The sequence below is a fragment of the Gopherus evgoodei genome, chromosome 8 (assembly GCF_007399415.2).
Source record: "Gopherus evgoodei ecotype Sinaloan lineage chromosome 8, rGopEvg1_v1.p, whole genome shotgun sequence".
NCBI lineage: Eukaryota > Metazoa > Chordata > Testudines > Testudinidae > Gopherus > Gopherus evgoodei.
In genome coordinates this window covers 84,072,011-84,144,099 of record NC_044329.1, presented here as the reverse complement: position 1 = coordinate 84,144,099, position 72,089 = coordinate 84,072,011, and the positions used below count along the sequence as shown (strand labels likewise).

The window sequence follows — 72,089 nt, the reverse complement described above, 5'->3', positions numbered from 1 at the left end:
ATGTCCAGCTTTTTTAAACAGTCCTTAACCTGTTCTTTCATCACTGAGGGCTGCTCACCCCCTCTCCATACTGTGTTGCCCAGTGACCTAGTCTGTGAAGATCGATGCAAAAAAAGCATTGAGTACTTCAGCTTTTTCCACATCATCTGTCACTATATTGCCTGCCCCATTCAGTAAGGTCTCACACTTTCCTGACCACCTTCTTGTTGCTAACATACCTGTATAAACCCTTCTTGTTACCCTTCACAACCCTTGCTAGCTGCAACTCCAATTGTGCCTTGGCCTTCTTGATTACATTCATGGATGCTCTAGCACTATTTTTATACTCCTCCTAGCCATCTGTCCAAGTTTCCACTTCTTGTAAGCTTCCTTTTTGAGTTTAAGATCACTGAAGATTTCACTGTTAAGCCAAGCTGGTCACCTGCTATATTTGCTATCCTTTCTGCATATTGGGATGGTTTGTTCCTGCACCCTCCATAAGGCTTATTTAAAATACAGCCAGCTCTCCTGGACTAGGTTTTATCTGATGCCCAAAAAAGCAATGTCTAGGACATGTTTAGGAAGAAGGGTAAATAGAAAAGAAGAGGTAGAGGGAAAGGGAAAGGCAGGGATGGGAGTAACCTTGATTCTGAATTCCCATTCAGTCGCCCCAACACAGATGTGTTGAAAGGAATGGACTCTTTTTCAGGGAAACTCTGGGATGATCTACTTGTTAGCATTTCTGGCATTTAGAGAGAACTCCACAGAAGAAGATGCAAAGGTTGTAAAGGATGCTTTCTGTATTTTTGAGACTTGTCAGGTATTGGATTTACTTCATTTGGTTCCTAGTGAGCTAGGGGCCACTCTTCATCCTCCATCACCTCATTGAACAACACTGGGAAGGCAACTTCAGATCAGTCATAATGACCAACAAAATAGATAATGGCATCAAAATCACTACAACAAGAATTGTGATGAATGGAGAAGAGAGAGTAGAAGCCATTATTGACCATTAAGATTCTCAGCAACAATTGGTAAGAAGCAGCTGTTATACTTGGATAACACGTGTTTACCAGAAATGTTAAGCTATGATGAGCTCCATTTGAGGGACTAACAGGAATATTGGGGCTGTGGGGGAGATTTCAATCAAAATCTGCTTTCGACTTACTGTGGCCTAATTGAAAGTATTTATAAATAAATAGTTCTTCCAAAGTCAATACATATGGGTGCCACTGACTTTTCGGTTAATTCTTGGACTATTATTAATGCTTATATTTTATCTTTAAAATTGTTGTGAATTCTTTGTGTACTTTGCATTTATTAAGATTAAGATCAGAGTTCAGGCTAATCAATACGTAAACTAGCATGAATCTTATGCTTTTCTTTATGTTTGAATTGTGAAATGGCTAATGTGCTGCGAAGTTAACATTCCCAGGACAATTTGTAAAGAAAAATGTAGCATTAGATGATGTAAATAAAAAACAAGAATGCATTTCTCGTGGGATGATTTTTTTGTTTCAAATAAATGCTGGCAGCTTAGTCCACTATAATCATGGACAAATAGCAATGAGTAAAGGCAATGGACTAAGTCTTAGTTTGCTAGCCAACTCTAAATCAGTAAATGCTGTTATTTTGTGGGAAAAGTACATAAAACTCCAAAATGGGAAGTGAAAATGTCCACAATGCAATCGCGTTGGTTTGCTCATAAATTGTTTTGCAGTAGCCCTTGCCATGTTTTCATGAGCAAATAAATCCCTGTCTTTGTACGGCCTTTATAATAAGGCATGTATACTTTCCAAAGGCCACTGGAAATGAATTGGATTCAGAAGAACCCAGCTTCATTTAATTTCTGTTTCTCTTTTGATCAGTACTGCTAACTAGCTCATACAAGCAGAAACATAACAGAAAGCACACTAGCAGCATGGAAGAAAATTCAGAGGGAGAATGTACAGTATAGAACCAAGTTTGCTACTGTCCATTATTTTTTTTGTGTATCTTTCTTCCTGTTTAGCAATAGTGTTTCTTGTGCAGTCACAGATTCTTCAATTTGTTAAACACTTGTTGGTGTCTTTGAAAAAATCTACTTAGCTACAGATTGGGAGTGTTTTGAAAGAGGAAGCCAAAGCCAGATGTTTTTCAGCTAACTGCCCCTCATAATCTCCTCATCAAAAATGTAATTGATGTAATGCTGAGGAAGATACTGTACAAATAAATTCTATGTATCTCTCTCTAGTTACAAACACGCATTCATACAGACTGGCATAGACCATTTAATCTTCTGTGCATGTGTGTGCTCTTGAACACCCTACATATTCTCTGTGTGTATATGTAGATAGATGCTGTGTAGTGTACTCACAAATATTGGCTAGAATTTAGGTTCACAGTAGAAAACTATTGCCCCATGATTTAAAAAGGCAACCAGCAGTAGGATATAATGTCAAAAGCTGCTGGCTATGGCCATAATTACTCACTGGGTGTCTCTCTATCAACCTACAGGACAAGGTGTTTTCTATATACACTACATTCCCCAGCCATATATTATATTATTCACTTTAAAAATGGTTCACTGCCCTAATTGATGCATTTCTCTCCTTTCACTCATAGAGTGCCATTCAGAGGTGATGTGGAAGGGAATGTAATTTATGTGTCATACAAGGATTACAAGGCTTAGATCAAAATATAAAACTGGGGCCTCACTGTGAATCATCACAATTTTAATTGAACAATTCCTCACATTCCACTGCATCTTTGACCATTTTCATTTCCCCATTCAGTCCCATCGCCCTCATCCCTCTCCTCTCTCTCTGAGGTATCAGCTTGTTTAACTTGGTCTTTTATTACTCTACTTTCACATTCCACCCCACCATCTTTTCACTCCCTTGACCTTGTCACTCTCAGGTGTTATTTAAAGTATCAGTTATTGTATTAGTTGAAAAACCACAATACAGACCAGTTTCTCATTTTTAGGGACATATAGAAAATAGCCCAAAATAATTGTTGACAAGTGCATATTAGTATCAATTTATTAGTATAGATTTATATATTAATATATATATTAGTATCTCAACCAGTGATAAATTAATGCACAGGTCTCTGGCCAATTTGGGGGACTCCAGAAAAAATCTCATGATGCTAGGGCAGGATGGTTTAGCTGCTGCACCCTCTGCTTTGCTGGCCGTGTTTGGGGCAAGGCTTCTTGTCTGAGCCAGGGGGGAGTCAGTTGGTGAGTGTGGCTGGAGGGAGCAGCAGCTGCCTCTTCCTCTCCTACTTGTTGTTTTCTTCACTACTGCCCATGGCTTCTTGCCGCCGCTGGTGACGGGCTCCCCCTGCATCCTCCCAAGCACGGGTAACTGGAGCTAAGTGGTGAAGGAAGATGACGAACACTGCCTGCTGTGTCTCCTCCAGCCCCAAGCTGTGCAAGAATGCCCACTGTCAGCTGGAGTCCTACCACCTTGATCCCGAGCTGAGCTGCAAAGGACACAGGCTACAACCAGGCGTGCCATGTGGGAGGGCAGGGGCGGCTTCTGTCCCCCTCTAAATTTCGTACAGGAGGTGCGCTCCCAGGTAGAGCTCTTGACTGCACAACAATAATGTGGAATGTGATTTCTGCAAAGGAGACCTGCTGCACCAGTTTGTGCCCCTGTGGCAGGGAGTCAGTATTTTGTTTACAAACAGGTGCAGGGTGATTAAGATAAGAAAGGGCTGGTAATTAAGTTAAGTTAAGGATCTGGAAGTCCTTAGATAAGCCTGTAAAACAGGAATCCCTCTGCAGGGATAGAAGTGTTGACTCGAAACTCCAAAGCGCTGCCGCGGGAGAGCTCCCACAGCAGCGCTTTGAAGTGCGAGTATGGTCTGAGGCGCCAGCGCTGGGAGAGAGCTTTCCCAGCGCTGCACATACTCCACCTCCCCAAGGGGATTAGTTTACAGCGCTGGGAGCCGCTGTCCCAGCGCTGGGGCACTGTTTACACTGGCGCTTTACAGCGTTGTAACTTGCTGCACTCAGGAAGGTGTTTTTTCACACCCCTGAGTGAGAAAGTTGCAGCGCTGTAAAGCGCCAGTGTACCCAAGGCGGAAGAAATACAGCCAAGCCCTATGAGCCAAGTTTATATTCTGAAAAGAGGGAGGGATGTTGTTTAAGTGAAAAGAAGGGGCCAAAACTCAGGGCTTGTCTACATCACAAAGTTGCAGCGCTGGTGAGGGGGTTACAGCGCTGCAACTTAGGAGGTGTACACATCTGCAGGGCATCACCAGCGCTGCAACTCCCTGTTTGCAGCGCTGGCCGTACTCCCGTTTTGTCTCGGGTGTAGAGGATCCAGCGCTGGTGATCCAGCACTGGTAATCAAGTGTAGACACTTACCAGCACTTTTCTTGACCTCCGTGGAATAAGCAGGTATCCCAGCATACCTGAGGAAGCCTCTGGTAATCAAGCTGGTCTCCTTCCCCGGTTTGCTCTCGCGTTCCCCGAACCCCGAGCAAGCAGGTCTCCTTCCCTGCGGTTTGCAGGGTGGTTCGGGGAACGCGAGAGCAAACCGCGGCAAAGCTGGTCTCCTTCCCCGGTTTGCTCTCGCGTTCCCCGAACCTCCGTGTAAGCAGGTCTCCTTCCCTGCGGTTTGCAGGGGGGTTTGGGGAATGCGAGAGCAAACCGCGGTGAAGCTGGTCTCCTTCCCCGGTTTGCTCTCGCGTTCCCCGAACCCCCCTTGAAGCCGCCCAACAGCGCTGCAGTATGGCCACATCTAACACCACTTGCAGCACTGGTTGCTGTAAGTGTGGCCACTCTGCAGCGCTGGCCCTATACAGCTGTACTAATTCAGCTGTAACAACCAGCGCTGCAAAATTTTAGATGTAGACATACCCTCAGGGAAGGGCTAGCACTGCTATAAAGAGGTTCCCACTCTACCTGTGGTACTTACGTGGCCCCATCACCACAGTGTCTGAGTGCCTCACAATGTCTTACCTATTTCTCCTCACAGCCCCTCTGTGAGGTAGAGCAGTGCTGGTATCTCCATTGTACAGATGGGGCACTGAGGCACACACAGAATATGGACCAGATTTCCAAAGGTATCTAGGCACCTAGATTTTCAGAAGTGCCTAGAAGGTTAGGTGCTTTGTAAACCCCACTAGATCCCTAGCTGCATCTCTGGATGTCTAAAAACCTCTGAAACTCTGTCCCTAAGGCACCGTCACTGGCCTGAGATCATACAGGAAGTCCATGGGGAAAGTAGAACCCAGGTTTCTCAGGGTTAGCTCCCTAGCCACTGGACCAACCTGCTGCAAAAAAAGAGAGAACACTGACAGATGGGAGCAAAACCAAGAAGGCCAGTTCTCTGAGACTCTAGCAATCTGTTCCAGGCGAGTAGGAAGGATGCCATGTTTGACAGCATGAAAAGCAGCACAGAGGTCAGGATGGATGAAGAAAGAGTGAATGAGAGTCAAATGAGAGGAGATCATTTAACTCACAAGGGGTTGCAGGTTCTGCCCCAGGCTGTGTTGTAGAGCAATGTCTGCTGTGCAGTTTTAGATTTTAACTGAAAACCATTTTGTTTTGTCATTTTTTGTTCCAAGTTTGAGAAAAGGAAGGAATGAGAAAGTGTCATATGAGTATCAGATGTGATTACACATCAAATTCTAAGGGTTTCAGCTGTATCCAGGCCAATTCCAGAGCAAAGAACAGAAATTTCATCCATAAAGTCAATGATTATTGTCATGAGTTGTATTATTCACTGGGCACCATCTGCATGCTCAGCACGGTTCAAAATGTGCCAGAAAATGTAGTTCCTGAGCCAAGGTGTATAAGATGTGTAGCCCTGGATAAGTTGGCTCAGATATTTAAGTATGAAGTGTATAGTTATTGAGCACATGTTATCACATGTTCACTGTGATGTTAATATGTTAATATCTATTAGTGGAGGTGTGAATGGCAACAGAAGTTTTACTTGATTAAGGACCAGAAGATTTGACTCTCCGCCTGTCTTTCAAGAGGAAGAGCTGCCCAGAGCTCCTGTGCCTGTTCATTTTCCTTTCCTGCCTGAAGTGGCCCTGATATATCTCACCGGCAGCAGTCTCAATTTTTTTCTCAACTATTGTTTTCATTAAAGCCCAGCTCCTGGAGTTAAGTGGGTATGTGATGATTTCAGCCTTCATTCTTAAAGGAAAATGAAATTTTGAGCCTTCATGCCTGGGGAGAAAGCTTCAAAATGTCACCCCAGTGCACCCTCAGGGCTCAAAAAGCAGAAGGCAAATAAAAAGAACACCAAATCTATTATTTTTACATAAACTCATGATTTCAAAATCCAATCACATGATTTTTGGTGAGTCTGATTCATGATTTTTGAACATTTGGGGTTGGCAATACTGTGACTTTAAACTGGAGTGAAACTGACACTTTGAAGTCAGTTTCTAGTCTATTATTTGCAGTGGGGTAACGCCACTAGACCCCAAGGAAGTGCAGTATTAAATGCATGGGGCCTTTCCATAGTAGATTCTTTCCAAAAGTTCAATGATCTATTCCAAGCTTGGTTAACTGCAAAAAAAGTGATAGAAAGTTCTTTAGATCTTTCTGCAGTTGTTTTAATTGTTGTATTCAAGAGTTAGTAAAAAAATAAGAATATATATTAAAATTTTAAATTTTAAACCTAACCAGTGTCCTTTAAGTAACTTGACACAAGATGTCAGAACATGTTAGTACTAGAGTTGAGTGGGTTTAATATTATTTAATTTTCTTTCTTTTTATAGGAATTAGATACAGTGCTCCTGTCAGCAAATGCAACTCCCATAAGGGCACAGAATGTCATGGGTGGGGGGAACTCTGTGCTGTCTGCTGTCCTGCTCAAGAGGAGAAACATGGAAACCCCCAATGCCCCCACCCTGACACACATACCATCAGAGCCCCCTTCGCCTCTTCCTTGCCTCTCTATGTTCAATCATTTATCTCTCCCTGGCATGAGCTATTCTCACTTCTCCATCTCCACCATGGAGAGGAAAGGGAGCCAGTGAGGGAGACCAGTATTTTTCCTGTGGAGAAGAAGAGATGGATAGGGAACCTGGCTGGGTCACCTTTCATCAGCCACTACTGCTCCATCTACTGGCAGAACGGTTGGGAGCACCACAAAATCCAGAGCAGGCACCCTCACTTTCTGGTGCTTCTGCTTTAAATCTCCCTGCCCAGTGAGGCCTCATTTCATCAGCTCCCCCTCTGCTGCTAGCAGACAAAGGGGATGCCTGCTTTCATACTCACCCTTATAGTTTAATCCCTAGCTCTACGTCTTCATCAGGTCTGAGTTGGCTGATGCAGTGGAATTATTGTGCCAGTGCCTGGATGAGGTTGGAGATTGGATGAAGCCTACCTGGCTGCAACTCAATTCAGACAAGACAGAGATGTTAGTGAACTGGGGGAACTAACCAGAAGAGTTGGCTGAACTTGTATCAGTGCCCGTATTGGAGGGTGTGGAACTGCCAGATGTGACAAAGGTGCTTGCTGCTAAGGTGTTTTATTAGCTCTGGAGCTGGGTATCCAAGTAGAAGAGGAAGCCAAGAGCACTTTTTTCCATTTGTGCTTGGTGGGGCAAACATGAACTTCTCTCACTGACCTTGCCATCGTTTCCCATGTTTTTCTCACGTGATTATGTTGCTGCAGTGCACGCTACAAGGGGCTGCATGGTGAGTGACTCGGAAACAGAAGCAAGAGCAGCTGAATGCTTATTGTGCTGCCAGCTTTCATGATTTTTCACCTGAGACATGATTTTGGCTGAGGCTGGAGCCAGTCCGGTGACGACAGATGCTCCAGCCCTCTTGTAAATTTGAGCCCTCTGATTGCCTGCCTGCCCACTTGCTGCCTCCTGGTGCTGAGAAACCAAACAGAGCAGCAACAAGAAGAGCTCTTTCTGCCCCAGGATCCTCACAGGAAGGGAGAAGGGAACTAAAGAGCCAGTAGCTCAGCATGGCTTCACTCCATCCAACCCCTCTCCTCCTGTGAGCAATGGTAGTGAGATGAAGCCTCTACTCTTTCTCCCTCCTTTCTCCCTTCCTGCAGCACCCAGCCTGGGAAGGGACAGAGGGGGGTGAAGTGGGGTTACTACCTGGCCGATATTTGACAGGCTTGGCCATTTTTTTATGGATTTGCCTGTTGCCAGAAAAATAATTTAATCTCTCTAAAGATTTGCATTATCATCACAATACACTGGGATTTTAATTTTCTAATGTTAAAAGTTGTGTCCACCTAAAGATGCTGCAGTGTTCCCACTTGCAGAGTTTAAGCAATAACAGATCAAAACTGTTGAAAATATAGCAGCTGTAGTGTCCAGCAACGCACAAGCACATCACGTGTGTGTGAGAGAGGGTTTGATATCACAGTGTGAGGAGACACAAGAGGAATATTAAATAATGGAAGATCATGGCGATGGTGCAAGTAATTCTACTACACTCCCAGGAGGAGGGGAAGCTCACATCAGAAACTGCACCTTCAGTGACAACTGGCTAAACAAAATCATCTACAAAAACTGTCTGGCAAAATGTAGTGATCAGACAAATGCCTGTTTGTTATCAAGGGTGTTATCAAGCTTATCTATATATGTTACCTCTCTAGATACTATAAGTGGCTGTTGAAAGGAGTCATTGAAGAGTTGCCTTGAGTGTTAGGGTTGCAGTGGGCTTGTCATTTGTGTGTGGGGGTGCCAGTTTGTTTGCATTTCAAAGGTGAAATGCCTATGGAGCTGCTTCTCTCAGCCTGGGAAAAGGGAGAGGGAATCTCACTGTAGCCCCTCCACGTCTGGGAGGGGAGTGAAGGATGCCCAGGGGGAACAGAGTGGGGGAGCTGAATTTATGAAATTGGGGTTGATATTAATTGCTGAGCTGGGGATGAGCAGATGCAGGAGTTCTCAACACCACAACAGCGGGCACTGTCACCTTAATATATTTGGTAGAGTGGGCATCAGTAATTGGCACAGCCACACTGGGAATGGGCAGGGTGAATTAAAAAATCAAGACACACCAAAAACACACAATTTAATCTTTCTTAAAAATTTCTAGATTTCTGAATTTTTTTTTTCAAATACTACAACATATACCAAAATACCAGTTATTCATCGTACACAAAGTAAATGATGAGAATTAGGATAAAAGGAGGGAAGGGGAAGCAACATACCTATCTTCAGGGTTCACATTAAACACAGACCTCTAAAATGTCAGCCCAAATTCCTTTGAATTTTTCAGGCATTCCCTTTCTGAGGAATGCCAGTTGTGCATTAGCTGTGTGGTCAGCTATATCACTGGGTCAGGCATCAATATTTGATGGGGATTGACTTCTCCATTTTTGCAGAATCAGTGTTTTAGCAACCAAAGCTGCACATTAAAATTATGTGCCTTGTTGCCAGAAAATCTCCAGGTATCAGGAATGAAATTTAAGGGGAAGGATTCCATAATTCATTATTTTTGATCTCTTGAGGGGTCCGACTTCTAAGTTTTGATCTCTTAGGTTGTGAATACTGTGCTTATTAAGTGGAGTTTTACATCAAGAGCAAATATTACACCACTGCTGTGGCTTCCATTAAGCTTTCAAATGGAATCCAGGTTGTTGATTTTAACCTCTTGACATAACCTTATTCCCAGATTCTGGACCTTAGCATCCAAAATTTGGGGGTTAGCATGAAAACCTCCAAGCTTAGTTACCAGCTTGGACCTGGTACTGCTGCCACCACCCAAAAAATTAGAGTGTTTTGGGGCACTCTGGTCCCCCTGAAAAACCTTCCCTGGGGACCACAAGACCCAAATCCCTTGAGTCTCACAACAAAGGGAAATAATCCTGATTCCCTTCCCCCCTCCAGGTGCTCCTGGAGAGATACACAGACACAAGCTCTGTGAAACTACGCAGAGTGAGTCCCCCTCTCCGTTCCCAATCCTGGAACAAAAGCACTTTCCTCTTCACCCAGAGGAAATGCAAAATCAGGCTAGCAATCCAACACACAGCTTTCCCCTGATTTCTTCCTCCCACCAATTCCCTGGTGAGTACAGACTTAATTTCCCTGAAGTAAAGAAAAACTCCAACAGGTCTTAAAAGAAAGCTTTATATAAAAAAGAAAGAAAAAATACAAATGCTCTCTCTGTATTAAGATGATACAACACAGGGTCAATTGCTTAAAAGAATATTGAATAAACAGCCTTATTCAAAAAGAATACAAATCAAAGCATTTCCAGCACTTATATTCATGCAAATACCAAAGAAAAGAAACCATAGAACTTACTATCTGATCTCTTTGTCCTTACACTTAGAAACAGAAGACTAGAAAATAGAACTACTTCTCCACAGCTCAGAGGAAACAGGCAGACAGAAGACTTAGAGACACACTTCCCTCCACCCAAAGTTGAAAAAATCCAGTTTCCTGATTGGTTCTCTGGTCAGGTGTTTCAGGTGAAAGAGACATTAACCCTTAGCTATCTGTTTATGACACGCCCCCCAAATTGCAGACAGTGGGGAAGCTCACTGGCGGCAATTTCCTTCTAGAACTTGAAAATAAACAGATTAATACAACACATGCACCTTTACATATACTACTAAGTATATAACTAACAGACTTTTACATTTTAAGAACACTTTTTAACTACTGGATTCTGGGAAACTCTCACGGGAGAGTGCATCAGCAACTTTGTTAGAAGCTCCTGTGATGTGTTGAATTTCAAAATCAAAATCTTGGAGAGCTAAACTCCACCGAAGAAGTTTCTTGTTGTTCCCCTTGGCAGTATGAAGCCACTTTAGTGCAGCATGGTCAGTTTGTAGTTGGAACCGCCGTCCCCAAACATATGGGCGTAGCTTTTCCAGGGCGTACACAATGGCATAGCATTCCTTTTCACTGACTGACCAGTGACTTTCCCTCTCAGACAGTTTCTTGCTGAGGAACACGACAGGATGGAAGTTGTGATCTGTTGCTTCCTGCATGAGTACTGCTCCTATACCACGCTCAGATGCATCCGTGGTTACTAGGAATGGCTTGTCAAAGTCCGGGGCCCTGAGTACAGGGTCAGACATGAGCGTTGCCTTAAGCTGGGTAAAGGCTTTTTGACACTCATTAGTCCACTTAACGGCATTTGGCTGGGTCTTTTTGGTTAGGTCGGTCAATGGGGCAGCGATTTGGCTGTAGTGTGGTACAAATCGCCTGTAGTATCCGGCCAAGCCTAAGAAGGATTGGACCTGTTTTTTTGACCTTGGGACAGGCCACTTTTGGATAGCATCCACCTTGGCCTGTAGGGGGTTTATGGTTCCTCGACCCACCTGGTGCCCCAGGTAAGTCACTCTGTTTTGGCCTATTTGACACTTTTTGGCCTTAACAGTTAGTCCTGCCTGCCTGATGCGCTCAAAGACCTTTTCCAGGTGGAGTAGGTGTTCGGGCCAGGAGTCTGAAAAAATGGCCACATCATCGAGGTAGGCAACTGCAAATTCTCCCAGTCCAGCTAGTAGACCGTCTACCAGCCTCTGGAAGGTGGCGGGTGCATTTCGAAGGCCGAAAGGAAGGACATTGAATTCATACACCCCCGTATGGGTGACGAATGCTGACCTCTCCTTGGCAAGTTCATCTAGCGGTACTTGCCAGTACCCCTTGGTTAAGTCTATGGTAGAGATGAACTGGGCACGTCCCAACTTTTCCAATAGCTCATCAGTACGTGGCATTGGATAGTTGTCCGGACGAGTTACAGCATTTAGCTTACGGTAGTCCACGCAGAAGCGTATTTCCCCATCTGGTTTGGGTACCAGAACCACTGGAGATGCCCATGCACTGGTAGATGGGCGGATTATACCCATTTGTAGCATGTTCTGGATCTCCCGTTCTATAGCAGCTTGGGCATGAGGAGACACCCGGTAGGGTGGGGTTCTGATTGGGTGAGCATTACCTGTATCAATGGAGTGGTATGCCCGTTCAGTCCGTCCTGGGGTGGCTGAGAACAATGGGGCGAAGCTAGTGCACAGCTCCTTGATTTGTTGCCGCTGCAGACGTTCCAGGGTGGTTGAGAGGTTCACCTCCTCCACGCCACCGTCTTTTTTTCCGTCGTAGTAGACACCGTCAGGCCACTCAGCATCATCTCCCTGGACTGTAAACTGACAAACCTGTAAGTCTCTGGAATAGAAAGGCTTGAGAGAATTAACATGGTACACTTTAGGCTTTAGTGAGGAATTGGGAAATGCTATGAGGTAGTTTACAGCTCCCAGGCGCTCTTGGACCGTGAATGGCCCTTCCCATGATGCTTCCATCTTATGGGCCTGTTGCGCCTTCAAGACCATAACCTGGTCTCCTACCTTGAAGGAACGTTCTCTGGCATGTCTGTCATACCAGGCCTTTTGCTCTTCTTGAGCATCCTTTAGGTTCTCTCTAGCAAGGGCTAAAGAGTGTCGGAGGGTGCTTTGTAGGTTGCTTACAAAGTCCAGAATGTTAGTTCCTGGAGAAGGCGTAAACCCCTCCCATTGCTGCTTCACCAACTGTAATGGCCCCTTAACCTTGTGACCATACACAAGTTCAAATGGTGAAAACCCTAAACTGGGATGTGGTACAGCCCAGTAGGCAAACAGCAACTGCTGCAACACTAGGTCCCAATTATTGGAGAATTCGTTGATGAATTTTCTTATCATGGCCCCCAAAGTTCCATTGAACCTTTCCACCAGGCCATTGGTTTGATGGTGGTACGGGGTGGCAACCAAGTGATTCACCCCATGAGTTTCCCACAGTTTTTCCATGGTCCCTGCCAGGAAATTAGACCCTGAATCTGTAAGGATGTCAGAGGGCCACCCTACCCTGGCAAAGATGTCTGTTAGGGCCAGGTACACAGTGTTAGCCCTGGTGTTGCCTAGAGCTACTGCTTCTGGCCATCGGGTAGCAAAGTCCACGAAAGTCAGTACGTACTGCTTTCCTCTGGGCGTCTTTTTTGGGAAAGGGCCCAGAATATCCACAGCTACTCGCTGAAATGGGACCTCAATTATGGGGAGTGGCTGGAGAGGGGCCTTGACCTGGTCTTGAGGCTTACCTACTCTTTGGCATACCTCACAAGACCGGACATACTTGGCAACATCCTTGCCCATCCCCTCCCAGTGGAAGGACTTCCCCAACCGGTCCTTGGTTCTGTTCACCCCAGCATGGCCACTGGGATGATCATGGGCTAAGCTTAAGAGCTTCTCCCGGTACTTAGTTGGAACCACCAACTGTTTTTGCGGCTGCCATTCTTCCCGGTGTCCACCAGAAAGAATTTCCTTGTATAGAAGTCCTTGGTCTATAACAAACCGGGATCGATTTGAAGAGCTGAGAGGCGGTGGGGTGCTCCGTGCCGCCGCCCACGCTTTCTGAAGGCTGTCATCTGCTTCCTGCTCAGCCTGGAACTGTTCCCTTGAGGCTGGGGTCACCAGTTCCTCCTCAGACTGTGGACTTGGGCTTGGTCCCTCTGGAAGCGATGTAGGTGATGGGGTTGGTTCCGTTGCTGGTGAACCGCTCTCCGCTGGTGCACCTGAGGGTATTTCAGGCTCTGGCTGAGCCTTTTGGGTATGGCTGTCGTGTGCTTCTGCCAGTTCTGGCTCGCTGGCGCCCTCTGGCGTTGAGTTTGAAGATGTGGTTGCACTTGCTGGTGCTGGTTGCTGTTCCAGTTCCGGGCCTGGGACTGGAGATGCTGTGGCTGTTTCAGTGGTAGGCATGGAATCCGGGTCCACTACCTCTGTCTGGGTCTCTGGTAACACAGACGGGGCTTCTGTGGACGGCTCAGGAACAGGAATGGGTCTGGAAGCTTGCCTGGTTTGGCTACGGGTAACCATTCCCACTCTCTTGGCCCGCTTCACTTGGTTGGCCAAGTCTTCCCCCAGTAGCATGGGGATAGGATAATTGTCATAGACTGCAAAAGTCCACCTTCCTGACCAGCCTTTGTACTGGACAGGCAGTTCAGCTGTAGGCAAGTCTACAGCTTGTGACATGAAGGGGTAAATGGTAACTTTGGCCTTTGGGTTGATGAATTTGGGGTCAACGAAGGATTGGTGGATAGCTGACACTTGTGCCCCCGTGTCTCTCCACGCAGTAACCTTCTTTCCGCCCACTCTCAAATTTTCCCTTCGCTCCAAGGGTATTTGAGAGGCATCTGGGCCTGGGGATCTTTGGGGTGATGGTGGTGTAATGAATTGCACTCGCATGGTGTTCTTGGGACAGTTGGCCTTGATATGTCCCAGTTCATTACACTTAAAGCATCTTCCATCTGATGGGTCACTGGGCCGAGGTGAGTTACTGGAGACTGGTGAGGTTGAAGAGTAGGGTATCTGTGGCTTTACTTGGGTGGTATGGAGGGTCTTTGGCTGTCCTCGGTTGTAGGGTTTATGGTCTGTGTGCCCCCTGGGGTAATCGTTCCCCTTGACAGTAGCTTTTTTGCTTTCTGCCAGTTCCATCCATTTGGCTCCAATCTCCCCCGCCTCAGCGATAGTTTTGGGATTTCTATCTTGTATGTACCGTGTGATGTCTTCAGGAACACCATCCAAGAACTGCTCCATTTGTATGAGGAGGTTCACTTCTTCCAAGGTTTGAATGTTGTTTCCTGTTAACCAGGCCTCATAGTTTTTTGCAATGTAGTAGGCGTGTTTGGGAAATGACACCTCTGGTTTCCATTTTTGGGTTCTGAAGCGCCGACGGGCATGATCTGGGGTTATCCCCATCCTGTATCTGGCCTTGGTTTGAAAAAGTTTATAGTCATTCATTTGCGGCTTGGGCATTTCAGCTGCCACCTCTGCTAAAGGTCCACTGAGGTGTGGCCTTAATTCTACCATGTACTGGTCTTCGGGGATGCTGTACCCAAGACAGGCTCTTTCAAAATTTTCCAAGAAGGCCTCGGTGTCATCACCTGCCTTGTAGGTGGGAAATTTCCTGTGCTGTGGAGCAATAGTTGGCGCCGGGTTGTTAGGGTGGGCTGGCACATGCAGCCCAGCTTTTGCCAAGTCCAGTTCATGTTTTCTCTGTTTTTCCTTCTCTTCATTTTCTTTTTGTTGTTTTTCCATTTCTTTTTGTTGTTTTTCCATTTCTTTTTGGTGTTTTTCCATGTCTCGGCGGTGGGCCGCCTCTTCTTCTTCTTGCTTCCTTCTGTGGGCCAACTCATCTTCTGCTTGTTTCCTTCGGTAGGCTGCTTCTTCTTCTTCTAGTTTTCTTTTGTGTGCTGCCTCTTGGGCTGCCTGTTCTCTTTGGAAGGCTGCCAGTTTGATGCTTTCTTCCTTTTCTTTTATCTCCATCTCTTTTTGTTTTATTTCCAGTTGTCGCCTGTGTTCAGCGTCTTTGATTTGTTCTTCGGCGTCAATCCTTGCCTTAGAAGTCATGGTTCCTGTTTTCTTGTGTTGGGGTGCCCTCCGATGTTTATCTTTTGAACTGCAGGCTCTCTGTTGCCTCCTGAAGTCTGCCTAGCAACAGTGCTTTTTTCCTTTTTTCTCTCTAGCTAATGTTCAATGAAGGGAAACCAGAAAAACCACTTTATTTGCATGCATATAGAGTGCTGGTATGACTCTCAATGGGAGTGCTATTGTATGACAAAAGACCCTCAACAGTCTTCTCGCTTAACATGCAAACCACAAACTGCTAGAGAGAGCAGAAAAAAAAATTCTCTCTGGTTCCCTTTTAAAACCAAACTGTTTCTCTCTGCTAAAAAGCCCTTAGCAGAGAAAAGAAAAATATAATATTCCTACTGGCTTCTGGATTCTGTCTATATCCCGCCGCTGCCACTCATGACATAACCTTATTCCCAGATTCTGGACCTTAGCATCCAAAATTTGGGGGTTAGCATGAAAACCTCCAAGCTTAGTTACCAGCTTGGACCTGGTACTGCTGCCACCACCCAAAAAATTAGAGTGTTTTGGGGCACTCTGGTCCCCCTGAAAAACCTTCCCTGGGGACCACAAGACCCAAATCCCTTGAGTCTCACAACAAAGGGAAATAATCCTGATTCCCTTCCCCCCTCCAGGTGCTCCTGGAGAGATACACAGACACAAGCTCTGTGAAACTACGCAGAGTGAGTCCCCCTCTCCGTTCCCAATCCTGGAACAAAAGCACTTTCCTCTTCACCCAGAGGAAATGCAAAATCAGGCTAGCAATCCAACACACAGCTTTCCCCTGATTTCTTCCTCCCACCAATTCCCTGGTGAGTACAGACTTAATTTCCCTGAAGTAAAGAAAAACTCCAACAGGTCTTAAAAGAAAGCTTTATATAAAAAAGAAAGAAAAAATACAAATGCTCTCTCTGTATTAAGATGATACAACACAGGGTCAATTGCTTAAAAGAATATTGAATAAACAGCCTTATTCAAAAAGAATACAAATCAAAGCATTTCCAGCACTTATATTCATGCAAATACCAAAGAAAAGAAACCATAGAACTTACTATCTGATCTCTTTGTCCTTACACTTAGAAACAGAAGACTAGAAAATAGAACTACTTCTCCACAGCTCAGAGGAAACAGGCAGACAGAAGACTTAGAGACACACTTCCCTCCACCCAAAGTTGAAAAAATCCAGTTTCCTGATTGGTTCTCTGGTCAGGTGTTTCAGGTGAAAGAGACATTAACCCTTAGCTATCTGTTTATGACACCTCTAAGGTCTGAAATAGTTTGGGACTTGCCTATCTTGTAAGATATCACCAACTCCCCATGCCATCCTACTGCATTTGAGATCAATGGAGATCATCTGACACACCCTCAAGCTGATGACAGTGGGTGTGTTCTTCATGAGATATCTTTGCTTTATGAACTTCCTTCCCCCAGTCACGGCAGTCTGGATTAGTTAACCTTCAGGGCCCTGTAGGCCCATCTTTGCATGTAGCATAATTGTGCTGCCCATGCAACAGACCTGGGAGGGGTGTGTAACATCAAAGCAACCTCAGTTTCCCAAGCATCCATTTAGGATGTGTTCCTCAATTTTCTGTGCCACCTATAGCATCCTACACAGCAGAGAAAACAAGTCTAAATGTATTGTGTGAGGAATTTAATGTGTAAAGGCTTTGAGGTTGGGATTTTCAAAAGCACTTTTAAGTGACTTACGCAGAAGTCCCATTGGATTTAAGCACCTGTGTCACTGAGGTGTTTTTGAAAATCCTGCCTGTAGTGGGCCGGCCTGGCTCCCCTCCTCCACGGAGAGGGTCTAGCCCCGCCGGAGGCCAGAGTGAGTGGAGCTACTGAGCTCTGAGCCAGCCCATCAAAGGGTCAGGTGGCGACCCAGAACTATAAAAGCCGGCCCTCAGAGCTCAGTCAGGCCCCAACAGCCGGAGAGAGCAGATGTACCTCAGGGAGCTTGAGACTGAGAGACTCTAGAGACCCAGGGGAGCCACCCAGACTGGCTCCCCAGCGCTTGTTACTGGGAGGAGCTGCCGGAGCTTCCCCGCCCCTACTACCCGGAGCAGCCGCCAGCGCTACCCCGCCCCTGCTACCCGGAGCAGCCACCGGCGCTACCCCGCCCCTGCTACCCGGAGGAGCCGACGGGGCTTCCCCACGCCTGCTGCTACCCGGAGGAGCTGCCGGCGCTACCCTGGCCTTACTATCCCGAGGAATTCCCGAACCTACCACCCAGTCCCGGTCGCAATGAGCTTATGCTCGTGGACCCTTCAGAGGCCGACGTTAGGACCCAGGTAGGTCCCGAGGCGGAGTACGGAAGCAGCCCGGGGCCAGCCGACCCCAGTCAGGCTGCAGAGTTGCCGGAGCCTATGTCAGTGTGTTGCAGTCAGGATCCCCACTGACTGACCAGCAGAGTGACAGCCGCTGCTAGGGCCCCAGGCTGGGACACAGTAGAGTGGGAGGGCCTGCGCCCCCCTGCCACCCAACTCCTGGGTGGCAGACTCCCCTCTCCCCCTGGCCGGAGGAGGCGAAAGGTCTGAGCTTACTGACTCAGCGTTTGCTGCCCCACCCTGACCAAGGGCTGGGCCTTTAAAACTGTTGCTATTGCTCAGCCCTGACCCAGGGCCTAAGCCTAGTGACTCAGCATTTGCTGCCCCGCCCTGACCAAGGGCTGGGCCATTTAAACTGTTGCTATTGCTCAGCCCTGACCACGCAGCAATTACAAGCTGATGGGAATTGAGCACAGTTTAGCTTGTGGATGTGTCAGCTGCATGTTGTGAGCATGTAGGTATAAAAGGGATTATCTTCCTATTTAATATCTCTGCACAAAGGTATGTGCTGGTGTAACTAAACATTTTAACTGAGTAGTAAATAAGACTGTCTACCTATTCCCACCCCCACCCCCTCTCAAAAAAAGCACTAGCTTGCTTCTTCGGTTGACTCCTGCCTGCTCAAAAATATGGCAATATTATGAAATTAAAGAAGATCTGAAGAACCCTACAGAGATAGCCCAATACTTTTTAAGCATTTCAGTGATTAACACAGAAACAATTGTATAGCTGCATAATCCCCATAATTGGTGGTTTGATTAGCAATAATGCAACAGCTGTGTAATCAGAACACTTACTTGGAAATTCATCACAGTTTGTACTATTAATATTGTAAAGAAGATATAATATATAAGTAGATAAAATTTTGGTTTTATTTAATCATTTGCTTCATGAAGAAATCAGTGTCCAATTGAATTTACATTGTGTCACATCCTCAGCTATGTAAATCAGTGTAGTCCATTGAAGTTATGCCAGTTTACACAACCTAAGGATTTGATTTCATGCTTATAAATTAATGTTAATGTTTACAGGAAGAATACATTCATGTATGAACATTAATTAACAGTAATTATAATGTGTAGGACCTATTTAGAATTTGTTATGAGCAAAGCACCTTTCAGGTCAACATCCTCATTAACTATCAAATTCAAAAGAGAGAAGAGTAATTTAATTCTATTTCAGTAATGCTTTCCTTAGTGGCAATTAGAAAAATGTGCTTTGATCTACAGTGGATTCCATTCTACAATAATCTATATGAGCCCTTATCAAGAGCACCTTGAAGATAACGAGCGTGATCCTGCCCTCTGTATGCAGGCAAAACTCCCTTACATGCAAGATTGAACCTTATGGGACAGAGACTCCATTTTTCCCACCCTTCCCCTCATAATGTGAGTATTAATCCTTTATATCTATGCTATTTAAATTACCTGGTTACAGTTCCTTTTCTAGTGGGTCGTGTTTTGTAGATGGACCCATGCATTTAATATTTTAAACATTCCCTCACCATCTTGTTGTTAGTTCCTGTTTCTTCAGGTCTATGATGTCATAATAAAAGTTGTTCAAGATGACTTCAGTCTCCTGTATTTGAAACCATAAAATAGGTGTGCCACTACTTTCCAGCATGACAGTCTGATAAAGTTTCCATCAATTGTAAAGAAAGACAATGGAAAGGTCACAAAAGGATGGGGAATGCAGCAGAGGATAAAATAGACCCGATTTAGAAACACTTGAACATTATTATGCAGCATTCTTCCCTTTCGTTTCTGAGTCTACTCCTGTGAAGTGCTGAATGCCCTTCACTCCCATTATCTTTGTAGGAAGTGCTCTGCATTTTTCTCTGCATTCTGATTTTTCCAAAAGAGCTACCTGCCTCTTCAAGCAGTTTCATATTTTACTTAGGTTATCTAGACAAATAGGCTCAGCCTGAACTTCTCAATGGATCCCACGACTGTATTTGCTTCATGAGCTAAATATTAAATGGTGAAAAAGATACCTGTGGAATTCTTGCCAGGGTGAGCATCTGACATTGACAGTCTTCTGGTGAGAGGGTGAGTATTCCCCACTCTGGTGGCCCAGAAAATGCCTTAAGGACACTCTCGTGAACAGTGCCCCTTAAAAATATTGTTTGAAACGAAAGATCTAAAACTACCGACGAAACATTTTATTGTACACAGAGTTGGTACTAAGCCCTTTCCCCTGCCTTCCTGCCCAGCCAACCTCCCAACCCTATAATATTGCAAATAAGCATTTTATTTAAGGTATTTAACAATTCTGATGCAACTTCATATTTTGCAGAGGTGCTCTGTATTCAAATACAAACTGCTCAGTCCAGATCACCAGCTGATGTAAATTGGCACAACTCCATTGGAGCTATGCCAGTTTACACCAACTGACAATCTACCACTCAGAGCCTTATTTTCAGAAACATTTGAACACTCACAACTTCAGCTGAAGTCAATGGGAGCTGTGGGTTCTCAGCAGCTGTGAAAATTAGGCCCAGAGAATTTATATAAGGCAGTTTTAATCATAATAAAAAGCAAGCTGATGTCAATTGCCCAGCCATAGAGCATTCACTGCAGGGTGCAGTTTTATGCATTTGTGTGATATTTAGGTATTTTTAAAAATTAAGCACACAGACATATGTGACTAAGGGCTTGTCTACATCACAAAGTTGCAGCGCTGGTGAGGGGGTTACAGCGCTGCAACTTAGGAGGTGTACACATCTGCAGGGCATCACCAGCGCTGCAACTCCCTGTTTGCAGCGCTGGCCGTACTCCCGTTTTGTCTCGGGTGTAGAGGATCAATCAAGTGTAGACACTTACCAGTGCTTTTCTTGACCTCCGTGGAATAAGCAGGTATCCCAGCATACCTGAGGAAGCCTCTGGTAATCAAGCAGGTCTCCTTCCCCGGTTTGCTCTCGCGTTCCCCGAACCCCCGAGCAAGCAGGTGTCCTTCCCTGCGGTTTGCTCTCGCGTTCCCCAAACCCCTGTGCAAGCAGGTCTCCTTCCCTGCGGTTTGCTCTCGCGTTCCCCGAACCCCCGTGCAAGCAGGTCTCCTTCCCCGGTTTGCTCTCGCGTTCCCCGAACCCCCCTTGAAGCCGCCCAACAGCGCTGCAGTGTGGCCACATCTAACACCACTTGCAGCGCTGGTTGCTGTAAGTGTGGCCACTCTGCAGCGCTGGCCCTATACAGCTGTACTAATACAGCTGTAACAACCAGCGCTGCAAAATTGTAGATGTAGACATACCCTGAGAACCAAATTCTATACATTAGAAGTTAGAGTTTAATCCTGAAAAGGTGCTGAGCCCTCCTTTAAGGAGTGGCAAACTCCTAATCCAGCTCCCATTAAAGTCAATGGAAGTTGAGAGAACTTCACACCTTACCTTTTTAGATCAGCCTGTTAGAAAGAGCTAGGATTTGTACAAGCTCTCACTGAAATCGGTGGAAGGACTCCCATTGACTTCAATGGGAGCTGAATTGGCCATTAGCAATGTGGCATAAGAGGGTGATTAGGAGGGCTTTTCCTACCTATGAATGGAAAGTAGTATTGTAGGAAATACACTATACATAGATTAGAATCCTGTCAAAAGTCTCTCTTTCACATCTATTCCAGTATGAGTTCTCGTGTTAGATTTGTATGGCAAGTAGCCAGCGTGAACACTTGCAATTTGGATTACTTGCAGATATTGGTTTTTGTACCCACAGCTTCAAGTTGACAGTAGGTAGTTTCAGTCTTGACCTAGTGCTACAGCTAAAACTTACTACTGAAGATGCCTGTAGCATTGTGAGGATCATAGTATTCTGAGGGGAGGGATAGCTCAGTGGTTTGTGCATTGGCCTGTTAAACCTAGAGTTGTAAATTCAATCCCTGAGGGGGCAATTTAGACAACTGGGGTAAAAATCTGTGTGGGGATTGATCCTGCTTTGAGCAGGGGGTTGGACTAGATGACCTCCTGAGGTCCCTTCCAAGCCTGATATTCTATGAATACCAACCAGGAGATTTCTGGACTCTTTATTTGAGAAGCTCTCTTGGATGATCACACTGGGAAGTTTCATATGTCTAATCTTTTTGATTACAGTGATAACTGAAAATTAACTTTTGTTTCACTACGGAAATAAGATTATTCTCTGAGCAAGAGAAGCTAGTTTTTCATTTGGTCCCAGGTAACAGCAAGTTTCAGGTGCATGGATGGTTGATGTGTCACAAATCTTTCTATTAAGATACTTAAGAGTTATCACTAGTGACAACTGAAAAGTATTTCATTTTCTAAGCACTGGAGAAACACATACCCCACATACATATCCATACGATGTATGTACAGCATGTGGAATCAGCCATGTAACTACACTCAGATGTCTCAAAAACTGAGATGCTACAGGTCCAAAAAGGAGTTTACTCTTCTAAATCAGACACGGATAAATTTCTTTCTGCTGGGAGGGATGGCTCAAGGGACTGGTAATAAGAATATAATCTTTCCAGGGTGCTTATATTCAGAAAAAGGATTGTGTAAAAATGGCATGAATAGGGATGGCTTAAGGTTTTTCATCAAAACTGTTTTTTGATAGAAAATTGGATTTTTGACAAAACAAAATTTTTCATGAAAAAAATCTGCTTTCCACATAAAATGTTGCTTTCGTTGAAATTTTTTTGCAGAAAATCAAACACTTTTTTTAGAAAATTTTGACCTTTTTTTAGAAGAGAACCAATTTCCTGACTAGCTCTAATCATGAGGTTTCATATTTATTCTGTCAGTGATTTTCAAAGCTGTGTTTGAACAGTCCTAACTCCAGCTCTTTATAGACTCTGAAAGTCAACTTGTGTGCAAATCACTATCGCTTAGCTGTTATAGCTCTTGCCTTTGTAAGACTAAATTTTTTTTAAAAGACTATAATGGAATTTTTTATTTTTGAAATATTGGCCACTTTGTGCATATTAAAACACATTGTTATCTCATCTGAAATAATCATATTTTATATTGCATATAACATTCTAATTTTTATTCTTTGCATTATTTTTGTTACTGTTTTAGACTTGTCTATGGAGTTGTAACTGTAATTTCCTATAATTTACTCCATTTCTTACCAGGACTTCAGAGCAACTAAAGAAAAGACTGCCCTCGGATAATATTTCCAAGGAGAGCCTTGTGCATGCATGGGCAGGACTGAAGGAGTTTAGTCAGTGCTATGTAAATAGTCATGCATTGCAGGTATGAGCAATGAAACTCCTAGTTTCATACTCCTAGCATACAAAATGATGGGGTCTAAACTGGCTTTTGCAACTCAAGAAAGAGATCTTGGAGTCATTGTGGATACTTCACTGAAAACATTCACTCAGTGTGCAGTGGCAGTCAAAAAAGCAAAAAATGTTGGGAATCATTAAGAAAGAGATAAATAATAAGACAGAAAATATCATATTGTCTCTATATAAATCCATGGTATGCCCACATCTTGACTACTGTGTACAGATGTGGTCCCCCCATCTCAAAAAAGATATATTGGAATTGGAAAAGGTTCAGAAAAGGGCAACAAAAAATGATTAGGGGTATGGAAGGACTTCCGTATGAGGAGAGATTAATAAAACTTGGACTTTTCAGCTTGGAAAAGGGACGACTTAAGCGGGGTCTGATAGACATCTATAAAATCATGACTCATGTGGAGAAAGTAAATAAGGATGTGTTGTTTACTCCTTCTCATACCACAAGAACTAGGGGTCATCAAATGAAATTAATTGTCAGCAGGTTTAAAACAAACAAAAGGAAGTATTTCTTCACACAACCCACAGTCAACCTGTGGAACTTCTTGCCAGAGGATGTGGTGAAGGCAAAGACTAAAACAGGGTTCAAAAAAGAACTAGATAAATTCATGGAGGATAGGTCCATCAATGGATAGTAGCCAGAATAGACAAGGATGGTGTCCTTAGCCTCTGTTTTCCAGAAACTGGGAATGGGTGACAGGAGATGGATCACTTGATGATTACCTGTTCTGTTAATTCCCTCTGGGGCACCTGGCATTGGCCACTGCTGGAAGACAGGATACTGGGCCAGATTGGCCTTTGGTTTGACGCAGTATGGCCATTCCTTTAGTTTATGTTCCTGACTGTCAAGTATCACTGCCTCAATTTAAGCAGCTCCTTTGCTACCCAGGGCATTTCTTTATTTTATCTTATTTTATCTTTTATCTTATCTTATCGTATCATGTTATCTATTGTCTTAAACTTATTTCAATACTGTCAGAGCAGCTATGAAATCTTTATTAAAAGATTAAATCCCCTACTTTATGCCATCAGTTGTTAAATGTTGAATGAATTAACTTAATTATGACTTTCCTTTGGCTCATGAAAGCTTTGTGAGTTTTAACATTTGATGTGTTGGCAATGAAATAAACTTCTGATTATATTAATTTTCACAGAGCTCTTTTTGACTAGCAGAGTGAAAAGGTAAAATGTAGCATTGACTGAGAGGTAAATTTCAAAGCTATGTAGGAGGAACATTTTGTTAGAATTATCTTGCAAGAAAAAAAGGAAGTGGTAGCTTTTGCTAGGAAGTTCAAAAAGGAATTTTCCCAGAAGGATGAGGAACCCAAAGTCAATGCTGTTCATGCCGCCAAAAAATAGAATCAAAATAGTAGTGTTAGAAAGGACATCAATACGTCATCTAGTCCACACCTCTGTACCACATATATCTGGACCATCCATGACAGGTGTTTTTTGACCTATTCTTAAACACCTCCAATGACAGGGATTCCCTTCCATCTCCCTTGGAAGCCTATTCCAGTGCCTAACTATCCCTACAGTTACAATTTTTTTCCCTAATATCTAACCTACATCTACCTTATTGCAGATTAAGACCGTTACTACTTGTCCCACTTTCAGTGGACATTGGGAACAATAGATCACTGTCCTCTTTATATAGGTCAGGTTTTCTAAACCTTTCATCATTTTTGTTGCTCTTCTGTGAACTGTCTTCAATTTCTCCACAATTTTCTTAAAGTACAGTGCTCAGAACTGAACACAGTACTCCAGGTGAGGTCTCACCAGTGCCAGGTAGACTGGGACAATTACCTCCTGTGTCTTACATACAAAATGATATCTCCCCATGTGACATTAACCTTTTCCACAATTGCATCATATTTTTTACTCATATTCAATTTGTGATCTGTTATAGCCCTCTTTTGCAGTATTGCTGCTTAGCAAGTTATTCCCCAGTTTCTAGTTGTGCCTTTGACTTTTCCTTCTTGAGTGGTAGTACTTTGCACTAGTCTTTAATGAATTTCAAGTTATTGATTTCAGACCAATTTTCCAATTTGTCAAGGTCATTTTGAACCCTAATCCTGTCCTCCAAAGTTCCAGATATCCCTCCCAGCTTTGTGTCATCCACAAATTTTATAAATATACTTTCCTCTACATTATCTGAGTCATTAATGAAAATATTGAATAGTATTGGTCCCAAGACAGACTCAACTAGCTATCTCCTCCCAGTTTGACAGTGAACCATTGATAACTACTCTTTGAGAATAGTCTTTCAATCAGTTTTGCATCCTCCTTATAATCATTTCATCTAGACCATATTTCTCTAGTTTGTTTATGACAATGTCCCATGGAACTGTGCCAAAAGCCTTACTAAAATCAAGATATATCATATCTACAACTTCCCTTCTATCCACTAGGCCAGTAACCCTGTCAAAAATGGAAATTAGGTTGGTCTGGCATTATTCATCTTGACAATGCAATGTTGGCTATTATTTGTAACTCTATCTTCTAGATGCTTACAAATCAATTGTTAAGTAATTTGTTCCAGTATCTTTCCAGGCATTGCAGTTAGGCTGACTTGTCTATAGTTCCCTAAGGTTCTCTTTATTCCCCTTATTAAAGACTGGTTCTGTGTTTGCCCTTCTCCAGTCCACTGGAACTTCATCTGTCCTCCATGAGTTCTCAACAGTAATTGCTAACAGTTTCAAGTGTGCTTTGATTAGTTCCTTAAGTACCCTATGATGAATATCATCAGGGCCCAATGATTATAATATATCTAATTTCTAAACAGTCTTTAACCTCTTTTTTCCCCTATTTTGACTTGTATGCCTTCCTTCTTGTTGTTAATATTAATTGTGTTAAGTATATTGTTATAATTTACTTTTTTATTGGCGACTGGAACAAAAGAGTGAAGACTCAAGCCTCCTTGATGTTATCCATTATTAGTTCTTCTGTCTGAGGACTTACATTTTCCTTCATCTTTCTCTTGCTCATAAGTTATTTATAGAACTTCTTTTTATTGCCCTTTATATTCCTTGCTATGAGTAACTCACTTTGTGCCTGTTGTGGAAAATCGACCACACGGTTGATTTTAGATCAGACATCCTGAGGCACCTTTATTTCATACAAGCATATATGCAGGGAGAGACAGCATAGACCCCACGCAAGATGCTGGCTGCTCTACATATTACACATTTTACCAAGCTTATAAAGGTTAAAACCGCAAAACGTCACACAGCAATACATCCTTATTTGTTAAATACATTGCTAACACTGCAAACATAATTGATAATTCTCCTTATATGGCATACATATTGCAACTTCAGCAGCATTCTGTCACAATCATCCTGTTATTGTACTGACTGTTCCGTTTTTCCTACTTGCGGTTACTTTAGGCAAGCAACTTATTGCTATACTATAACCACACGCAGCTGCAATGGCAACCAAGGCCCCCCCTGTCCCAAGACCAGTTCCCTATTTTGGACAGTAAGTCTTCCCAAGTTTTAGGGAAGTTAAAGTAGTTCAGCTAAGGGCTTGGGCCTGCAAAACCCTGATGACAGAAGAGCCCCGATATATGGAGGGGATTTTATTTTCCCTAACATGCCCTAGCCTTTCTGCTTTCCTTGCTATTCAATTCTTTTGTACTCATCCTTAGCAATTTGTCCATCTTTCCATTTTTTGTAGGATTCCTCTGTGGCAATAGTTAAATATCTTTATGAATTTTAAACATCTCTTTCTATAGAAAATAAGGCCAAAATTCTCTAGAAATTTGTATCTGATTCTGCCTTTTCTACTGGTAGAAATACGAGAAACGTAATCCAAATGAGCTTTTTAGAACTGTTCACAAATGAAACTGATCCTGTCAAGATACAAGGGGACATGGTAGATAACCCAAAGAGGTCCCTTCCTGTTCTAACAAGACTGCAAACTAAGCCATAGACTGGATGGGTCATAGGATTAGTAATGCACTATAAAGTCTTTAATCCTTAGATTATGAGTTTGAACCCGGAGTCAATCAGTAGCAATTAAAAGTTGTTACTATCTGTTGGCTGTTCAGTAGCTGAGGTGGTGGTTGTTGTTGTTTGCATTGCAGCATTGCCTAGAACTTCTAGTCCCATTGTGCTTAACACTGTAGTGATCTCAGTCCAATTCCCAGTAGTTACATACCCTGTCACATAAAACACCAACACATTTGGATCTAACGGGCACTCTTGTTGGCAGTCACAGCAATGAATTGGAATTAGGGCTGTCGATTAATCACAGTTAACTCACGTGATTAACTCAAAAAAATTAATCATGATAAAAAAAATTAATTGTGATCCCACTGTTAAAAAATAGAATACCAATTGAAATGTATTAAACATTTTGGATGTTTTTCTGCATTTTCAAATACATTGATTTCTATTACAGTAACTCCTCATTTAACACTGTAGTTATGTTCCTGAAAAATGCAACTTTAAGCGAAACGATGTTAAGCAAATCCAATTTCCCCATAAGAATTAATGTAAATGGGGGGGTTAGGTTCCAGGGAAACTTTTTTCACCAGACAAAAGACGTGTGTGTGTGTGTGTGTGTGTACACAGTATAAGTACTAAACAAACAATTTAATATTTACACAGTGATAATGATTTTGAAGCTTGGTTGAGGTGGAGGAGTCAGAGGGTGGGATATTTCCCTTACTGCTAAATGATTAACTAGAGTTGTCTGAGCCCTCAAGGGTTAACTTTCTCACTCTACAAGGCAGCAGGAATGGAGGGAGATATGCACATTTCCCGTTTAAGTACACTGCCTTGTTAATTAGATCATCTTGCTGAGACCTCAGCTGCTGCAAGCTCCCTCCTTCCTGAGCCCTGGTGTGTCCCCCTTGCTCTATGGAAGATGGGGTATGGTAAGTGGGGTCCAGGATCAGGGGGAAGGGGGACACCCTGTCATTAGTCTCCCTCTTCCTTCCCTCCCTGCCCCCGCACAGCAAGCAGGAGTCTTGGGGAGCAGCTCCAAGGCAGAGGGCAGGAGCAGCACATGGCAGTAGTGGGAGGGACAGCTGCTGTACAGGGAACTTAGAGGAGCAGGGAGCTGATAGGGAGGCTGCTGGTCCACCCTGGTTCCAAGCCCCCACCAGCTAGCTGCAACAGGCTGCTCTTCCTACAAACAGTAGACAAAGCAGGCAGCTGTCAAATGACATTAGAAGGGAGCATTACACAACTTTAAATGAGTATGTTCTGTAATTGATCAGCCATGTAACAATGAAACAACATTAACCAGTACGATTTTAAGTGAGGAGTTACTGTACAACACAGAATACAAAGTGTACAGTGCTCACTTTATATTACTATTTTTGTTACAAATACTTGAACTGTAAAAAATGAAAAAATAAATAGTATTTTTCAGTTCACCTCATACAAGTATTGTAGTACAATCTCATTATTGTGAAAGTGTAACTTACAAATGTAGATTTTTTTGCTACATAGCTGCACTCAAATACAAAACAATGTAAAACTGTAGACTACAAGGTCACTTGGTCCTTCTTCTTGTTTAGCCAATTGCTAAGACAGAAAAGTCTGTTTACATTTACAGGAGATACTGCTGCCTGATTCTTATTTATAATGTGAGACAGTGAGAACAGATGTTCACATGGCACTTCTGTAGCCGGCGTTGCAAGGTATATGCTAAACATTCGTAAACCCTTTCATGCTTCAGCCACCATTCCAGAGGACATTCTTCCATGAATATGATGCTCGTTAAAAAGATAATGAATTAATTAAATTTGTGACTGAACTCCTTAGGGGAGAATTGTATATCCCCTGCTCTGTTTTACCCGCATTCTGCCATATGTTTCATGTGTTAGCAGGCTCGGATGATAATCCAGCACATGTTCATTTTAAGAACACTTTCACTGCAGATTTGACAAAATGGAAAAAAGGTACCCATGTGAGAATTCTAAAAATAGCTACTGCATTCAAATCAAGGTTCAAGAATCTGAAGTGGCGTCCAAAATCTGAGAGGGACGAGGTGTGGAACATGCTTTCAGAAATCTTAAAAGAGCAACACTCCAATGTGGAAACTACAGAACCTAAACCACCAAAAAAGAAAATCAACCATCTGCTGGTGGCATCTGACTCAGATGATGAAAATGAACATGCGTCAGTCTGCACTGCTTTGGATCATTATCAAGCAAACCCAACAGCAGCATGGATGCATGTCCTCTGGAATGGTGAGTGACGTGTAAAGGGACATAATAATATAAAGTGAGCACTGTGCACTTTGTATTCTGTGTTGTAATTGAAATCAATATATTTGAAAGTGTAGAAAACATCCACAAATATATAAATAAATGGTATTCTATTATTGTTTAGAAGCGCAATTAATCACGATTAATTTTTTTAATCGCACAATTAATCACGATTAATTTTTTTAATCGCTTGACAGCCCTAATTGGAATATGTATTTTTAAATTGGTAGCTAGACAATTAACACCCTAATTTACATATGTAAATGTAGCCTGAAATTCTGCATTTCTTGAGCACCCCAAAACTCTCACTGAAGTCAATGTGAGTTTTGAGTATGCAAGGAATGCAGAATTTGCACACGCACATTTGAGTGTTTACACATAAATTGTTTGCATGAAGATATGGGTGAAATTTTAGAGGTTAGGATGAGGTCCTTCTGGCCTGATTTGTAATATTGAAATTGCATCTTGTTAGAAATAAAGCCCAGGCATGCCCAAGGGTTTTGCAGTATTGGTGTAAACTGGACAGTTGGACTTAAATGTCTTTGGAAGTGTAATTACTGTTACAGTAATACTAATAGTCATAGGCTATACTACACTGTATTAATCTGAGCAGGTTATTTTCAGAAGACAGTTAAATTTTGTGTATCTATAGTAGTAGTGCTTTGTGTACAATTGTAATTGTTTTGTGTTTCGGAAAACTATACAAATTTAAAAGCTTGTTCACTCATAATCTAGTAGACAAGAATGCAGAATCAGACTTGTATGAAAAATGTTGAGTGCCCCTACTTTGTTTTAGAACTCTGGTGAACCTGAGATTGTATTCTAAATGCATTAACTCCTGTAACCATTCTAAACCTGTCTTTGTCTTTAATCAATAGAGACATTAAGGAAGTAGTAATGATGCTGCTGGAAAATGATTTATAATTTGCTCACCATAGTGACTCTGTTTGACTTCACAAAAGTGAATTCCTTCAGGAACTAAGATAAATTAATGGAGATGGGGAACTGCATTCTATAAATTAAAGGCACATTTGTAAATAAACTGCAGTGCATTGTAGTGTGACTTTTAAAAAATGAACGGAGAAAGAAGCAAATTTATCCAGAATAAACATGCTGCATTATACTGGTCTTTTTATATACCTTTTCCAGACGCTGCCACAATACTTCTTGACATTTACCACATGACAAAATGGTAATATGTTTTTGCAGATACCCAGGAAACATTGTTCTCTAGTTTTGATCTAAGAAGATAAATAACATGATAATGTACACTGGCATACAGAATACAACATGCACAGTTTGTCCTGATTACTGTAAATGTTTTGGATGAAAATGGGTTTTGTGGATCATGAGGATGTCACTGAATTCTGGCTATGTCATTCTATACACCTAATCAGCATGCACAGTAGGTGACAATAACTAAAAAGTCGCATTTATCAGGGACTCTTATCCTTGAGGTTTGATCTATATGTAAAAGTTAGGTTGACAATACCACACCCTTCACCACTGTAGGCACAACTAACCCCCATTAGCAGCTTTGTCTAAAGAAAAGTGCTTCTATTGATTTAGACTTGGTTCTGAGAGTAGTGTTCCTACAGGGATGGAAAAAAACCCTTCCATTGGTCTACACTGCATCTACACTATGGGTTTATGCCAGCATAGCAATGATGGTGTCGTTGCTGTGTTGTAGTATAGTAGCACTCACACCAAGAAAAGGGCAAGGCAAGCAAGAATCAATGGACTGAAAAAATCCACTACTAGAACTTGACCGTTAGAAGATATAATGTCAAAACACCCCTCGTGGCTGGTCTGATTGAAGAAGGCTAAAGATGAGGTTTCATTAATGAGACTGAGAATTTGGTCCACAGTGTGGCATAATTAGGCTATATGAAATTAGTAGAGCAAAAGGATAGCTGATGAAAGTAAAAAGGCTGTAACAATATTTCTTTATAAAGCTCTTTGAGATCTACTGATTAAAAGAACTATATAAGAGCTAAGTATTATTATTATTTATTATTTACTATATTCCGAAAGAGTGCACAGCTGTCCTACCACAAAGGTACTTTCAGACAGGTATAAGAAGAGTGTTAGCTTTGTCATACAAAAGACCCAACCAGAAAATTTAAGAAGGCCCCAAGTTCCAAAGTTCAGATCCAGAACTGAATTTATACTTTTACCAAAGTTCAGGGCTACAAAATCCAAGGGGTCCAGTCCAATCAAATGCAAAAAAGATTCACAATAGGAAAGGTCAGCCAAACCTAACAATTTCTTCAAATTATAAAATAGATTATCCACATTTGTGTACCAGATGAAAGAGCCAATGTTCTGTATGAAGAAACAGTACTTGAAAAGAGAATGACCCAGTAGCTTAGCATCTCACAAGAACACTCCATGCTTTGCAGCACTGCAGCTGGTCGGGAAATGTGTTTTTATGGCTGTGAAACATTATGTTGAGAGCTGACGGGGTGGAAACTAAATCAGACAAGAGAAATGCACTTCACAAAACAACTTCTCCTTTTAAAATCTGATGTTTGCTCATTCTGTAGAGCTGAGACCAGAAATGACTGCAGGATCTTTATGGAGTTGTGTTTTTTTGCTGTTATTTAGTTCCATCAGGTCCCTGTGGGCAGCTGAAATTTCCTGCAAAAATGAAGATGGTGACCCAGTTGATTGGTAGGTAAAGAACATGTATGGAGAAGTTTTGGAATGTAAAATCATTAAGTAGATGGATCAGAGAACTGTAATGCATATGAATTTGTGTCTCAGTCTCTTCTACTTTGGAGGTAGCCGTTGAACCATGGCTGATGAGTGAAATGTAGGTTACTGAAATCTAATTGAATTTCCTTGTAACCAACCTATCATAGCATTATGACTAACTGCAAAATGATCATTGGTTGACAAAAAAAAACCCTTATTTCCTGTGATCAAAGTGAGCATGCAAGCTGTGTCCTTATGGCAAACCTCCAGGAGGTAGGTGCATTTAGAGCAGCATTGGTAGCATCCACATTACAGTGAGTTGTTGCAAAAGTGACTTTTCGCTGCTAGGAACAGGGCCAGCTCCAGGCACCAGGGCAGCAAAGGGGTGGCACATCCGGGTTTTCGGTGGTAATTTGGCAGCAGGTCCCTCAGACCCTCTTGGAGGGAAGGACTGGCAGCTGAATTGCCTCCGAAGAATGAACCGGCACGGTACGGCTGCCGCCGAAGTGTCGCCGATTGCGACCTTTTTGTTTGTTTGTTTGTTTCTCTTCTCCAGCTAGGAAACATGGTTGAACATAGGAAAGTTGGGAGTCTTTGTTATTATCTCAGTCTTAGGCCAGTCCTCATAAGGTGTCTGTATCATAACAAAACATTGGCGTGAATTGACCCCCTTCCTTGAATTGTGTGAAAAATAAAACTGAACCCCTTCCAGATGGACCCAGACTGAGCATATTGGCAAGCAGAGCATGGAAAAGTGCTGTTCTGTGATTAAAGAGAGGATATCATCTTCTGGGACTGTAGGTCATGTGGGGCTGTCAGTCTCCAGAAATGCCTGCACTAGAACTGGCAGCAGTAACTGGCAGCAGTGTGCTTACAATATTAAATCACTAAACTGATTGATTAGATAATGCACCTTGACCATTAAAAGTGTTAACTATTATTATTATTCGTAAATCTAATCACAGATTTTAGCAATGGAACAGGTACTGTTAGAAACACTGATCACCAAAGATAAACATCAACCAACTTTAAAAAGAAAAGTCATTTCTTACAGATTATCCCAATGATCAATCTGGATACAAGTTACATACTTGGAAAATTGGGCCCTGATCCTGCTAACACTTGTTGAGCACATGCTTTACTTTAGTCACATGACTAGTGCCATTGAAGTCAATACTCCATAGTTCATAAGACTGTCTTTGTTCTGTGTCTGCACACTGCTTAGCACAATAGGATCTTGTCCTAGGTGCTACAATAATAAAAGTAATAATGAATGTTTGCTGGGTCAGATCCTTAGCACAGCCTGTCGACGGAGTAAAGACAACATCACTTTTCAATCCCTTCAGCATAGAATTTGTACATGTCTTATGGCTAAAAGAAGAACATATTTCATCATAATATAATGGCAAAACACATGAACTTACTGATCACAAATGCTCAGGGAAATTCCTCTACTCTGCTTGTTATGAAAGATTTATGAGATATCATATCCCTTAGGCCTGTACATTTTTGCAATTCAGTTACATTGTTTATATTACACAATCATGGGCGCTGGCAATGCAATGAGTCTATGACTATTTAAGACATTTTAAATGTTCAGAGACAGGTAGCTAAGGCCCCAACCCTGCAAAATGACCTGTGCAGGTGGACTCCCGCATCGATGTGAACCATGTTGATCAGTTTATGAGATTGGTTCCCAAGATACATAGAATCAAGTTTTTAAGGGGTAAAAAGTGGGAAATTTCTTTCAAAGTATGGCTACTTGATCAAGAAGGCCACATGCTTCACTTTTTTGGTAATTCAGGCCTGTTGCTAAGAAAATATTCAAAGGTTACTTGATTCCGATTTTCTGTGGTCTGAAGTAGCAATGAGGAGCAGAAGTGAAACTGTTGCATAAAACTTCCTATTGTACAAAAGACAATTGCATGCTATAAAACAGATTGCACTGAATTCTAATTACAGCATTCAGTTAGCAGCAGGCTGAATTGAGTACTTAATATTCTTTGGTTTCATTCTACAATATTCCATAATTGCTTATTATTGGCATTCTTGCACCTTCCTCAGTAGCATTTCATACTAAACTAGATGGATCACTTGTCTGATTTACTATGGCAACTATTATGTTCCCAAGACTCATCTGGAATAAACTCTGTATCAAGGGAATAAGTTGTCAAATGTCTCCAGGTATTTACATTACATTTAGGAGCTCATCTTGTAATCTTTACTCATGTAAAACTTGCCCTGTACTCAGTAAGAGTTTAATCTGTGCAAAGGATTGTAGAATCAGTAATCTGTTATGAGGGCAGAATGTGCCTCTTCTTCATGCATTTGAATGAACTCAAGTTTTACCACAAAAAAGAAAACCACCTCCACAAGAGGTGTACAGCCCTTACTGGTGATGCTTTTGTGGTGGTGTGCAAGTGAAGACACCTTCATCCTGTTTACACAGCTTTTAGCCTCCAGATGATATCCCACAGTGCCTAGGTGATCACTCTGGCCAGCTGCTCTGATGCCAGGTAAACAGATGTCCACTCATCCCCCTGTAAAGCCCCGGGAACTTTGAGACTCCTGTTCCTGTTTTCTTGGCAAATGCTCACTTATCTGGCCAGGTGACAATGACTGCTCCAAGGACCAAACGATCCCCTGCTCCGGGCAATGCTGAGCTACTGGAGCTGATAAGTGTTTGGAGAGAGGAGGCTGTGCAGGGACCCAGGATGCCCTGCGATCACACACATTCCCTTCCCACTAAACTGGAGAGAGCTGCATTGTGGAATAGCTGCCCTACAGCGCTGCTCTCATCAGCAATGGAAGTGCTGCTAATGTAAACACTCTCTGACGCCTGAGGAATTAAGTGAGTACACAAACCAGCGCTTTACTTTCACTGGGTCCCTATCACTGGTGAAATTTACAGTGCAAAAACTCTGCAAGTGTAGACATAGCCCTAGACTCCTAGCAACATCTGTGAAACCTCTATTGCCTTCTGCACGCTTTCAGAGGTGTAACTGATTGAAACTTACTGAAGGATTCTGTTGCTGAACCACAAGGAGGAATAGAATCTAGCTCATTCTGTTTAGCTGTGTTAGGGCTCTGAAGGGCTAACAGATGCAAAAAGCAATAAAAAAGATTTTCTGTCAGCAGCTATGACACAGACAGCAGAATTGTTAAATAAGACAGTGTCATTTTTCAGTGTAGAATTGCACTGCAAAGTATTCTACATAGCAATGGACGTGCTTCAGGGTGTCTAGAATACTAAGGGCCAAAGTCAGGCCCACCACTGTAAGTGGATTTAACACCCTTAACTTCAATGGAATTATACCCACTTACATTAGCGCTGAGTGTTGCCTAAGACTTTTGTTTCCTCTGAAACAAAGCTGCGTAGGGCTGCCATCCACAATGACAATTCCAGAACACTGACTCACACTGTGGATATGTTTCTATTTTATATATATTTATATTTTTGGAACATACTTTTAAAATGTTTTCAGTTGAAATTTATTTTCATGGATACAGTTCTCTCTGCAGGAGGCCCTGTTGACTCAAAGCTCCCATGTGGCACAAAGGAGAAGGGGCTATGGCTTATCCATCCCAATAGAATGATTTATAATTAATAATAATCCTTCATTGTTTCAGGTTTCTTCTTTACAAGTTACCAAAGTATATAAGAAAAGAGAGTCCCAGGACTGGGCTGGAGTACATGTACATGGATTCTTTGACACAAGCTTGGCAATTGAGTAAATTCCTGATCAATATGACACAAAGTGCCCTGGGGCAAACATTAAACCAACTTTATGAAGCTTATATATCCAAGGCAAGGCATATTTCATATTTTTAATACATTTTCTTTATATTATAGTTTTAAAAATACTTCTAAAATGTAAATTAAATGAAACCAGTGACTGAGCCAAAATAAGTGTTTATAACTATTATGTGACCTGATTGAAGAGGTTCAGCTAAAACATCTTATTTTAATAAAAAGAGGAATACACTGACTGATCTGCACCAACACACGTCTGCAAACGTTCATGGAGGAAAGCAGATTGTTTGCAGGTTTACTGGAAGGCCCTATGTATTTGAGTGAGTTCTCAGTTGTAAAACCTTTCACACAGTTTAAAAATTGCTAAGGATTCCTTAGATTGTAAGCTTTTGGGGGCAGTGTGATGATGTTTAATTAAAATATAATCATGCACATCATTATTGCTACCCCTGTTATATAATTGCAACAAATCTTATACAAAGATGGCCAGAAAGGGTTAAACAGCTTGCAGACTGAATGACTCAAAGCCAGCCTTTAAAGTCATGTTAGAAAGTATGCAAACGGTAATGAGGGCCATTCAATGTTTGATTGGCTAGAACTTTGAAATGCAAACCTATATTATTAGAAGTTAGACATGATACTAATTGTCTGTGTGTATTCATAAACATTAGCCATGTAAACAGACAGTTCCTGTCTGTCACTATAATTATTAATTCAGAGAGTAAAAGGGAATATTAACATTTAGATGAATCTTGGGTGAAATAATGTCATTGTCTATATGTGTCTTTGAAGTCTGATAGACTGACTAATGGATAAATTGCCCTATATTAATTTGTGTAACTAATTACTGGTGATACTTAGGAAACAGAAGTTTACATCAAAAGCCTATTGTTTACCCAGGACTGTGTGGTCAAGTGGCTGCTAGAAAACTGTATAAAAGGTCCCAGTCCTTTTTATCTCAGATCTGGTTACGCTTCATCAGGGGAAGCTTGAGTCACAAGATTGAGATCTCGGGTAAGCTGGTACACCCTGAATATGATATTGGACATTGGACAATAACCTATGGATTAAATTCTAAAAGAACTCTTTGCAGCTACAAAGCTCACCATCTTTGCTATGAATCTGAACCTCAAGAATTGAACTCATGTCTGTATGTATATTGATCTTTTAACCGTACTCTCTCTCTTTTCTTTTTTAATAAATTTTAGTTTCATTAATAAGAATTGGCTGTAAATGTATATTTGAGTAATATCTGGAATATTCATTAACCTGGGAGGTAATGTGTCTGATTCTTTGGGATTGGTAGAACCTTTCCTTCTATATGATTAAATAAGATTTTTATTAATCCTCATTATATCTGACTTGGGTAACTAGGTGGAGGCCTGAGGCTGGGTTACTTTAAGGGAACTGTTTTATGGATTTCTGAGTAACCAGTGAGGTATAGCAGAAGCTAATTTGGGCTGGCTTGGTAAATCTAGACAAATTAGAGGATTGAGCCAAAAGAAACCTGATGAGGTTCAACAAGGACAAGTGCAGAGTCCTGCACTTAGGACGGAAGAATCCCATGCACTGCTACAGACTAGGGATCGAATGGCTAGGCAGCAGTTCTGCAGAAAAGGACCTAGGGGTTAGAGTGGACGAGAAGCTTGATATGAGTCAACAGTGTGCCCTTATTGCCAGGAAGGCTAACGGCATTTTGGGCTGTATAAGTAGGGGCATTACCAGCAGATCAAGGGACGTGATCATTCCCCTCTATTCGACATTGGTGAGGCCTCATCTGGAGTACTGTGTCCAGTTTTGGACCCCACACTACAAGGATGTGGAAAAATTGAAAAGAGTCCAGCGGAGGTAAAAAAATGATTAGAGGACTGGAGCACATGACTAATGAGGAGTGGCTGAGAGAACTGGGATTGTTTAGTCTGCAGAAGAGAAGAATGAGGGGGGATTTGATAGCTACTTTCAACTACCTGGAAGGGGGTTCCAAAGAGAATGGATCTAGACTGTTCTCAGTGGTAACAGATGACAGATCAGGAGTAAAGGTCTCAAGTTGCAGTGGGGGAGGTTTAGGTTGGATATTAGGAAAAACTTTTTCACTAGGCGGGTAGTGAAACACTGGAATGGGTTACCTAGGGAGGTGGTAGAATCTCCTTCCTTAGAGGTTTTTTAGGTCAGGCTTGACAAAGCCCTTGCTGGGATGATTTAGTTGGAAATTGGTCCAGCTTTGAGCAGGGGGTTGGACTCGGTGACCTCCTGAGGTCCCTTCCAACCCTGATATTCTGTGATCTAAGTATTGGAATATCCACCAGCTTTGAGGATTGTTTGCCCCATTCTTTTCAGTTCACCCTAATTGAGTGACCTCAACTGGCTCCCCTGGGACCTCAGTCCCAGGCAGAAAAAGTCTTTTTGACATGTATTTGTACAGCATCTAGTGCAATGGGTTCCTTGTCCATGGTGGGCTCCTAAGTGCTACCGCAATACAAATAATGAAGTATTATGATAAATAATATATTGCCAATAGAAAAGATATTCAAAATTCAGATTTTTACGTTGTCTCTATGGGCCCTGTCTTGTCATCCTTACTCATGCTGAGCACTATTTGAATCTTCATGTACTTCCACTGAAATCAATATGACTACTCACAATGCAATATACTGTTTGTTGGGCCTGGTATTCCACTGCTCCGCACCTTGCATAGTCATTTAGACTTGTGCAAAGTGGTTGAAAATGGTATAAGAGCCAAACGTTTTACACCCACTATACACAGATATAAATGACTGTACAAGGAAGTGGAGAATCAAGCTCAGCCTGAATACAGTTGGCAGAATTGAGCTTTATATGTGTAACTATTCTTTGCGGTCCATACAATCTAGTATGTAAATTTTCCTCCTTACTGTTCTGAGCACAGTGGTTCTTAGCTCTGCAGTTCTGAGTAACTTCACAACTGTCCATAATCTAGAGAATATACCATCACTTCCCTCAATCTCTTGTCACAAAGAGGTGAATTAGACGTTGAGTGTTAATCTTGGCTATGTCTTTTCATTTTCCTTGTGGGTTCAGGTTAGAACCGTAACATTATTTTAACATATTTAGTTTATTTGAATTTGTGTATGGGAGAGATTTGAAAAAGCTAATCAAATATTTGCATTATCCTTGTGCTCAGTAAATGGAAGATGTTGTTTACAATTCCACACTGTAGCCAATAGCAGCTAATCTTTCATTTGTGCCAAGACTTGGGGAGAACTCTAAACTCTACTGAAAACGATTAGGCCAGTGGTTCTCAATCTATTTACCATTGTGGCCTGCATATGGAACTCTCTATGTGTAATATGGGCCACATCTGCATAGTATATGCTACCTGTATGGCCCTGAGGATGTCACATGGGCCGGAGCTATGTGCCGATTGTGCTGCAAGTGGACTGTGGGCCGTCATTTGAGAACCACTGGATTAGGCAAAGCGAGCTTTTAGGAAGGACAGGCTGGAATATGCATGCGACTAATATAATATAGTATTAGGAAGTGGTCCTCCTAAAGAAGAACAGTTGACACATCTGCATTTCCTAAACAAGTGTTTGAAAAACACTTTTTCAACATGTGGTTGTAAATCAACAATAGACTGCAAAAGAAAAAGCTGCACTGCAGGTTGTTGCCCAATAAAGTCCTTACAAATCATGTTATTGCACATATTTCACCTAGCCATCTCTCTGGGAAGGCCTCTTCAACTGTTCAGGAGAACATGCATTTTTGGTTGCACTTCATATTACGTTAATGAATCAAAATCTCAAAGCTGTATTCTGTTCTAATTTACTCCAGTGCTAACCCCTTTCAAATCAATGTGGCTGCAGCCATGTGAGAGGAGAATTTGTCCCAAAGTTTTCCATCTCTGAAGTTCTTTATTCTGTTACAAATAAAAGTACTTTCCTTTCTTTGAACTTAATGTTTCACTAATTGGATATTTCTCTGCAGAATGACAGCACTGCCTATGTGATATACAATGATGATGTTCCTCACTCAAAGCATTACAGCTGGAAACAAGGACACACTAAAGGTACAGGGATAGTCCTATAGTACTGTTCTTTGCTTTTTTTCTTTATGGATGAGAACTTCTGTCTTTATCTACCTCTGTATATTGAAAATGAAACCCCTGTTTGAGCCAAAGCGAAAGAGCAGTTTGTGTGGAAAGGTTTGTCATGTAGGTAATATTAGCACATGCCAATGCTGTATCTACATTTTTTTGATTTCCCTTCATGGCATCTGTGCTATAGAGCAGCTCCACCTCTTCAGTGCCCTTACACCCTTCTCACTGGCACTGAAATTAACATTCCTCACTTTTTTGCAAGTAGAAAGTCATACTCTGCCCTGTGCCCAGTTGCAGCCAGTGTTGCCAGAAACACTGGCTGGGACAGCAACAGCTTTTCAACTATCCTATGTGACAGAATGAGAAATACAAGCTCCCAAATTCTGCTCTACAGATAGAAAATTACATAGCGGGTAAGGAACTGAGCCTACGATGCAGGAAATGACTTAAGCATGTGCTTAAGTCCCAGTGACTTCAGTGGGACTTAAGCACATGCTTTAAGTTAAACAAATGCTTATGTGGTTTCTGAATTGGGGACTCAGTGAATTTCTAATTGTTCCAAGGGGGTGGGGGCCAGATTTGGCCAGAGTCCCTGTAAAATGAGCAGAGTCTTTGACCCTCTAAATCTTCGGATGGCAGATGTGATGAGGTCCCTGGAAACTTTGTCTCTTCTCTACCTCCATGGCAGTATGCCTGCTGTGAGAGCCATTTCCCCCCACCTGCTAAGCCACGCTTGGGGTGGGGGATTTGCTCAGTGGTGGTGGACATCATGTTGAAAGGGTGAGTTTTCTCTTACGTGATGAATCCCTATCAGGGTGGCTGAGGATCAGGTGCTATGGTGTGGAGACAGAGTCAAAGCCATTATTCTTATGCTGTTAGATTTCTAAATATAATTTAAATGGGAAGTAAAAAGGAGGTGTTGGCCTTTGCGCTCATTAAAGAACTCATGGTACTTTTCCCAAAGTAGGGGGTCAGCTCCAGTCAGGTTCCACTGGAGAGTTTATTAATCACTTTCTTTCCTAGCACGTCATGTAGCATTGTCATGAATCAGTGATTCTGTTCCATAGAGATGGCTGCACTTTGGTGGTAGACAAACTGATTCCTGTATATATAGTTTGTAAAATGCTTTGGGATCCTTTGAAAAAAATATGCTGTAGAAAGACAATACAAAGGAAACTAAGATAGCAGGGTTGTATTTCTAGCTCTGCCATAAACTTTCTGGGACACCATGGTCAAGTCATTTACCCTCTCTATGCCTCAGAGTCACATTTATAAAATGAGTCTAATACTTACATCAAAAAGAGGTATGAGGATGAATGCATTAATATTTGTGAAAAATTTACAGATCTTTGAATAGGAGGCACCATAGGTGTGAAAAGTATCGTTGTTGTTGATTTATTATCTTTTAAGGTAATGTATAATATTAGCATAAAGAAAGTTAAAATAGGACAGTACCATCCAGTTTGAATTGTATTGCCCTCTGGCATTAGAATAGTTCAATGTTCTTATGTATTTCCTAGATGGGTTTCTTAATGTATCTGCAATAACTGTACTTTGACAGGATTTCTGTTCTTGGACAAATCACAAGGTTTCTGGGGGATTCACAGCATCCCTCTGTTCCCTCCATTTCCTGAGGAGGGTTATGGATATCCACCAACCGGAAAGCAAAATGCACAGATGGCCATCTGTATAACATTCAGATATAACCAGTTTGCAGAAATAGGTATGGCAAGCTCTTCCTTAATCAGTTTGTGTGTAAAGGACTTTGAAAATGTAAAGCTTCGTAAAAGTGCACAATTGTCTTTATTAATAATAATTTAAACTTTCTTCATGATTTAAAATACTCTGATCACATCAAATGGGCATTGCTGGAGTTGTAGTAATAGCACTGACACATCAGAAGTATGTTTGCAATGTTGTTGTAGTCGTGTTGGTTGCAAGGTATTAGAGAAATAAGGTGGGTGAGGTAATTTCTTTTATTGGACCAATTTCTGTTGATGAAAGAGACAAGCTTTTGACCTACATTGAGCTCTTCTTCAGGTAAAATACGGCATGTAGTAATAGCAGGGGTGGGAAGACAGAAATTTATACAAGTATCTTTTGTCGCATAAAATATCAATACTAAAAAAAATGGAAATAAATCTCTTGAGCACCTGATTCAGAAATGCTGGCATGTACCTCAGAATATAATTCTGCTATGAAAAGTGACTGTAAAAAGCATTGTGGGATGCAATGTTCATTGTCCCTCAATGCTTTTCATATCATGTGTGCTCAATTTATGAGTCAAGAGATGTCTCACTGAATTACTAGCCCTGCAAACTCAACCTGGATTCTGAAAGTCAAGTTCTGCTCTTTCCTGCTCTTACATCTTCAGTGATAAAGATTCTGCATGGCACTTTACATTCCTGGATCACAGTATAAGTTCCAATCAGTTACACTTGTGAAACCCTTTCCCCAGCAATAGGACTGCAGAAGGGTCCACAAAGGTGGACAGAAACTCAGTGTCCCAATGTCCTGAATTTTAGGTGCCCTGCCAGTTATTGGAATCCACGGCCCTGAGTTAGGTGCCCCTGTACAATGCCTGGGAGAGAGAGGCACCTAAGAATGGGATTCACATCTAAATTAGCAAATAGGAAACGCTGAGGACATGGGTGGGGCTTATGCCCTGTTCCTCAAAGAGAGCTAGGCAGCTAACAGGAGGCATATCCTGCTACATAGGATTCACTCTCCTAGAGTTAGGTGCCTAAACCAGGTTAGTCCTTTCTTGCAAAAAACACTGGTGGTGCCCTTAAGCCCAGTGTCACTGAAGCAGGGACTGGAACCTCAGTCTCCCAAGTGAGTGCCCTAACCACTGAGCCATAGAGTCATTCTCACTTTTTCTCTGTCTCAATGTATATGTAAGTATTTTGTACAAACTTCAACAGGACGGTCTAAGAAACATCTAGCCCAGATACCCATAGCAATGGTGGGCAACGTGCAACTGCGGGCTGCACATGGCGTGTCAGGGTAATCCACTGTCAGGCCTCAAGACAGTTTATTTACACTGACCATCCACAGGCATGGCCACCTGCGGCTCCTAGTGGCCACAGTTCGCCGTTCCTGGCCAATGGGAGCTGTGGGAAGCAGCGACCAGCATGATAGACACCTACATCTTTTTGTGGATCTACCCTTAGTGACCCTTCTGCAGCCCTATTACTGGGAGAGGGGTTTCACAGGTGTAACTGACTGGAACTTAGACCCTAATCCTGCAGACATGCCTGTGCTTACACATGTGACTTGCTTTCAATGGGACTGTGTGTGTGTGAAGTGTCTGCAGGACTGAGGCCTTCATTCACCTTTCTGTCAGTGATGCAGAAGAGGAAATAGAACCCAGCTTACACTATCAGCTGTGTTGAATTGGCAGGGCTCATAGGAATAAAAAGCAGTAGAAATAGTTTTTCTCTAAAGTCAGTAAATCTGATCTTGAACATATTGAAGAGAGGATGTGAGGAGTGAAACGGTACCACATTTATATAGTTACTTGTCAGATTAGAACCGTACTTTAGGAACTTAATTGCTTATTAAGTCCTAATCTTGTACTTGTTAATGTCTTTGGTTTTGTTCAGACAAACAGTTGTTATGCTACAATCCAAACATCTACAGCTGTTCCATCCCTGACATCTTTCACCCTGACCTCCCAAATGTGCAAAAGCTTTGTGTAGGTTCTGCACTGCCTCTAATCCCTTGGCGCCACCTCTCCAAACTCCAGTCAGCCCAAGGAGAAAACTTCCTCCACTTTGCTAAATCACGCTTTTTTGTTGATGGTAAGAAAAACTGTCCTTATCAAATACACGCTTTTGGGAAATGAACAAAGCATTTTCTTGAAGGGAAACAGAGAAGTACAACCACAGACAGGAACATAACAGACGGTAGGGAACATTGTTGCATCATAATACTGACACTTTTGGAAACCACTAACAAATACACAAAATAGGAGATATACTAGTAGCAAGATATCCAGAGCAAAGATAAAAGCTGCATGGCACTTTGTATTGTAAGGTGTTCAGTATAGGGATCTTCTAAAAATGACTCTACTTTTACTACTCAAAGGAAAAAATGGGCTTGTGTATTTCTTTTTTGCTGCTTCAGCATGTAAAAAGAAGGTATGAAAGATTTCTTTTTCAGTGTTTGGTTGGTTGCTTGGTTCTTCCTGCTTATTCCTTGCATTAGAGATTCAGGTTGTGTCTTCTCTGGAAGACTGTAAGGTGGCTGGAGGACGAATGACATCACAAAAACTAAGAGATTGAGAGCTGAGCAAATGAGAGGGAAGGAAATACTAGTCAGACTGTTTCAAACTGTACTTTTGTTCGGTTTTCTTAACGCCTATTTAGCTCTTATAACTAATTTAATGTCTTGGAGAAAGAAGATCTTTGTTAAAGATTATTTTCCCACATCTTCTAAAATTACACAGATATCTACGTAGCCTGGATGGCTCAACAGTTGCAGACAGATTTGTTAGCAGAATCCTGGCAGCATGATGGACAGGAGCTTCCGTCAAACTGCTCTCTCCAACACCATGTCTACAACATAAATCTCATTAAGACACCATGGAATTCCACTTTCAGTTCCTATTATGATCACTCTAAATGGTGTGTTTCCTGGAGATATGAAGATCAGTGGACGTGCATTGGAGACTTAAACCGTGCTCCTCAACAGGCTTGGAGAAGCGGTGGATTCATTTGTACCCAGAATCCGTACATTTACAAAGCTTTGAGACACGTGATCTTCCATTACCATAGCTGTAATAACTCCCGAAGATGGATATGAATGAACCACAGTTCTCAAACACTGTATGCACCTATTACATAGAGTATGGAGATTCCCCTCCAATTCTGCTCTGAAAAACGGCATTGTAAGGTTCTGTGTTTTTCGCCTCTTGAATCATTTCTACAATAAAAGTGCTCAGCTTTTTACAAGTAAAAAATTTGGATTTTTTTCTAGCTTCTAGCCCAGTAAGCACAATCAGGACTCTGAGAGTCAAGCTTTAGTGTTTCCTTCTTTGACCTTTTCAACAATAGGTTCTGCTTGTCACACATACACAACCCCATTGCCTTTGGTGTGTGCATGGATGTAACTGATTGGTGCTTAGTAAGCAATGCCACTGATGAGGCGTCAAAAGGAACAGAATCCAGCTCACTCTTCATAAGCTATTTTGGTTGTGCAGGATTAAAGGGTGTAATAAACACTGCTGTATATATTTGTCACCTGTGGCCTGCTCAGGTGAAGTTAATGAGAAGTCACTGAAGTCAATGAGAGTCTTTTCATTGACTTCAGTGGGACCTGGATCGTGTCCTAGACTTAACAAACATGTCTGAATGCAGACAAGGAGGCAAGCAGACCTGTGGAGTAAAAGGTGCTAGTTTTACACTTACTTTTTAGAGAAGAAAGACACTTTAAACCATAATTTCTCAATTTTTCAGAGGTGATTTTAGTGCATGAAGAAGTTACTCACTTTGTGCAGTAATGATGGTTCTTTGAGCTGTGTCCCCCTATGGGTGCTCTACTCTAGGTGTGTTTGTGTCCCTGCGCTGCTGATTGGAGAACTTTGGTAGCAGTATCCATTGTGACCACACATGCGCTCTCTCTCCTTGTGCTGTGCCACTAGGCTAGTCAGCTCGTCCAGGCTAACCATCCTCAATTCCTTCTCTACCACCGAGTCATAAATGAGAACTCCAAAGTAGAAGGGAGGAGAGTAGATTGTGGAGCTCTCACAGGGGGACACATCTTGAACAACCATTGTTACTGCACAAGGTGAGTAACCTCTTATTCAAGTAGTGTCCCTATGAGTGTTCCATGATAGGTGACTACTAAGCAGTACCCCTCCTGGAGGGCTAGGCTTTGGAGTTAAGTCTGTTACAGAGGACAATACTGTGGAACTGAAAATGGCATCAGAAGCAGAGTCCCCAGTGATCACATAGTATTCTGCAAAGGTGCAGACATGCCCATGTCGCCACCCTGCAGATCTCTGAGATAGGGACATCCTTAAGGAAGGCAACAGATGAGGAGATTGATCTTGTGGAATGTGTACTGATCAAGGCAGGAGGAGTCATGTTATGAATTTGGTAGCACTGTCTGATGCAATTCAAGATCCATTTAGAGAGTCTTTGGGCTGATATTGCTGAGCCCTTGGATATTTCAGCCATAGAAAGGAAAAGTCTAAGGGACTTACTTCCTAAAGGCTTTTGTCCTATTGAGGTAGAATGCCAGGGCTCCCCTAACACCTAAGGTGTGCAGTATAGCGTCCCTATTGTCTTGGAGAGGCTTGGGGTAGAACATAGGAAGGTGGATTGACTGACTCATGTGAAAAGGGGAGGTTACCTTAGGGAGGAACCGTGGATGCGGCCTGAGTGTAACCTTGTCTGGAAAGAATGCTGATTGGAATGTATAGGGGGATGCACCATCAAAGCTACCAGTGGCACTGACTTTCTAATCTGCCTGGGAGTGCTCAACCCTCCAGCTCTGCCCCCGCTCCCACTCCACCCTTTTCCCTGAAGCCTCCACCTCTTCCTGCCCACATCCCAACACTGCTCCACCCTGCCCTTTCCTGCCCTGCTCCACCCCCATCTCTTCCTGCCCTCGCTCCTCCCTCTATCCCCATTTCCCCCTCTGCACACCACGTAACAGCTGATTCACACGAGCTGGAGGCACTGAGAGGGAGGTGGAGGTGCTTATTGGAAGGGCCACTGGCAGGAAGGAGACACTGGGGGGGGAAGGTGGGGAGCTGGCCATCGATGAGTGCTCAGAACCCACCATTTGTTCCCTGTGGGAGCTCCAGCTCTGGAAGAAAACAGAGTCAGTGCCTATGAAAGCTGCTATCTCCCCTATTCTTCTAGCCAAAGTAATTGCTATCAGAAAGGCTGTTTACATTGATAGATACGTTAGTGAACAGGTGGCCATGGGATCAAAGAGGGGTCTAATCAGCCCATTCAGTACCAGGGTTTAGGTCCCATGAGAGGGTAGAGGGTTGAGGTTGAGGGAAGAGGTTTATTATACCCTTAAGGAAGCTTGTAGTGGTTGGGTGCAATAGTATCGAGTATTCCTCTATGGCTGGTGAAAAGCTGTAATCCGTGCTAGGTGGACCCTAAGAGAACTCAGGGATAACCCCAATTTGTAAAGGGTCAGAGCATATTCCAGAATATGGGAAAGAGTTGCTGACACTGGAGAGATTGTTGGGGCATGCACCCAAATCTGAAACGTGGACCATTTCTGCAGGTAAGTCAGTCATGTGGAGGACTTTCTATTGTGTAGTAGAACCTCTTTCACTTCCTTTGTGCATGAGCTTTCTAGGTGGTGGAACCACTCAGGAGCCATGCTTTGAGGCAGGAATCCCAAGTTGGGATGTAGGGTATGTGCTTTTTCCTGCAAGAGGAGGTGCAGAATGGTCGGAAAGGAGATCAATGGGCACCCCACAAGCTGTGTCAGGTAAGGGTACCAGGTCTGTCTCACCCAAATAGGAGCTATCAGGATTCCGTGATCTCCATCCCTTTTTGCAGGACCTTCAGCAGTAAAGGAAATGGGGAAAAAAGATTAAAGAAGGTCTTTGTCCCAGGGGAGAGGCAGATCATCACCCAGAGACCACTGTCCCATTCCTGCCCTGGAGCAGTAGCGTGGACAATTCTTGTTCTGGTAAGTGGCAAAAAGATCTGTGGATAGTGTTCCCCATCAGATGAACAAGTCACAGAGTACTGACGTGTACATATCCCATTATTGATCGTGCCGGAATTTATGGCTGAGTTTGTTCACTATCGCGTTCTGGTGGCCGGGAGGCAAGCTGCGGACAAGGTTACATTGTGAAAGATGCATCAGTTCCATAGCCTCATTGGAGCTCAGGCATTCCTGATCGCTTGCAGTTCGAAGAGACTGATGTGAAGAGATATCTCCGCAGGTTACCATTTGCCTTGTGTTGTTAGGCCATTTAAATGTGTGCCCCGTCCTATGACCAATGCATCATTGGAAAGGAGGATGATAAAGACCTCTGCAAGAAGAGGATCCCTTCACATACATTGGCTGGATTCTTCCACTGTCCAAGGAGTTTTTGATCCTGGTGGATAGTGACGGGGATTTGTCCAGAATCCAGTAGTTCTCAACCTGCAGCCCATGATCTGCTTGTGGCCCAATCAGCACACAGCTGTGGCCCATGTGACTTCCTCAGGACCATACAGGTAGTATTGGATGCAGGCCACAGTGGTAAATAGATTGAGAACCACTGGTCCAGACTGTCCCTGTTCCACCTGTTAACCAAGATAAACCATAGCTGGAGGGCTTGCATGTGGAGGTATGATAGCCGTGCTCACTGCCATATGCCTCAGCAGTTGGAGTCAGAGTCTGACTGGTACTTGAGGACTTCATTGAGCCATGTCTGAGTGAGATAAGAGATAGGAACCTGTGTTGAGGTAGGAAGGCTTTGGCCTGTAGAGCATCCAGGGTGGCTCCTATGAACTCCAGGCATTGCACTGGCATGAGTGTCGACTTCTGGATGTTGATCTGCAAGTCTAGTTCTGTAAACAAGTATATCATGGTGTTGGTGGCTTGACAACCTCCTGGAGTGACCGGGCTCTGAGGAGACAATCGTCCAGATAAAGGTAGATCATTATCCCTTGCGAGTGTAGATGAGTGGCTACCACTGAGAGAACTTTGGAAAATATACTTGGGGCTGACAAGAGTCCAAAGGGAAGGACTCTGTATTAATAACGGTCATGTCCCAGAATGAATCTGAGGAAACGCCTATGAGCCAGTAGTATTGAAATATGACAATATGCGTCCTGTAGGTCGAGGGCCGAAAACCAGTCTCCCTGTTCCAGTTATGGAATGATCGTCGATAAGATGACCATCCTGAATTTCTGAGCCTTGACAAACTTGTTGAGAGTTTTGAGGTCCAGAATGGGTCTCCAAACTCCCTTCCTTTTGGGTATTAGGAAGTAAGGATGGTAGAATCCCTTGCCTTGAGGTACTGTTCTATTGCTCCTAATTGCAGGAGTTGATCTATCTTCTGTCATAGTAGACTCTTGTGAGAAGGGTCCCTGAAAAGAGACAGGGAAGGGTGTTGTAGAGGGGGTAGGGAGGTGAAGTGGATGAAATATCCAAATTAGACAATCTCTAGGACCCATCTGTCTGATGTTGTGTTCCCAGGCACTACAGAACACTGCCAAACAGTGATCAAATGGGTGCATGGTCATGGACGGTGGTGGGGAGTAGTCTTGTGATGCTTCAACCTGCCTGTCAAAAGTGATGCTTATAGACAGGGGGCTGGGTCAAAGATTGTGGACTGGACAGCTTATGTTTCATGAATCTTCCTTTTTTCCTTTGGGGATCATAATGGCACTATGATTTTAATTGAGAAGAGTAAGGCCTGTGCTGGGATTGCAGGCTAAAATGTCTCTTTTTGCCTCAGTGTGTAGATATCCAGCGACCTGATGATGGCCTTCAAATCCTTCAAGGTGGGGAGAGAGGCAAAGAACTTCACACCCTCAAAGGACAGGTCCTCCACTGAGGTCTGCACCTCCTTCAAGAATCCCAGCAGGTGGACCCATGATGCCCATCTCCTTATCACAGCCGTGGAGATGGATCTAGCTGCTTTGTTAGTGGCATTAAGGACCAATTGCAGCAATCTTTTTACCACCAGTTGTCACTCCTGAACAATGGCCTTGAAGGATTCTTGATGACTCTCTGGCAGCTTATCAATAAAGTCATGCAATCTGTTGTAATTCATGTAGTCATATTTCACTGCAAGCACCTGGTAATTGGCAATACGAAACTGTAAGGTGGCCAAGGAATACACCTTCCTGCCAAAGAGATTGAGGCACTTCCAGTCCCTGTCATAGGGCATTGCCCTAGAACGATTATGTCAACCACAAGAGTTTACAGCATCCACTGGGGTGGAATTGGGTGGCTGATGGGAGAAAAAGAACTCAGATTCCTTTGTGGGGACATAATAATTCTTGTCCACATGCTTACAGGTCAGAGTACTGATGCCAGAGTTTGCCACACTGTTTTAGTGGGATCTAAGATGACTTCATTGACTGGGAGAGCAATTTTCAAGGAGGACAAAGAGTGGAGGATGTCGATGAGCTGGTGGTGGGTATCTCTGACCTCCTCCCATAGTATGTGGAGGGTATCCAATATTCTTTTTGCCAGCTCCTGGAACAGATGGAAGATGTCTGCCACGGACAGTGGTGAAGGCATGACCGCTTCGTCTGGGGAAGAGAAGGATATAGCTTTAGGTGTTATCTCCTCCTTTGTGTGGTACTAGATACTGATGGTTGCTGTGAAGTGTGGGTGCCAGATTGTAGTCTCAGTGCCAGGGGTGCTGAGGATAATGAGTGAGAAAACTATTGCATTTGGCTATCCCTGGGCTCACTGAGGGGACTTCCCACTCTCTTTTTCTACTTGAGAGGAGTCCCCATTCCATTTCTTTAACCCTATATCCTTTGAAGTCAAAGGTTGAGGGGAAGACTCATGCCTGCCAGAAGATTGGGTTTGGAGAGTTGCCTCCAAAAAGATGATTTTTAGGCAAAGCTGTCTGTCCTTGCGGGATCTCGGCCGAAGCTGCTGGCAGAGGGGAACAGTTCTGTTGGATTGGGCCCTTGCTGAGGCAGCAGATGCACTGGGAATACTTGTCCGCAACCATGATCGCCTCATTGCAAGTGCGGCACTTTTTGAAACCCAAAGAGCCAGGCACACCCTTGTCCAGCTTCTCCCTGCCTCCCATGAGGATTGACAAATGAGCAAACACCTTTCATATTTTTTGTTAAGGCAACAGCCAAATAGTAGAATGATAAAAGAAACAAAAGAGGCTTCAAAGGAAGCTAAAAGTTAACAAATGTAAGAGAGTTAACGATCTGCAAACAGACAGTTAAAGCTCTGTCTCTAGCCAGTGGTGGTTGAGAAGGAACTGAGGATGGTTATGGCACAGTACAAGGAAAGACCGCACCTGCGCGGGCCATGCAAACACTGCTGCTGAAGTCCTCCAGTCAGCAATGCAGGGATGCGGACACACCTACAGTGGAGCACTCACAGAGACACTACTCAAAGAAGAAACTACTCCTCTGCAACAAATAAGTAAATGAATAAAATGTGTTTCAAAATGGGCAAATTAAACTGCATTGGGGAAAATGTTCTGTTTTCAGGTCTTCCTCTTCCACCAATATATATCTGCAGCAAGTAAAGAAAAAAAATTGGGAAATACAAACATTACATTTTACGATCTATCAGTAGCTTCCCGGTAGCCTGCTGAATTCAAACACAAGTGGTATCAAAAGGCAAGAGGGCAGCATGTATAATGCTAATTTCTGAGGCCCCTGGGCCCACAAGAGAATCACATCATGAAGTACTGGCAGCAAAGCTTCCACATGTCAATGGAGAACAGAGAGTTTATCCCACTGGTGTAGACCAACTTGAGCCCCACTGCCTAGACATCCTTTAGAGGCTTTTCTCTCCTTTCCATGGAGGATCTTGCTTCCCCATCCAAAGCTGGATTATACAGCACCATAAAGGGAGAATATTACATCAAGAATCTGAGACGTCTGAGACACAGGTAAAACTGGAGGTAATAATTTAGTGCAAAGTAATTTATTCAATTTGGGACATTTTCAATCAGATTATTCATATACATATTTTCACTCTTTTGACCAGTTCTATAGCTGAATGATATTTAGCAAATAATGTATTTGACAATTATTTTTCTTTGACACTTGTCAACTAAATTATTTCACTAGTACTTTTTTTCATACTCAGCCAGCTGTACTTCAGAAGCGACATCTATTTGTCATAATGAAAACTGGGACATAGGAATTAATACTGGGAGGATATGGCATGACATACTCAAATAAACTGCATTACATCTTATTAATTTATTTTGTCTACCTTGATGTTGGCTGTCTACTCCAAGCTATCTAGGCATTCATATAATGGGGTAAATGCATAACTTGTGTGCCCCCAGGAATGCGGTCAAATTCATCTCTAGAGGTCACCCCATTGAATTTAGTGGTGTTACATTAAGGATAAATTTTGCTCATAGTTGTCTAAGGTAACTGACTTGTCGGCACAACATGTACGTTCTATGTCAGATGCTGTTTCATGGCATTTGACAGCAAGGAGTATCCCAGGACCCAAGCTACCACTTTAGTTGTCTGACAGTCCTGGTCTCTGGGCTAAAAGTCTTTGCAACCAGATATTCAAAGGGTAAAGTTTCTTATTCTTAATTAGCTAATTATTATGCATCACTCAAAAGTGTAAGGGTTGCTTCACAGAAGACAAATAAGACCTGGTCTTTATCCCCAGGAAGTTTATAGTCTGCATTTTAGATGCTACATGATGAGTAGTGGTGACAAACAATAGGGAAGAGGCAGGGTGAGGAAAGATGAGGGTTACAGCAATATGAAGACATTGCTGCCTGGTTTCTGTATCACATATCTTGAGTGTATAGAAACAGGTGCAGTTGCAATGCTGATTCTCTTTGATTTTAAAAAGCTTTGTTTATTTTTTGCTTTTATTGTGTATATTTGCACAATAAATGAAAGGTATCTATTATCATCATACTATATATGAGCATGAAGAAAGAATAGATACCCCAGTCACTTCATTTCACTAAAGAGTTCTATGGTCAATAAGATAACCTGTATGGATTTTCTAAAAGGATGTGATCTTGGGCAACCTGAGTGAAGCTCAAACTGTACTTCATTGATTTTTAAAACTAATATATATAATAACCAGCCATCTAGATTTGAAGTATCTACACTTTTAAAAATATGTATGTGTACATTTTTATTTTTAAATCTACCACTCCACTGTCAAGAAGTTAAACACTGAACACAACAATATCTGCTGCTCTGGTAATTAAAAAAAAAATCCAATTTTGTTCTCCCTCTGCTGCCCACCTCATCCTCTTCCCTTCAGTCAAGGTTCTGCTGCTAGAAGAGAAATCCAGTAGGATCTTTTCTGTGCTGCTCCAAAAGAGCTGATGCCTCAAACCCATCACCAAGAGATGGGGGAGAACTGGTTGCCTAATCCTGTTTCTGGGAACACTGGAGCCCACTTCTCCTGTGGGCCCAGGTGTGTCTGCAGGAGCCATCCCCATGGCTGTTCTGGCACTGTGACACCGTCCCACTCACATAAATTGGCAACATTAAAACAAACTAAGGCTACTTGCAGGTGGTGTCAAGATCAGACACAGTACCCTTATTTGGGGTAAACTGTGCTATGACAATTTACACTGGTTGAGGATCTGCCGCAGCATGCCTGACACAAACTCACAAAAGCAAGGAAATGTAAAGTTAAGCCACTTCACAGTACATACCTTCTTCTTGTCCTCCTATAAGCACACACCTTACCGTCACCACAACTACTAGAAACCATTGATCACACACCACAACTTGAATTCTTTCCCGTTTTGCCTTTCTGCACACATACCTTTACCAGATAATTTTCTCCTAGAACTAGTGGTAGTTTGGTGTAGTAGTTAGTTGTGTTGGGAAAGGGTAGTTCAGTAAAGGGCAGTTAAAGGGGGTGATGGAAGGTTGCCTTCCTTTGAGGCAGGCAGAATTAAGAAAATTCAAAGGGCATAAAAACTAAAAAACTGTGAAATTTCACACCCATTGGCCACCTACTTTTAAAGAGAAGTAGGAATTTATTTCCCCTTTTAAACCCATTTTAATATGTAATCCTAACTCCTGAGTTGCTACCAGGTGCTTCCAGAATAACAGAAACTATACTACAGCTTTAACAATGAAAGCATTCAGCGATGAGCTGGAGGGGTCAGAGGGGCTACCAAATGCAAGAGAGTTTTGAGGACATTTCCCCTACTTGAGATGGGGGTTAACCTTTCTCCATCTTGTACCAACTGTCAGGCACTTAAAAAAGCAAAAAATCCAGGGAAGGGCAGTGTGTGTTCCCTTACAGGCTCCTTCCCCCATTTCAAACCACATAAGATGAACACTGCTACACTATCAATTCACTTAGTGCAGTTTTCAGGACCAAAGCAGAAACATTTTCAGTGAACAGTACATGACATAAGCTTGTTTTCTAAGCAGTAACTCCTCTCAGCCTGGTTGTGGTTATAGTGAAAGAGGTTTATTCTTGAAGAGACAAATAATGAATGGATTCTTTGACCCTTCTGTTCTCTCCAAGCGTACACATCTCTGGCTCCCAAGGTTTAGCCAAGGAGAAGGAAGAACAACTTAGTGGGAGCCCCTTCTTTAAATATTAACAACACATCTCCAGAGTTATTACGATGTTCCATAATTATTCCCAGAAACAACTTCACCTGCATATTAATTTATATTAACTGTTGTGGGATCTGAATATACCTTTATTTTAAAATCCTGGGGAAAATACCTCATTAGGTAATTTCATTAAAAAGCACAAAGCTGTTGGTGTGCAGGGTGAAAGGTTCAGGATCTGAAGGCACAGCATTGTCAGCAGTCTGCCATAGTCTGCGGGATTCCTCACCACAAGGAATCAGGTTGAGCCCACGCTTAACTGCATTATACACAGTGGCTTAGTTTAAAAACAGATTTTGGAGTTCTTCTTTCAATAATTTTGCAGTCAGATCTACAAAAAATTTTAAGCATCCAATTCTGTGCATAAATGCATGTCTAATGTAAACTTTGGACCTGAATTTCCAATGCTTCAGATTGTTGGGGTATTGAGATCCCAGGTTTGCTTCAGGCCACTCTCTTGTGCTAAGTTTCTTTCTAGTGGAAATCAATAGTTATATCTCTTCCATATAAGCACCCCTGAACTGGCCTGATTGTCCTCAGGATCTATGCTAAGGTAGCTTGATGCTTGTGCCTTTGTAATTAATGCCTAGATTGGATTAGAGTTCATTTAACGATCTGAAGTTTCCTTCTCTGCTCCATCTCTCTCATACAGGCTTAGTAACTCATTTGTGTTGTGCAGGTGAGACCTGCATCATTCTTCTCGCACCTGCACACCTTCCAATCCATATGCTCACCCTCATCCAGAAAGTAAATGGGATCTGCAAGGAGAGAGATATGGTGCTGGCTGTTTTGTTTCAGAACTTGCATAGCGAGGTAGAGGGCAGAAAGTGAGCACTGCATGCACAAAAACGGTTCTGCCTCTGCAGGGGAGGTGGGGAATGAAGATGAGAGAGACAGAGGATAAAAGGACGATGTTGGAATAGATAACCCAAGAAGCAAGGGAGAGAACAAGATGGGAAGGGGGGCCTCCCTGAAGATAGGGAAAGAGGAACAGAGAGTTCAAAGGAGGAGTGAGGGGAATAGAAGGGAACAGGACCTAGGGAAATAGACAATGGGGAGAGAAAGTATCTAGGGGTGGGGAGAGGAGAATCACGGGGTGGAGGGGAGAGGAAGTAAAGGTTATTGAATATGCTAAAAATAAGAGGCAGAATTCTATGACTTAAACAGTAACACAATCCAATTCATTAGAGTCACCTTAGATTTGACCCAAAAGTTAAATCTGCTAAAAATAAGCTTAAAACCAACAGATCAGTTTTTTTAAAATTCCAGTGACAACAGTTGGGTTTTAGACAAATAAACACTCCTGCAGTGCTTGCAACCCAAGCATTACAGCAGAGAATCTGAAAATGAAAGTAACTTCATTCATTTTCACTGCCCGGGCTGAGAGAAATGCACACATTAAATAAAGAGCACAAATAATGATAAGCAAGCTGGGTTCTTTGCATTCTTTCATTTGGGTGTTCTTAGTAAATGCCTTTGTTTACAACAGGTGACTTTTTAGCTTACAGATAAAAATCAAAGTCAGGTTATAAACTTCTGTTGCGAAGTTTTACCTTATTTCATCTTACCTCCCAACTGACACATTCTTTTCCACTTAGTTTTAGATGCTAAATAGGTGATATTTAGTTGCCAGAGAACTCTGTTTTAAGGATGTAGAATCAGTTTAGCAAATAGGTGAGCCCAAAAACATATCTTAATGTTTAACATCAGTGTTTTCTCACTGCACTGTGTTAAAATTAAAATTTATTAGCTGGTGACACACTTTTGGCCACTGCATCGTTACCTCCGGGTCTTGGATGACTGAGAAAAGTAATACCAGCCACAGCTGCTGCTGCTCTATAAAAGGTGTCATCTTAATGTCAGAGGAGGAGCAATGATTGAAGGGTTGGCCTCACAAATGCAAATATTTCACAATTCATTCAGCAGCACGGCATTTTTTTTCTGCCCTGGGCAGAAACTTCAATGAAGGAAAACATCTATGACAAAAAGAAAGCCACAGCTAATATAGAGACATGGGGACTGATCCAAATATGAATCCCATTGAATTCAGTGGGAGTTGACCCTCCGTTTAAATGGGAGCAGCTCTTCAAAGACACAGCAGTCACTAATAAAAATTTCAAGGGTGAAATCCTAACTCTGTCATGGTCTGTGACACAAACACAGGGATGAACAATATCTGGCCCCACTGAATGTTACTGAAGTAGTGGGTGTCCATTCGGCATCAACCATGTGATGCTTATGAGTATGTCTAAATTGCAACCACAGGTGTGACTGCAGCAGAGTAGACATATCCAAATTAGCTTAAATCTAGCTAGCTTGGGTTCCAAAGTGAAACTGCAGCAACAGAAAATAATTACCCAGGATTCCAAACAGGTTTGCGCAGACTGCACTGAAATGGTTTCACTGTTCTGGGACTCAAGCTAGCTCTACACAAACTGCAATCAGACCTTATGATTGCAGTCCAGACATATCTTGTATGGCTGCCAGGCCTCGACCCCTGGGAGCAGTCCATGACTCTGCCATGCTGGCTGCTAGGAATGACATCAAAGAGGCCCATTGCATGTGTACTTTCCTTGGCTCTGGAGAGGGGCAGGTTACTCTGATGCTTAGTCATGATGAAATTCAGAGGGGTGCATGTCCCAGAGACAAGTACTTAGGTTCTTCTCTGCTTGCATTACCATAATATCTGAACACTCCACAATCATAATCATATTTACACTCAAAACACCCTAGGGAGATAGAGATAGATTAACAACCCCATTTTGCAAATGGGAAACAGAAGCACAGAGAGGCTAAATGACTTCCCAAGGTCACACAAGAAGTCTGGGGCAGAGCAGGGCCTTAATCCCTTGTTTCCCAAGTTCTGGGCATTGGACATCTGTCAATAACTACCATCTTTGATCTTCTGTGGTGTTTTACTCACATGGCAACTTTTTGTTCTCCAGACAGGTCCTTCTGCAATGGCCCAGTCAGTTGCTTAGATGGATCTACCACCTAGAGTCTGTGTGTGCTATTCCTGATGGTGCTCATTGTCAGTGACAATGTCAACAAATGTTTCTGAGCACTGCCAGTAGCAGCAACCCGGATGTCCTCAAAAAACAGCGAGCCAGTGTCGTCCTCGGTTTTAATGAATATATTTTCTGTTCCTCCTTCAGGCTTTACCCCCAGGAGTGGATACAGTGCCTGAGCATGGTCTGGCTGTTAACTTAGCAAGTTGCCAGTCCCTTTCTGTTTGATATCCAACAGCTACTCTGATTTGGAATTTAGGTAACTGTCATTTTTGAATGACACAGTATCTCCTGTGCCTCCTAGGACCCTTTTTTTCAAAATGTGTGCTATTTAGTGGAGTCTATGCTGCAGTAATGCTTTTGTTTTATTATTTATTTACTTATTTTATTGTTATCATTGTGTCTTCTACAGAAGATATTCCAGCCTTGGGTTCAAAGATTTTCAATAAGAGATTAAGGAAAGCTTTACAGGTACATTTTATATCATATAGTTATTGTGGAGGCACCTGAGAGAAACTCCACAATTAGGGTTGCATTCTAAAAACTTCCTTAAATGATGAGAAATTCCTGTGTTTCTTGAAAAGTAGATGGCCTATCAATGTAAATTTCACAGTTCTAGTTTTTATGCCATTTGAATTTCTAGGGAGTTTTTGGTTGGTCTCTCTTCACAAATGTTGAAAATTGGATGGATTGCCTAGGGGGCGTTTAGAGATGAGTGTAGCAGCACTGCAAACACTGGACAGATTAAAGAAAACAAAAAGGGCCCTCTTACAGTATTTTCACCCCTGAGTGCGACAGGTTCCTCTCCAGGCTCCTTGGTTCCCACTGGCTTTTGCAGGAGTTTCCAGCCTATTCTGTCCCTGCCCCCTACTCAAGACTGAGAATAAGATCACTGGCCTCTGGAGCAATTATTGTTGTAATCCATGAAGTAGGACTTCCCTAGGGACTTGGTTCAGCGTTCCAGGAGCTGGCAAGCTTCAAAGGGGATTACAATAAATTCACAGAGTTATTCAAAGCCTCATTTTTCATCTGGGTGCAAGTCAGCACAGTGCAGAGAGCCCACACCAGGCCTTTATGCACCATTTAATCCCCACTTAAACCACTCTGGGTTGATTTTCATCCTCAGGAAGTAACTCCTTCCAGTTTCTGTCAGGGTGTGTCATGTATGTAAATGTTGGAACATTGACTTGAGAATGTTTTAGGAAGTTCTGTGGCAGTTGGCTTCCATCTGACAGTTCTTAGAATGTTAGGATGCTGAACCCTGGAGCAAGAGGAGACTAATTGGCCATGAGGGTGACAGGAGCCCCCTGTGCCCCATAAGGGCATCGAGAAAGGAAACATCCTGAGCCAAGCAGACTGTTTTTGTCTCATGAGAGGACCAGACTAGCTGCTCCCTGGAGGGATGGGAGAGTGACAGGCAGTTCTCTGGGTGGGACAGGAGGATGGATGGGCAGGGAGATGGGGAGTGGAAAGGATCATCCTCTGCAGTATGGAAGAGTGTTAGTGCTGCTCCTTCTTGGAATGGCAGAGCAAAGTGGCTGATACCATGAGGAACCACACAACTGATAGGTGAATGGATGGTCTGCTCCCAGCAGAGTGAACATGCTGCTCCTGGCAGGAGGGGAAGGAGAAGGAAGAAAAAAAGACAGGGAAAAGAGAATAAAAATTGCAAATATCAGGTGTCAGAGCAGGAGAATGAAAAGGTAGGATGGAGAATTGTGAATTTGTAACAAAATGCAGGGAGAAGATATTGAGAGAGAACAGGAGAAAAGCCTTAACAATTCAACAGGGAGACAGTAATTTACTGACTAATTTATTCTAAGCAAAATAATTAGACTAGGATTTGTTTTTTTATGAGTAATTGGATACAGGCTGCAGAATTCCTTTGGTGGGACTTCCAGCAACATCCTCATATCATCTTTAACATCTGTTGCTCAGCTTCAGATCAATAACATCAGCCCTGCAGGTTGTGTAATAAAATAATGATGCACCGTGGAAGACAGTAAGCACAGGCGCTGGTGGGAAGGTGGAGGAATGCATGACAATCCCCATCACCTATGCACAGGTAAGAAATAATTAGGAGTAGGCGGGTACAGGCCAGCACGGCAGTCCCTCCGTGTCTAGGGGACCACACTTCCATGAAGTTTGGGTCTGCTAGAGCCTTCTCTGAAGAAGGAGAAAAGGGAGGAATTAGGGGTGCTCAAGGGGCCTGTTCTTCAAGCCATAAATAATCTGGGCTCTAGCCTGTAACCAGTAGAGCAGTAATAGTCTCCTCTCCCAGCCATTAAACAGGGGATATGGGCCCGCCCAACTCCACTGTGTCCCAGCCCAGGGCCCTAACAGTAGCGGAGTGGTCTGCCACTGGGTTAGCAGGGATCCACCCGCAACACACTGACCTTGTTTTAGGCTCACTGTTCACCAGACTGTTGCCTGATTTCCCTGGGCTGCTTCCTACTGTCCCCCTTGGGTTTACCTGTGTCATGGGGTCATCCTCAGGATACACAGTCAAGAGTAGCAGTAGCAGCTTCCTCTGTGTGGGGGTTTTCAGGGCCCTCTGGAAGCTCAATCTGGTCCCTAGGACAGCAGCAGTTCTCAGGGGCAGTCCACTCCAGCAGCTGAGAAGAAGCATCTGTCTCCTTCAGCAGCTCCCTCCCAGCTGAGCTGCTGGGCCAGCCTTTTATACGTCCTCTTCCTGTTCTGCTCCTCTGCTTCCGGCATTCAGGGCATGGTCCTTCTGGCTCTGCTCACCAGGTGGTTTGCAGGGTTCGCTCCGTATCCGCCTCTGAGGGAGGCCACACCTTCTTGCTACAGTGAGGTTAGAAGTCAAGTAAGGCTCGTTAAAAATTGTTGAACAATTAAGAGGGCTAACTGAAATAAACTTCTATAAACTATTAAATGCCCATTTTTGTTTGAGGGTCAGCTGCAGAGGCTGTGTCCAGGTGCATTCTCCCATTGTGGATGTGGTCCTGGTTGCAGACTGAGTATGCTCACTTCTTCCTGAATATCTGTGTTAAGTTCAGGTTCCTCTCTCAGCTCTTGAAATAGTTCACACACAGTCCTAGCAAACAAAAAATAACCCCAACATACAATTTTCCTAACCTGGCCAGGGAAAAAAAATCTAATCAGATTGGAAATATGGACACGGCAAAGTGGTGCTTAGCTAATTCCTCCTTATCCGCAGGGTACAGTGATCTCTTACTGAAAGGGTGTTCCTGAGTCTTTTCCCTAGCCTTTATCATGGAAGAAAGGGGAGTCAGTCTTCTGGGATGCACTTTGTGAGTGGCAGGGTGAGCACAAAATGTGCTGAACCACTGGAGCATAGATTAGGGGTATGTCTACACTACCCACCGTATTGGAAGCAGCAATCGATCCAGCAGGGGTCGATTTATTGCGTCCAGTTTAAATCGACCCCCCAGCGCTCTCCCATCAACTCCTGTACTCCACCGCCGCGAGAGGCACAGGTGGAGTCGACAGGGTGCAGCAGCAGTCGACTCACCCCAGTGAAGACACTGCGTGAGTAGGTCTAAGTACATCAACTTCAGCAACGTTATTCACATTGCTGAAGTTGCGTAACTTAGATCAATCCGGCCCCGCTAGTGTAGACCAGGCCTAGATCTAGAGATCAACAGCTGATCTAGGAAACTTAGCCCAAGTCCCAGCTTCATGGTAAGTTGGCCTTGCTTGATTCAGGTGGAGGAGGTAAATCAGACTAGGCTGGACCAGAGAAGCTCTTTCTGTAAATCACTATAAAACAAGGTGAAATCTAGGCACGGGCTAACAGAGCATAATTTAGGGAACTATCTGGGTTTTCCGAAGGGCAAGTTTGGCTTACATATGTGGGAAATAAATGCCAGTATCTTTTTGTTGCCATCTAAATGTTTTCCAGTATTTACTACCATCTGCTATTTCCATATTATTATTATTATTTATATAGTGCCCAAAAGCGTGCCTTGCATTTTACAGACACATGAGAAGAAAGGTTCCTGTCACAATGAGTTTACAATCTAAATAGGCAACACACAGACCATACAGAGAAGAACAATGAGATACACACCTAGAATTTTTACCCGTCTTTTCCCTTTTTTAAATCTGTTTTTCCCTGGCCTAGTTTATCCATTTGTTTTTATTAGTCTTTGCCTTTTTGTTGTTTGACACATGCCCATTAGCCTTCACCTTCTCCGTTTATTTGTAGTCATTTCCGAAAATTGATACATACTTAAAAAAGGAAGGTCAGCCTGACACAAATACCCAGCAGGGAAATTTCAGCCTGAACTGTTTAAATTTGGCAAAGTTACAAGCAACTGAAAACAAGATCTTATAGTCAGCAATTGGGATGTGGGCAGTCTTACTTACTGGTTAGAGCTGGAGTCTGGGCTAGTGGTCAGAGCCAGGACCAGGAGTTGGACCCAAGGGTCACAGCCAGAGTCAGAAGTCATTAATCAGAGACAAAGGTTGGAGCTGAGCCAGGATTCAGAAATTGGGGCAAAGGGTCAGAGACAGAATGAGAAGCCAGAGAGCGGAGCCAAGGCTCAGAGCCAGACTAGTCTGGGAACAAGGCAGACACAGGAAAAATCACAGCTGCGGGTGTAAGCACTGAGCAGCCAGCAACATGCTGATGCTGCTGGGTTTCAGAGCTTATCTGCTGGTTCCCTTCAGCCATCTGTGTTCATTAGTCTGCCTGTAGACTGAGCTAGTTAGTCCCAGGCTCAGCTGCAGGCCTTCATTTCTGACACTGTTTATGGGAACCTCAACTGTAGGAGGAGCTGCTATCTCTGCCTAAAATCCCCCTTCCCCCCCAAAAAAAAAGTAATATAAAGTAACTCTGTTAACTAATTTGTTTTAAATTGCTGGAAATTCATTTTTAAAAATTACAATTTCTGATAAATCCCCCTTTAAATATGTCAGATTTATTTTAAAATTCCTTTAAAATATTTTATAGGGGATTTTCTGCTCTTCTGTTGATGTTTCATAGAATTATAGAATTTAAGAACAGAAGAGACCATTATGATTATTTAATCTGACCTGCTACACAACACAAACTTTTCAGAATGAGCAGCAGAGAGTCCTCTGGCACCTTATAGACTAACAGATGTATTGGAGCATGAGCTTTCGTGGGTGAATACCCACTTCGTCGGATGCACCCACGAAAGCTCATGCTCCAATATGTCTGTTAGTCTATAAGGAGCCACAGGACTCTTTGCTGCTTTTACAGATCCAGACTAACACAGCTACCCCTCTGATACCTGTTCAGAATGAAGCTACAATCAAACAGTTATTTGTAGAAATTACTTGGTGAATAATTTGGGACAAAGAGGAAATTTCCAGTTGTTTGTGAGCCATTCACAAACCGATAAAGAGGCAAAATGTAATTTAAAATTATTTGCTATGAATTCTACGCCCAATCCTAGTTATTACCCAGAATCCACTCCAATACTACACAAAAATTATTTAATAACATTTAACAGAAAACAAAGAAACTTCATGAAAAGACAAAAGTTAATAAAATATTAAGAATATTTGGCTAAAAATTAATCATACTCTCAGTATCAGACAAATTCTTTTTCTACAGTACAAGCAGGTATGTTTTATTAATGTAGTACAAGCCATGCCTAATTACCACTAACAAAAAGGCACTAGCGTCTGCCTCCCACACAGCACGGCACAGTTGCTCTCCAAGCAATGCAGGTATTTCTGCAAGAAATTAATATGTGTTAGCCCTTGCCTAGATCTGCTGTTTACCAGCGCATGATTGTAAAGACAGGCTTTGGCCCAACAGGTAAAGAAACCCCAAGGATTTAGAGTGGTCTGGCTCCTCTCTTCTATGAGGATCTGCTCTGCTTCACACTGCTTTGTCTCCCCTTTTCTGATTTAGCCCAGCTGCTATCTGGTCCAGTCTAGGTTAGCTCATATCCTACAGGTCTGGTGTGATCCAGTTTCTCTCCTCAGGAGCAGGTCTGGTTTGTTAGGTATCCCATGGTAAGACTGGGACTTTGTGGTTTTATTGGAAATTGGAAATCATAGAGCAGCTCAGTTCATCTTAGGATCATATTTCTGGCATTTAGGCAAAAATATGAGAGCAGGATATTACTTTGATTTTACTTTTATTTTGCTTCATATGGAAAATGACTCTGTACTCAGATCCTTGGATACAGTGATATTCAAATGTTTAAAGATAAAAAGGAGTTTGGAAGTTAACAGGTTTTTTCCTTAAAAGATCTAACAAGCTGCAATAAACTTGCACAATGATATTAAAAAGGTAAAATATTATTTTATTTTAGAAAGGAAAAAATATTTCCTGCCCTCATACTAAGCTATGTAGAGTATAGAATTCTGCATCGTGATATGGCCAATTTACAGAAGCAATTGTACTTGCTTGAAAATGTATTTCATCTCTTTCATCTTTGTTAGCCCAGTTAACAAAATCTGTCTGTACGCACACTTCTTTATATAAAGTTGGTTGTACTTGGAGTTTGAACAGTGGTTGATGGGGTTTGAAGTGAGACCTTCCTGGCCAGCTACTAGGACTGGCCAGATGCTGAGGGGTACGGAATGGAAACCAAAATGGTAGGAACCATTGTGTGCATGTGTGAGACCCCCAGTTAGGTTTTAATTATAGGTTCTGGGCTCCAATCAGCAAGACTGCCCACATATCTACACCAGCGACACCATCACAGGACCTAACCAGATCAGCCACACCATCACCGGTTCATTCACCTGCACGTCCACCAATGTAATATATGCCATCATATGCCAGCAATGCCCCCTGCTATGTACATCGGACAAACTGGACAGTCGCTACAGAAAAGGATAAACGGACACAAATCAGATATTAGGAATGGCAATATACAAAAACCTGTAGGAGAGCACTTCAACCTCCCTGGCCACACTATAGCAGACCTTAAGGTGGCCATCCTGCAGCAAAAAAACTTCAGGACCAGACTTCAAAGAGAAACTGCTGAGCTTCAGTTCATCTGCAAATTTGACATCATCAGCTCAGGATTAAACAAAGACTGTGAATGGCTTGCCAATTACAAAACCAGTTTCTTCTCCCTTGGTTTTCACACCTCAACTGCTAGAACAGGGCCTCATCCTCCCTGACTGAACTACCTCATTATCTCTAGCTTGCCTGCATATATATACCTGCCCCTGGAAATTTCCACTACATGCATCTGACGAAGTGGGTATTCACCCACGAAAGCTCATGCTCCAAAACGTCTGTTAGTCTATAAGGTGCCACAGGACTCTTTGCTGCTTTTAATGACTCCATAGGTCACTAGTGAACTACATTGGTGGATAGCCCAAAGATGCAAGGTCCAAACCCCAGCCAAGGAAATTATTTTGGAGGGAATTTTGGTGGAAAACTTCACATTCCACACATTTTTGTAATTGGCAGAGAGGAGCACTGATAGGCAACCTATTTTTAATGGTAATGATTTACATTTATCTTACATTTCAACTTTCATCTAAAAGATTCTGAAAGAGCTTTATAAAAGATGGGCCTGCTCCTGTGCACTTTCCCAGTTAAAACTGTGTAGGAATTTATGTAGGTAGAATGTAATGTTTCATATTGGAATTTGGTCAGGAGATCAGGCATAACACCTCTTCTCACATGAGTTTTTGTTAGATGTTTGGCACTTTTCTACTCATCAGTGTGTTGCCTGCCTAACACAAAGGTCCAGATTTGTAAAAGTATTAGGGTTTTATTCTGCACAGTGTCACAAAGCCTACGTGATTTAGACAGCTAAATCCCAGTTTGCTTTTCAGTAAGACTTGGGATTCCATGTGCCTCAGTCACTTTTAAAAATGGAACTTAGTCTTCTAAGTCACTGAGGCCCAGATTTTTCTCTGCTCCTCACAGCAAGGCCCAAGAATGGATTTTTAAAGGTATTTAGTACGGCTGTCAAGCAATTAAAAAAATTATCATGATTAAACGCACTGTTAATAATAGAATACCATGTATTTAAATATTTGTGGATGTTTTCTACACTTTCAAATATATTGATTTCAATTGCAACACAGAATACAAAGTGTACAGTGCTCATTTTATATTTATTTTTTTACAAATATTTGCACTGTGAAAAACAAAAACAAAAATAAAAAATAGTGTTTCTTCAATTCACCTAAGACAAGTACTGTAGTGTAATCCTTTTATCATGAAAGTTGAACTTACAAATGTAGAATTATGTACAAAAAACCCCTCCATTCAAAAATAAAACAATGTAAAACTTTAGAGCCTACAAGTTCAATCAGTCCTACTTCTTGTTCAGCCAGTTGCTCAGACAGACAAGTTTGTTTACATTAGCAGAAGATCATGCTGCCTGCTTCTTGTTTACAATGTCATCTGAAAGTGAGAACAGGCATTCTCATGGCACTGTTGTAGCCAGCATCAAAAGATATTTACATGCCAGATGCACTAAAGATTCATATAACCCCTCATGCTTCAACCATCATTCCAGAAGATGTGTCCATGCTGATGACAGGTTCTGCTAGATAACAATCCAAAGCAGTGTGGACCGACGCATGTTCATTTTCATCATCTGAGTCAGATACCACCAGCAGAAGGTTGATTTTCTCTTTTGATAGTTTGGGTTCCTTAGTTTCCACATCAGAGTGTTGCTCTTTTAAGACTTCTGAAAGCATGTGCCACATCTCATCCCACTCAGATTTTGAAAGGCACTTCAGACTCTTAAATCTTGGATTGAGTGCTGTAGCTATCTTTAGAAATTTCACACTGGTATCTTCTTTGCATTTTGTCAAATTTGCAGTGAAAGTGTTCTTAAAATGAACAATATGTGCTGGGTCATCATCTGAGACTGCTGTGACATGAAATATATGGCAGAGTGCTGGTCAAAACACAGCAGGAAACATACAATTCTCCCCCAAGGACTTCAGTCACAAATTTAATTAGCACATTATTTTTTAACAAGCATCATCAGCATGGAAGCATGTCCTCTGTAATGATGGCCAAAGCATGAAGAGGCATATAAATCTTTAGTGCGTCTGGCACTTAAATATCTTGCAATATCATCTACCACAGTGCCATGCAATCACTTTCAAGTGACATTGTAATTAAGAAGTGGGCAGCATTATCTCCTATAGATGTAAACAAACTTGTTTTTCTTAGCGATTGGCTAAACAAGAAGTAGGACTGAGTGGACTTGTAGGCTCTAAAGTTTTACATTCTTTTGTTTTTGAGTGCAGTTATGTAACCAAAAAAACCTACATTTGTAAGTTGCACTTTCATGATAGAGATTGCACTACAGTACTTGTATGAGGTAAATTGAAAAATAGTATTTCTTTTGTTTGTCATTTTTACACGCACATATTTGTAATAAAAAATTATATAAAGTGAGCACTGTACACTTTGTATTCTGTGTTGTAATTGAAATCAATATATTTGAAAATGTATAAAAAGATCCAAAAATATTTAATAAATTTCAATTTATTTCAAATTTAATAAATATATATTATTTAACAGTGAAATTAATCATGATTAATTTTTTTAATCGCAATTTTTTTAAGTTAATCACATGATTTAACTGCGATTAATCAACAGCCCTAGTATGGAGATGCTTAACTGCCATTCAAATCAGTGAGAGTTAGGCACCCAAATACCTTTAAAAATCTGTCTCTTAGGCCTTGCAGTTATGAGCAGAGCACTGCTTAAATACCTTTACAAATCTGAGCTAATCTGCACAGCTACAGAGTTCTAGGGACACTGCATGGCATGAGCAATGATGTGTGTTCAGAATCAATGGGAAGCCTGAATAGGGATTTTGTTGTTTTTCTTCCTGCGTTATTTCTTCCATCAAGTTAGTCTAACAGCAATGAGCAGGCTGTCCACAGAAAATAAATTACCCTGTTTAACCTTGGAAGAGGTAGTAATGAAATGTTCAGGAGGATCCCTCAGCTTTCTTTCTCAAATAGGAGAGGTGGATCATCTTTTCTGAGAATGGTCTAAAATTAATGTTAGTAATATTATCTAGTATGTATTCATTTGAATGAGATCCATATGGCCTCATCTCTCATTGAATAAACGGTCAATAATCATCTTTTTTTTAACTTTGCATTTTATTTTCCCATTAAAAGTTACATAGATACACTTAAGGCCCATGCAGTCATTAAATTATGATGCAGAAGAATAGTAAAGATCTGAAACTCTCAAGTGTAATACAATAAACTTCACAGAAAGGAGAAAGGAATGTCCCAACGCAGAGTTAAAAGTACTACCAACCAAACCAGTCAGGTCACCTAGTGAGCAGTTCAGGAAAATAACAGCACATCTGGAACAAATTCATCCCTTCATGTAATTAGTCCTATTGTCTTTAAGGAGGTGACATATGGTGATGAGCAATGACTGTCCTCCAATTTCATGTGGCATTTAAGGCAAGCAGGTGAATTCTTTTGTGCAAGAGAGAGAGATGCTCCAAGAGAGATGCTATGCTGCAAGCAACCTCAGTTTCCCAAGCACCCAATTCAGGATGTGTTCCCCAATTTTTAATGCTACCCAAAGCACATGATCAGATCCAGTAGGGAAAAACAAGTCTAAATGTATTGAGTGAGAAGTGTAATGCACAACATCTTTTGGGGTGAGATTTTTCAAGCATGCCTAAGAGATTTAGGCAGAAGTCCCACAGAATTTAAGCTCCTGTCATTAAATTGCTTCTAAGGCCTGGTCTACACTACGCGTTTATGCCAAATTTAGAAGCGTTAAACCGATTTTACGCTGCACCTGTCCACACAACAAAGCCCTTTATATAGCTATAAAGAGCTCTTAAAATCGATTTCTGTACTCCTCCTTGACGAGCACTGAAATCGGTATTGCCAGGTCGGATCAGGGTTAGTGTGGCCGCAATTCGAGGGTATTGGCCTCCGGGAACTATCCCACAGTGCACCATTGTGACAGCTCTGGAAAACCATCTGAACTCGGATGCACTGGCCAGGTAGACAGGAAAAGCCACACGAACTTTTAAATTTCATTTCCTGTTTGGCCAGCATGGAGAGCTCACCAGCACAGATGACCACGCAGAGTTCATCAGCACAGGTAACAATGCAATCTCCTGAGAATCGAAAAAGTGCTCCAGCATGGACTGCATGGGAGGTACTGGATCTGATCGCTGTATGGGGAGAGGATTCCATGCTAACAGAACTCCGTTCCAAAAGACAAAATGAAAAAACATTTGAAAAAAATTTCAAGGCCAGGATGCAGAGAGGCCACACCAGGGACTCAGTACAGTGCCATGTGAAAGTTAAGATGCTCAGACAAGCCTACCAGAAAACCAAAGAAGCAAATGGAAAGTCCAGGGCAGGGCCAAAAACATGGCACTTGTATGTTGAGCTGCATGCAATTCTGGGGGGGTCCACCACCACTATGCCACCCCTGTTCCTGGATTCCAAGGTGGGGATGGTAATCGCAGCCATGGCTGAGGATTCTGCGGATGGGGAAGATGAGGAGGAAGAGGAGGACAAGCTTATAGAGAGCACACGGCACTCCGTTTTCCCCAACAGCCAGGAGCTTTTTCTCACCCTGATGGAATTACCCTCCCAGCCCTTCTCAGCAACTATCTCAGACAATGAAGCCATGGAAGGGACCTTTGGTGAGTGTACCTTGTAAATATAAAACGTGGTTTAAAAGCAAGCGTGTTTTAATGATTAATTTGCTCTGAGGACTTGGGATGCATTCATGGCCAGTACAGTTACTGTAAAAGTCTGTTAACATGTCTGGGGATGGAGCGAAAATTCTCCAGGGACATCTCCATGAAGCTCTCCTGGAGGTACTCCAAAAGCCTTTGCAGAAGGTTTCTGGGCAGCGCTGCTTTATTCCGTTCTCCATGGCAGGACACTTGACCACGCCATGCATGTAGCAAGTAATCTGGTATCATTGCATGACAAACCCTAGCTGCGTATGGTCCCAGTGATTGCTGGCATTCAAGCAACATCCGTTCTTTATCTTGCTGTGTTTTCCTCAGGAGAGTGATATTGTTCATGATAACCTGAAATTCAGGAATTTAAGTAAGGGGACAGAGATGGCCATTCCTACTGGGCTGTTTGCCTGTGGCTTAAAAGAAATCCTTCCCTGCAGGTAGCCAAGCGGGGGGAAGGGGAGGGCACGATTGGCACTGAGCTTTTCTGAGTTTGGCTAGCAGGGATCTTTCCTGCTACCAGCCATGTGGTTGGAATGGGGAAAGGAGAGTGTTTAGCAGAGATCTTCCATGATACCAGCCACGGGGTGGTTTCTGCTGCTGCACGTTAACAGGAAAGAAGCAGCACTCAATAGGCTTTGCTTGCTATTTGGTAAAGGAGGGCGCTGGAAAGATGAAGGTTGCAGATGACAAAAGACAATGGCTTACAATGGCCGCATGCAAGCCGAATTCTGCTGCCCGGATCTGCGTCTGTGATCTGTAACACCAAAGCCGCAGGCACTCAATATTAAGATGTAAAATGCGACCTTGTAGTGAAAACACATGTGCTATGTAAGGTGAATAGTGTTGTTCACCGTGAAAGAGTATGACCATTGTTCTCTAAAATGTATCTTTTTAAATACTTCTCTCCCTTTGTTCCCTCCCTCATGCAGCTGCAAATTTTTCAAGCCTTCCTACTGCATCCTGAAGGCTATCTCAGATAAGGCAGAGGAAAAAGAAGACGTGAGACGAAATGTTCTCGGAAATCATGGAAGTGACTCGCAATGAAAGAGCTCATCTGAATGAGTGGAAGGACGTGGTAGCAAAGTACAGGAAAGATGCCAGTGACCGTGAGGACAGGAGGGACCAATGTGAGGACAGGAGGGACCAACGTGAAGATAGGAGAGATGCTCAAGATGAGAGGTGGAAGCAGGAAGATCAGCGGTGGCGGGATGCAACTCTGAGGTTGCTGCGTGATCAAACTGACATGCTCTGGCATATGGTGGAGCTTCAGGAATGGCTGCAGGATCACGGAGTGCCGCTGCAGCCCCTGTGTAACCACCCTCCCCTCACCATGTTCCTTAGCCTCCTCACCCGCCAGACGAGTAAGAACTCGTGGGGTAGGCTCCGTGCACCTGCCCACTCCACCCCAGTGGACAGCCCAACCAAAAGGCTCTCATTATTATGAAATTTTTTTAGTGGCCTTTTCCTTCCCTACTAGTCTCCTCCCAAACCCCACCCGGGCTACCTTGTCAGTTCTCTCCCTCTTTTTATAATTAAGTAATAAATAATACATGATTTTTAAACTATAGTGACTTTATTTCCTTAGAAAGCAAGCTGTGATCGAACAGTGGGCGTGGCTTACAGGGAATGATTCAATCAAGGGGGGAGGGTTCATCAAGGAGAAACAAACACAACAGTCACACTGTGCCCTGGCCAGTGATGAAACTGATTTTCAAAGCTTCTCTAATGCGCACCATTTCCTGGTGTGCTCTTCTAATCACCCTGGTGTCTGGCTGTGCGTAATCAGCGCCCAGGTGATTTGCCTCAGCCTCCCACCCCCCTATAAAGGTCTCCCCCTTACTCTCACAGAGATTGTGGAGCACACAGCAAGCAGCAATAACAATAGGGACATTGGTTTGGCTGAGGTCTGAGTGAGTCAGTAATGTGCACCAGCGCGCCTTTAAACGGCCAAATGCACATTCTACCACCATTCTGCACTTGCTCAGCCTGTAGTTGAACAGCTCCTGACTACTGTCCAGGCTGCCTGTGTATGGCTTCATGAGCCATGGCATCAAGGGGCAGGCTGGGTCACCCAGGATAACGACAGGCATTTCAACATCCCCAACTGTTATTTTCTGGTCTGGGAAGTAAGTCCCTTGCTGCAGCCGTTTAAACAGAGTAGTGTTCCTGAAGACACGAGCGTCATGAACCCTTCCCGGCCATCCCACGTGGATGTTGGTGAAACGTCCCTTGTGATCCACCACTACTTGCAGCACTATGGAAAAGTACCTCTTGCAGTTTATGTACTGGGTGCCCTGGTGCTCCGGTGCCAAGATAGGGATATGGGTTCCATCTATCGCCCCACCACAGTTAGGGAATCCCATTGCAGCAAAGACATCCACTATGACATGCACATTTCCCAGAGTCACAACCTTTCATAGCAGCAGCCCCCACAGTAGATTTGCCCACTCCAAATTGATTCCCGACTGACCGCTAGCTGTCTGGCGTTGCAAGTTTCCAGAGGGCTATTGCCACTTGCTTCTCAACTGTGAGGGCTGCTCTCATCTTTGTATTCTGGTGCTTCAGGGCAGGGGAAAGTAAGTCACAAAGTTCCATGAAAGTGCCCTTACACATGCGAAATTTTCGCAGCCACTGGGAATCGTCCCACACCTGCAACACTATGCTGTCCCACCAGTCTGTGCTTGTTTCCCAGGCCCAAAATCGGCGTTCAATGGCTAGAACCTGCCCCATTACCAGCAGGATCTCCAAAGTGCAGGGGCCCATAGTTTGACAGACTTCTGTGTCCATGTACTCATCACTCTTGTCGCAGCTTTGCCATAGCTGCCGCCTCCTCACCTGGCTTTGCAGGTCCCGGTTCAGCATTGACTGCACGAGAATGCGCGAGGTGTTTAAAACGTCCGTGATTGCTGTCTTGAGCTCAGCAGGGTCCGTGCTTGCCATGGAATGGCATCTGCACAGTTCACCCAGGAAAAAAAGGTGCGAAACAGTTGGCTGCTGCTGCTTTCACGGAGGGAGGGGTGAGGCTGTACCCAGAAGCACCAGCAGCAATGTTTTTTGCCTCATCAGGCACTGGGATCTCAACCCAGCATTCCAATGGGTGGAGGAGACTGCGGGAACTATGGGATAGCTATGGGATAGCTACCCACAGTGCAATGCTCCGGAAATCGATGCTAGCCTTGGTACATGGACGCACACCACCGAATTAATGTGCTTAGTGTGGCCGCGTGCACTTGACTTTATACAATCTGTTTTAAAAAACCGGTTTCTGTAAAATCGGAATAATCCCGTAGTGTAGACATACCTTAAAATCCTATCCTTGAAAACTAAAAGTAGCACTTACAAGATGACTGGGGTTGAGCAAGATTTATGTTGTGCATGTGTTAGTTGCAGGTTGTGAACATGTAGGAATAAGATTAGCTGATTTTGCTATTTAATATCTTTGCTCAAAACTATGTCCTGGAGTAACTAAACATTTTAAACAATATGCCTATTTTTTCCACAAAAAAGCAATAGCTCATTTCTTGGGTTGACTCCCGATCCTGCCTGCTCAAAAGTAACAA

The 72,089-nt window shown here is 42.7% G+C and overlaps 1 protein-coding gene and 1 pseudogene across 4 annotated transcripts; both read left to right on the top strand.

Moving 5' to 3' along the window:
• LOC115656884 overlaps positions 1-995 on the top strand; it is a 2,660-nt pseudogene extending 1,665 nt beyond the window's left edge.
• A 28,049-nt stretch (positions 996-29,044) lies between these two features.
• Positions 29,045-47,214, top strand: DNASE2B (deoxyribonuclease 2 beta). Of its 4 annotated transcripts, none has more exons than XM_030573510.1 (7): positions 29,045-29,077; positions 31,703-31,768; positions 35,423-35,600; positions 39,510-39,591; positions 41,183-41,344; positions 43,227-43,424; positions 44,072-47,145. In XM_030573510.1, the coding sequence occupies exons 1-7, from the start codon at positions 29,055-29,057 to the stop codon at positions 44,425-44,427; spliced, it is 1,065 nt and encodes a 354-aa protein (XP_030429370.1). In that variant the 5' UTR covers positions 29,045-29,054; the 3' UTR covers positions 44,428-47,145. The 4 variants fall into 4 exon arrangements, 3 of the variants coding, with proteins under 3 accessions (XP_030429370.1, XP_030429369.1, XP_030429371.1); XR_004001700.1 differs by lacking the exon at positions 29,045-29,077 and adding an exon at positions 47,154-47,214 and having other exon boundaries at positions 31,561-31,768; positions 44,072-46,872; XM_030573509.1 differs by lacking the exon at positions 29,045-29,077 and having other exon boundaries at positions 31,561-31,768.
• The last annotated feature ends 24,875 nt before the right edge of the window (positions 47,215-72,089 follow it).

Coding starts and splice junctions, on each gene's coding strand:
- DNASE2B (XM_030573509.1), top strand. CDS start 31,623: ATGTTTGCTCATTCTGTAGAGCTGAGACCAGAAATGACTGCAGGATCT. Junction 39,592..41,182: donor GAAACAAGGACACACTAAAG/GTACAGGGATAG, acceptor GTACTTTGACAG/GATTTCTGTTCTTGGACAAA. Junction 41,345..43,226: donor TAACCAGTTTGCAGAAATAG/GTATGGCAAGCT, acceptor GGTTTTGTTCAG/ACAAACAGTTGTTATGCTAC.